Genomic DNA, 72,089 nt, shown 5'->3' with positions numbered 1-72,089 from the left:
GTTTGCCTAAAAATTATAAAGCCATATTTAACTCCCCTCTTTCTCTTACACTCCACATCTAATCCATGAATGAACTTTGGGTCTATCTTTCGATATATCCACAATATGACTACTTTTCACTACTCCCACAATTACTATCCTGATCTAAACTACCAACATATATTGCTCAGATAATGTAATCTTCTAACTGGTCTCTCTCTTTGAAATCTTGCCTTCTTAGTGTCTGTTCTCATAGCAGTTGGAGAGAGATCCATCTGTTTTGGGGTATTTATGTTGTTTCCATATTTTAGCTATTATAAATACTGCTGCAATGAATATAGGTGTACAGGGTTCCATTTGAATTAATGGTTTTGTGTCTTTTGGGTAGATTCCCAGTAGTGGAATTAGTGGTAGATCTATTTTTAGTAATTTCAGAGTTCTCCACTCAGCTTTCCATAGTAGCTGGACCAGTTTGCATTCCCACCAACAATATAAAAGGGTTCCTTTTTCTCCATACCCTCACCAGCATTTGTTGTTAGTTCTTTTTAAGTGTGCAATCTTACAAGTATGAGGTGATATCTCATTGTGGTTTTGATTTGCATTTCCCTGATTATAAGGGATGTTGAGCATTTTTTCACATGCCTGTTGGCCATCTACAGTTCCTCTTTGGAGAGGTGATATTTTAGCTCTTCTGCACATTTTTTTTAAATAATAAATTTTATTTTTATATTCCCCATACATTTGAAACCCCCCCATTCTGACCCCAATTCCTCCCCTCCCGCCCCCCGCCCCCCCAAAAGTGTCTCTGGTTCATAGTTTTTTGTTGATTTTGATTTTCACTTTCTTATAGTTATTCATTTTCCTGGTCCCTTATTTAAGTTCTCTAGATTCCTGCTATGAGTGAGACCATCCGGTATTTTTATTTTTCTTTCTGGCTTATTTCGCTGAGCATGATCCCTTCCAGCGCCATCCATGTTGCTGCAAATTGCATGTGTTTATCATTTTTGAATGCTGAGTAATATTCCATGGTATATATGTACCACATCTTCTTGATCCAGTCATCTATTTTTGGGCATTTGGGCTGTTTCCAAAGCTTAGCTATTGTAAATAGAGCTGCTATAAACATAGGGGTGCAGGTGTTCTTTGGAATTGATGTTTCTGAGTCCTTTGGGTAAATACCTAGGAGTGGAATTGCTGGATCATATGGAACTCTATGTTTAGTAGGTACAGAAATCTCCACACAGCTCTCCATAGTGGTTGGACCAGTTTGCACTCCCACCAACAGTCTTCTGCACATTTTTTGACTGGATTCTTCATTTTGTTTTTATTGAGTTTTGTAAGCTCTCCGTAGATCTTTGATATCATCCCCTTATGAGTTGTGTGAAATGCAAACATTTTCTCCCAATCTGTAGGGTGTCTCTTCCTTTTAGTTATTGTCTCTTTTGCTACACAGAAGTTTTTTAGTTTGATGTAGACCCAGCTGTTTATCTTTTCCTTCACTTATTTTGCTTTGGGGGATGAGTCTTTAAAGATATTTCTTAGATGTATGTCATGAAGTGTTTTGTCTGTTTTTTTTCCTATATATTTTACATTTTCAGGTATTACATTCAGGTCTTTAATCCATTTTGAGTTGATCTTTGTGTATGGTGTGAGGTAGTTGTCTAGTTTCATTCTTTTGCATGTTGTGGTCCAATTTTCCCAGCACCATTTATTGAAGAGACTGTCCTTGTTGCAGGGCATATTCTTTACTCATTTGTCATAGCTTAGTTGTCCATATATGTGTGGCTTTGTGTCTGGGTTTTCAATTCAGTTCCATTCCTCTGTGTGTCTGTTTTTGTTTCATACTGTTTTAATTGTTATGGCTTTATACTATAGTTTGAAGTGTGGGACTGTAGTGCCTCCATTCTTCACTTTTCTGGTCAGGAGCACTTTGGCTATTTGAGTTTTTTTGTGGTTCTGTATGAATTCCATCAATATTTGTTCTGTTTCTTTGAAGAATGCCATTGATATTTTTATTGGAATTGCATTAAATATGTGAATTGCTTTTGGTGGAGTGACCATTTGGTAATGTTAATTCCGCTGATCCATTGGCAGGGAATGTCTTTCCATTTCTTTGTATCTTCTTCCATTTCTTTTATCAATGTTTTATGGCTTTCTTTGTATAGGTCTTTCAACTCCTTTGTGAGGTTTATTCCCAGGTATTTAATTTTTTTATACAATTGCAAATGGGATTGTTTTCTTAATTTCTTCTCCTTCAGACTGATTGTTTGCATATAGGAAGGCTGTTGTTTTCTGGTATTGATTTTTATCCTGGTACTTTACTAAACTGGTTTATTGTTTTAATTAGTTTTTCTGTGGAGTTTTTAGTGTTCTCTCTATATATTATCATATCATCCACAAAAAGTGATAGCTTTACCTATTCTTTCCCTATTTGGATTCCTTCTATGCCTTTATCTTGCCTAATTGCCCTAGCTAAGACCTCCAGTATTATATTGAAAAGCAGTGGTGAGCGTGGACATACTTGTCTCTTCCAAGATCTTAAAGGGAAGGCTTTTAGTTTCTCACCATTAAGAATCATATTGGCTATAGGTTTGCCATATATGGCTTTTATTATATTGAGGTATGTTCCTTCTATTCAAAGAATTTCAAGGGCTTTTATCATAAATGAATTTATCAAATGCTTTCTCAGCATCTATTGATACAATCATATGGTTTATATTTTTCTTTTTATTGATGTGGTGAATTACATTAATTGATTTTCGGATGCTGAACCACACTTGTGATCCCTGCTATAAATCTCACTTGGTATGATGTATTATCCTTTTTATGCATTCTTGGGTTAAATTTGCTAGGATTTTGTTGAATATTTTTGCATCAGGGAGATTGATCTGTAGTTTTCTTTTTTGTGTGCTGTCTTTGTTTGGTTTTAGTATTAGTGTAATGTTGGCTTTGTAAAATGTTCTTGGTAGTGTTCCACCTTTCTCAATATTTTGGAAGAATTTTTGTAGGACAGGAACTAGTTCATCTTTGAATGTTTGGTAGAACTCATTTGTGAAACCATTTTTGTCCTGGGCTTTTGTTTTTAGGGAGGGTTTTAATTACTGTTTTGATTTCATTACTTGTAATTGGCTTGTTTAGGTTTTCCATCTCTTCTTTATTCAGCCTTGGATGCTTATATAGTTCTAATGTTTGTTCATCTCATCTAGATTGTTGAACTTGTTTGCATATAGCTGCTCATAGTAATCTCTGATTATCCTCTGGATTTTTACAGTGTCTGTTGTAATTTTTCCTCTTTAATTTGTGATTCTATTTGAGTTTTCTCCCTTTTTTTTTTTGGGGAGCTTAGCTAAACATTTTTCTATTTTGTTTATTTTTTCAAAGAACCAGCTTTTGGTTTCATTTATCTTTTGGATTATCATTTTTACTTCTATTTTATTTATTTCTGCTTGAGTTTTTATTATTCCCTTTTACTGGTTTTGGGGTCTTACTTTTGTTCTTCTAGTTCTTTGAGATAGGAGATGAGGTTGTTTTTCGATTCTTTCTTGTTTCTTGATGTGGGCCTATATTGCTATATACTTTCCTCTTATTAATGATTTTGTTGTGTCCCATATATTCTGGAAAGTTTGTGTCCTCTTTGTTACTTGTCCCAATGTATTTCTTAATTTCTTCTTTGATTTCATCACTGCTTCGGTGGTCTTTCAGTAGCATGTTCTTTATTCTCCATGTGATGTGGGGGCTTCTTGCTTTCTTTTCCTATTTGATTTCTAGTTTGATACCTTTATGATCAGAGAAGATGGTTGGTATGATTTTTTAAAAAGATTTATTTATTTATTTATTTATACAAGCACTGGGTACAGTCAGAAGCACAGGAGGGTGAAAGAATTCACCAGAGCCAGAGCAGGGAGCAGAGCAGGCAAGCCAACAAAATACACTGCTGAGGGGAGCAGTGAGCACAGCAGGAGAGGTCTGCGCACCATGTGGGACCCTCGCTGGGGGCCGGGGATTGAACCAGCACTGCAGAGGCTGTGGGCAGCTTTGCAGCCCACCGCTCAACCACTGCGCCACCAGGGGAGGCCCTGGTTGGTATGATTTTGATCTTTGTGTATTTTTTTTTCCTCAAAGATCCACCCATTTATTTATACAAGCACTGGGCACAGTCAGAAGTATAGGAGGGTGAGGGAACTCAGCAGAGCCAAAGCGGGGAACAGAACAGGCAGACCTACGAAATACACTGCTGAGGGAAGCAGCGGGCATGGCAGGAGAGGTCTGTTGTGCCATGTGGGACCCCCGCCGGTGGCCTGGGACAGAACCGGATCTGCAGAGGCTGCAGGCAGCTTTGCAGCCCACTGCTCAACTGCTGTGCCACCAGGGGAGGCCCTCTTTGTGTATTTGTTGATGTTTGTCTTGTGTCCCAGTACCTTGGAGAATGATCCATGTGCTCTTGAGAAGAATGTGTATTCAGTGTTTTTTGGGTGCATTGTCCTATAGATATATATTTGGCCCATGTGTTCTAGGTCCTTGTTTAGGGCTATTGTGTCTTCATTTATTTTTTGTCTTATTGATCTGACATTGGTGAGAATGGGGTGTTGAAGTCTCCTACCATGTATGTATTTTCTCCAATGTCTGTTTTCGGCTTCAAGAGTAATTTTTAATGTATTTTGGAGCTCCTTCATTGGGTGCATAGATATTGATTACTGTTATAACTTCCTGTTGTACCATCCCCTTGATCTTTACGTTGTGACCATCAGTGTCTCTTGTCACCTTTTTTAGTTGGATGTCTATTTTATCTAATATAAGTATGGTTGCCCCTGCTTTCTTTTGGGGGTCACTTGCTTGTAGAATTATTTTCCAGCCATTTATTTTTAATCTATGTTTATCTTTGAGAGTCAGATGTTTTATCTGTCATTAGAAGCCCTCAATAACCTAGTCTTTTGAAATATCTTTAGTCATTTCTGATCACTCTTCTACCCGTGCTTATGTCCTACACTATAGTGAGTATGAAGTACTTATAGTTCCCTGAATGAGGGAACATGTGTTCCTTTACTCTTTTTGCTGTATATTCCTCAGCTCTTCCCTCATCCTGCCCTAGTTTAGTTGTCATCTGTCAGGCTTCCTCTAACTGCCTGGTGGTGGGGAACAGCTTCTTGATAGGCTTCACCATTCCCAACATCCCATATTCTCACTTCTTTCCTCCCAGCCTATTTTGTTAGAATTACCTGCTTCCTTTTTCATATCCCCGCTGGATTATGCAGAGACCATATGCAATTAATCTTCCTCTGTGTAAGTCACATAGTCAGTAATAAGAAATGTTTGTTAAAAAATTAATCAAGCTGGGCCTCCCCTGGTGGTGCAGCGGTTGAGCGCTGGGCTGCCGAAGCTGCCCACAGCTTTGGCAGCGCTGGTTCAATCCCTGGCCACCGGCAAGGGTCCCACATAGCGCGCAGACCTCTCCTGCCACCCACTGTTTCCCTCAGCAGTGTATTTCTCATCAGTCTGCCTGTTATGTTCCCTGCTCTGGCTCTGGTGAATTCTCTCACCCTCCTGCACTTCTGACAGTAAATCTTTTAAAAAATTAATCAAACTAATATTGTCAAGTATTTATTATGTTCGTGGCACTGATTTTAGCATATATTTTCACATATCTTAATTAACCCATTTAATCCTTGCAGGTGGGATCCAATTTTATCCTCGTTTTACATATGTGTAAAATGAGACTCTGAACAGTGAAATTACTTGTCCTGAGTGCCATACATGACAGAACCATAATTCAGACTCAAGGAGTCTGATCTCAGAACGCATAATCTTCATCACTATGTCCTTCTGAAAGAACAAGCAAAGAATGAATGAGTATATGAACAAATAAATAATGAGTTTGTATGCAGACTTACATAGTGAAATTGGAAATTAGTGAAGCAGATCCTGGTCAAAGATGGCCTCATGGGCTTCTGCATGTGTATTGAACAGAACTGAGGTGACCATAGTATGGGCATAATGGGAAATCACAGTAAATGCATAGAGCAGCTCTTCATCAACAGCTGAGAGAGAAGACAAGGTTAGGCAGTCTCTTTTCTTGGCCTAGATGGGCTAGTACTTTGAAACGCAGGATTCCTGGGTAGCTCTCAGTGTATTGGAGAAACTGAGGCCCAGAGAGCAAAAATGCCTTCTGTCATCCATTTTGTATATCTACCTAATATTTCAGTGAGCTTGACCAAGTCTCAGAACTAAAGACACATAGAAGATCACATATAAAGGGATCTCAGCACATGTGTTTCTATAAATATAATGTGCGCATGAATCTCCTGGAGATCTTGTTTAAATGCATATTCTGATTCAGCAAGTCTGAAGTGGGCTGTCTTTCCAATAAGCTCCTGGGTTATGATGCTTTCGCTGATCCATGGCTTTAGAATATAACAAAATAACTGTCATTCATTGAACCTTATTACGTGCAAGGCACTGTGATAAATATATACATATTTTCTGCTTTAAGATCTCAGGAAGAAACAATTGCACATAATAAGTGCAATAATGCACTGAATGTATGGTAAGTATTTGGCATCTGTGATCTTATTTGATCCTTAGATGAGCCCTACATACTAGATACTGTTATTGTCCACATCTTATGGATGTAATGACTGAGCCTAGAGACTGAGGTCATATAATGTGCAAGCAAGATATTAATCTTCTTCCTCACCTTTCCTGAAACCATGATCCCTCTATCTCCCTTAACATAATATATATCTAGCTCATCTTCAGTGTGGGTCAGTGAGAAATGAAGGCATTTAGGATCAGATTTGTTTCTACCACTTTCTGTGTCTTAAACTCTGAATCTCTGTCATCTCCTCTGTGTGATGGGGATAACAATAGAGCCTAGCTCACAGGTGATATTATGAGGACTAAATGAAATAATAATCTAAAATCCTCAGTAGATTGTACATTATTCAGATAATGTACCTAGATGACAGTTAGATTCTACGTACCATTGATAAAGTACCTAAATGTGCCCAGCAAAGAGCATTCTTTTCTTTGGCCCTAGTCTCTCAGTTGTAGGATGGAGGAAAAAGAACAATTAACCTTCCCCTATAGCCCCTAAAGAATTAATTTTCTTACAGATCCCAGAGTTTTGTTCCCTCATCCCAGACCTGACTTTTGTGTTTGATGAGTGGGGGCCAGGAAGCCCCTGGTGTATTGGTTCAAGGATTATGGTCAGTAAAAACTGCCATAGAAGAGGCACCTCTACACAGGCATGTTGCAATGCTGGCCTGAGTCTGTTGCTCACATCCAGAAGGTCTGAGCCTGGTCTCCAAACTCTTTCTCTTTTAAATCTCCAGGTATCCCTGTCTTTTGAAAGGGAGGGTCTACCTTGAATGGTGGGGAAGGTTTTGAATGTGGCATTGAGACCCACACAAGCCAGGATTGTTCAAGAGTTGGGACTGGCATCTTGCCTGGAAAGGGTTCAGTTCCATGCCTCCCTTTTCCCCTTCATTCAGCTGTAAAATGAATGGAAACTAAATATACTAGAGTGCTGGATCTGTCTGTTTGCTATGTTGGCTCAGGGTGGGGCTCTCTTTCCTATAAACATCCACAGGAGCCCAGTAACTGGGGCCAGAGAAAGGTCACTTAACACTGATCATCTTAAAAAGGTAGTAACTATGAGAGAGGGATTGGTGTGGCAAGACTCCTTTCTGGCTAATTTGGGCCTTGAGACAAAAGGAACTTAGGCCCCATAACAAATTAGAGGACTTCAGGGAAAATAAATAATTATAATAAATTAAAAAAACAAAATTAACAGGCAACAATTAATCAGAGACACACTGTAGGTGGCGGGGAGGGAGAGGGATCAAAACAGGGGAGGAAATCTGTTCTTACACAAGGGACTATGGTGATGGTGCACAAGTGAATTGGTGGTGGGAATTTTGTGGGGACTACACCTGAAAGGAGAAAGCATGCATTGTACAAAAATGAAAAGACTAATTAATACAAAGTAAAAATCAAAATCAGCAAGCAACTATAAACAAGAGACACACTACGAGGGGGGGCAGGGAAAGGAAGGACTAGGGTCAAAATAAGGGGGGGGTGCAATTGTATGGGGAATATAACCAAAATGAAAATGCATACATTGGGCAAAAATGAAAAATGATGTAAGAATTATATAAAATATATTTTTTAATTTTTTATTTAAATTTTATTTTTATATTCCCTATACAATTACAGCCCCCTTATTTTGACCCCAATCCCTCCCCTCCCCGCACCACACCCCCCGTAGAGTGTCTCTAGTTCATAGTTGTTTGTTGATTTTGATATTTTCTTTCTTACAGTTATTATTTTTCCTGGTCCCTTATTCAAGTTTTCTAGATTCCTGCTATGAGTGAGACCATCCGGTATTTTTCTTTTTCTTTCTGGATTATTTCGCTGAGCATGATCCCTTATAGCTCCATCCATGTTGCTGCAAATTGCATGTGTTTATCTTTTTTGAATGCTGAAGAATGTACCACATCTTCTTCTTTGAATGCTGAAGAATGTACCACATCTTCTTGATCCAGTCATCTATTTTTGGGCATTTGGGTTGCTTCCATAGCTTAGCTATTGTAAATAGTGCTGCTATAAGCATAGGGGTGCAGGTGCTCTTTGGAATTGATGTTTCTGTGTCCTTTGGGTAAATACCTAGGAGTGGAATTGCTGGATCATATGGAAGCTCTATCTTTAGTAGGTTGAGGAATCTCCACACAGCTCTCCATAGTGGTTGGACCAGTTTGCACTCCCACCAGCAGTGCAGGAGAGTTCCTTTTTCTCCACAACCTCGCCAACATTTGTTGTTGCTAGTTTTTTTAATATGTGCCATTCTCACTGGTGTAAGATGGTATCTCATGGTAGTTTTGATTTGCATTTCCCTGATTATAAGTGATGTTGAACATTTTTTTTCATATGTCTGTTGGCCATTTGCATTTCCTCTTCAGAGAAGTTTCCTTTTAGCTCTTCTGCCCATTTTTTGACAGGATTATTTTCTTTGTTGGTGTTGAGTCTCATCAGCTCTTTGTAGATTTTTGTGATCAGTCCTTTATCGTTAGGGTTGTGGGCAAAAATGTTCTCCCAGTTGGTGGGGTTTCTCTTTGTTTTTGTTATTGTCTCTTTTGCTGTGCAGAAGCTCTTTAATTTGATGTAGTCCCAGCTGTTGATCTTTGCCTTCACTATCACTGCTTTGGGTGATGTGTCTGTAAAGATGTCTTTGATGTGCATATCATGTAGTATTTTACCTATATTTCCTTCTATGTATTTTATGGTTTCAGATCTTATGTCTAGTTCTTTAATCCATTTTGAGTTGTTTTTTGTGCATGGTGTTAGGTAGTAGTCAAGCTTCATTCTTTTGCATGTAGCGACCCAGTTTTCCTAGCACCATTTATTGAACAAACTTTCTTTGCTCCGATGCATATTCTTTGCTCCTTTGTCAAAGATTAGTTGACCATAAATTTGTGGGTTTATTTCTGGATTTTCTATTCAATTCCATTGGTCTGTGTATCTGTTCTTGTCCCAATACCATGCAGTTTTGATGATTATGGCTTTGTAGTATAGTTTGAAGTCTGGGAGTGTGATGCCTCCATCCCCTTCTCTTTTTTTTTCAGGAGAGCTTTGGCTATTGGGGGTTTTTGGTGATTCCATATCAATTTCATCAGTATATAAAATAAATTATTGAAAAAAGAAAAAAGAAAAAAAGAACAATGTAATATATATACAAATTTTTTTAAAGGAAGAAAAAAATAAATAAAAATGTCTTACAGAAATGACATTTACAATCACCAGAATAGGCAGAGGCCAAGACAGAAGACAGGCCTATAGGGCAGGACTAAGAATACAACATGGTGGTTCAAAATAGAACCACTGTACCTAGATTAGCTGGGTTTGAATCTTATCTGCTGCTTACTATCTGTATAATGCTGAGCAAGTTAGGGGCCTCCCTGGTGGCACAAGGGGTTAGGATGCAACCTAGGAAGCAATCTGCAGACTCTGCACCATGAGTTCTATTCCTGGCCACCCAGCGAGCAACCTACATGGCGCAGCAGACCTCTCCTGACTCGCCCACTGCTCCCCTCAGCAGTGTATTTCAGTCAATCTGCATATTCTGTTCCCCTCTGTCTCTGGTGAATCCTCTCACCCCTCTCACCTCTGGCCTGTACCCCCGTTCTTGTATGCATAAATAAATAAATCTTAAAAAAATTCTGAGCAAGTTATTAACTGCTTGTAGCCTCAGTTTCTCATCTATAAAATAAAGATAATAAGAGTACCTAGTTCATAAAGTTGTTCATGAAGTTTAAGTGAGGCTGTACTTTTGGAATGCTTGACACATGGTAAATGTTTGATAAATATTAGTTGTTAGGACTGGAGCAGGATGAGGCATGAATGATCAAAGTATGGGAAACTCCCTGTCCCTCTGGAGACCTAAGTGAGGGAGGGGTGGGGAGATGCTAGGTTTATGGTCATCAGTCTGTCTGTGGGAAGCCAGAAATATTCTGGACTTTGCGTGCAGGTACTGTGGAGGGCAAGTGGGAGTGGGACTGAGAAAAAGAAAGTTGTTTGAAGGTCTGCACATGGGACATCAGTATCAGTCAGAACCTCTATCCTTTCTTTCAATCCATGTAGAGCGCTTGCAACTCCAGTGTCTCTAAGGACACTTCACAAACTGGCTAGGGAACAGTTTGTATGTCTTTTAGTGCCACAAAACGAAGCGTCCTATTTCTGGTATTTAGGGGATGTATAGCCTGTCAGTTGCTACCTCCCACAAGTCCACACAAAGTTTACTGTCAGAATTTCCTCATGAGGGAGAACCCTGGTTAGAAAACAGCTATGTTTATACAACAGCAGAGAAACCACACCAGCTCCCAGTCCTTTTCCCTAGGAATGGATAGCCAAGAATGCTCAGGCAAATTCAGGGAACCTATAGCATGAAAATGAAAGCCAAAGACAAATAGAACAACTGACCACAGAGAAATTTGGGACTTTTGGAAACAAAAGAGGATGTCAAGAAGAAATTATAATATATTCAGCAAAATTCAAGAAGATATAACATGAATAAATCAAGAACTACATGTCACAAAATAGTAACAATCCTTGGAAATGGAAAATAAGTTGCTGAAATTTTAAAACACAGAAGTACTGGGAAATAAAATCAAAGAAATTTTTCAGAACATGGGTCAAAAAACACAAGGTATGGGAGTAAATTTCAGAGATGACTAACATAGGGATAGAAATTAATAGATCAGATTCAACATCTGAATAATTACATTTCTGACAGAAAGGACAAAAACATGAAGGGAATTTTGTCAAAATCATATCTGAAGTTAGTTTTTCAATATTAAAGCAGGATCTGCAGAACAGGTATCAAGGACAGATGGATCCAGGAAACAGTGGACCCAATTGAAGGGATTTCAGGGACCTACCATGTCATCTCCCTTCCACCCCACACAAGTGTATTTTTACAGCAGCCAGAGAGATCCTTTTAATACCCAAGTGTAGGGTAAGTAAAGTATCAGGCTTTTCCACCCTCCTGCCATTAGATTAAATGCATATCTGATGGCGGACACCTGGAGTAGGGTGTGAGCATACACCTGGGATAAGACTGGGCTCTTATAAGCCCAGAAATAGTGAAGATTTGCTGGGAGCTAGGAGGGCTGCCAGCCTCCTGGCGGCCTGGTCCCCCTGCCTGCTGTGTACCTGGTAAACTCAATAAAACCCTGAAAAAGCCACCGAGGGTTCCATGGCCCTCCTCCTTTACCCCATCTGCTCAGGTCATAGAAAACCTGCCCTGTGTCTTCCTGCCCCTACAATTGGCCAGCAGGATTGTAGGGTAAGGAAAAATGTCAGGCTTCTCTGCCCTCCTGCCATCAGGATAGATGATGGATCCTTGCAGTCCTGAATGAATGCCTGATGGCGGAGACCTGGAGTAGGGTGTGGGCATAGGTAGATGGGATTGACCTGGGCTGAGACTATGCTTTTAAAGGTGGCGTCACAGGGACGCCAGCAGAAGCTGAAGAGAAGCCAAGAGAGAAGCAAAGAAGCAGGAGAGATCACCAGAGAGCCCAGATAGAGTGAGGATTTGCTGGGGGCTGGGAGGACTGCCAGCCTCCCGGCCCCCCAGAACCCCTGCCTGCTGTCTACCGGGTAAATTCCAATAAAAGACCCACAAAAACCACTGAGGACTCTGACTCCTCCTTTACCCGGTCTGCTGTATATTAGAAAACCTGCACCGTGTCCATTCCTGCCACTACAATTGGCATAAGTCAGCAAGATGATCCATGCAGATGGGTATTAGAGCCCTCTGAAGACCTGGAGGGACTAAGGAGTAACAGACTGTGTGTGCCTGTGATGACGCTGGAGGGGTCATGGTGGTACAGGAGAGGGACAATGTCCAGGAACTACAGGACGAGACCTTGCGTTAAGGAGACGCCCAAGAGGACCAGCCAACGACCCCTGAGGCAGCAAGAATCATCAGCAAAGAGAGGACCACGATTCGGAGCTCACCAGTGTTGATGCAGGGAGAGGCCAACAGACTTGGACTAATGGACTGACAATCCCGCCGGAAGGTGGAGGACCTTGGCAGGTTATGTTTTTTTGGGAATCTGGGGGTGGCCAGTGGGCCTTGATAGCCAAAAGCAGCCTGTGTATGCCCAGCAGCCAGGTGGAGGAGAAAAGCCAACTGAGAAGGCAAAAGCTGGTACTGATGCTAAGTTGAGAAGCCCTGAGTGGTTGTTAAGCAGCCTGAGTATGCTGAGGACCAGTGAGTCTCATAAAATCACTTGTGAGTGATGCCCTGCTCGTTGTCGAGTACGGGTGAGGAGCTGAGGAACCCGTCCTTGGGGGACAGCTGGGGAACGTGGCTTGGTGTGGAGCCCAAGCTGAATGTAGAGTTTTGATCCCCAACCCATGTGCTTGTGCAATGGGTTGGCCTGAGTGCAGGGGTCTGCGTGTCGCATTCGTGGCTACGAAAGCCAAGCCGAGTGTTGGAGTGATCACAGACAGAAACCCTGAGGGTTGGTGATTACCCCCAACAGAATAGACTCACCAATCCCAGAGTGAATGCATCCTGGGGGTAGATGCGGTGTGTGGCTTGTAGCCGAGACTACAGCCAGAGAAGGCCAGGAAGCCTGACGGCTCCTGGTGTGTTACAGTAGATGCCATGAGTGATTCCCCTCCCTCATAAGAGCAGTGCCTTCGTGTAAGGGCAGGAACTGGCCACAGTGCAGGTTTTCTGATCCCATGCAGACCGGGTAAAGGAGGAGTCAGAGTCCTCAGTAGTTTTGCAGGTTTTTTATTTGGGGTTCACCAGGCATATGGCAGGCAGGGGTGCTGGCTGGGGGGTTTGGGAGGCTGGCAGGCGTCCCAGCCCCCAGCAAATATTCACTCTATCTGGGCTCTCTAGCGTTTGTTCTGCTGCTTCTCGGCTTCTCTTTCGGCTTCTGCTTTGGCTTCTACTGCTGCTGCTACTTTGACTTCTGCTGCTGCTACTGCTGCTGCTGCTGCTGGCGTCCCCGTGACGCCACCCTTAAAAGCACAGTCTTAACTCGGCTGAATCCCATCTACCTATGCCCACACCCTATTCCAGGTGCCCGCCATCAGGCATGCATTCAGGACAAGGATCCATCATCTATCCTGATGGCGGAAGGGCAGAAAAGCCTGATATTTTCTTTACCCTACACTTTGGCAGCAGATTTGGTGGCTCATCTGCTGGTACCAATAATTGTCTTTTGCCACTAGATTGGGGCCCTGCCTGGACTTATTTGTGTTCTGTTGTATTTTGTTGTTATATTGTGATGTGTTTGTTTTTGTGGGCCATGGCTGCATTGTTTATGTTTGCTAAGAAAATTGTATATATGAAGACTATGGCAGAAAACCCTGAGGGGGTGGACTGTAGGGTAAGGAAAAATGTCAGGCTTTTCTGCCCTCCCACCATCAGGATAGATGATGGATCCTTGCAGTCCTGAATACATGCCTGATGGCGGACACCTGGAGTAGGGTGTGGGCATAGGTAGATGGGATTCACCTGGGCTGAGACTGTGCTTTTTAAGGGCGGCATCACGGGGACGCCAGCAGAAGCCAAAGGGAAGCCGAGAGAGAAGTAAAGAAGTAGAAGCAGAGATCACCAGAGAGCCCAGATAGAGTGAGGATTTGCTGGGGGCTGGTAGGACTGCCAGCCTCCCGGCCCCCCAGGATCCCTGCCTGCTGTCTACTGGGTAAGTCCCAATAAAAGACCCGCAAAAACCACTGAGGACTCTGACTCCTCCTTTACCCAGTCAGCTGTATATTAGAAAACCTGCACCATGTCCATTCCTGCCCCCTACAAGGATGATTCCATGCAGATGGGTATGGAGCCCACTGAAGACCTCAGGAGGGACTGAAGAGTAGCAGACCATGAGCCTGTGACAACGCTGGAGGTGCCATGAAAGCACAGGAGATGGCCAAAGTCCAGGAGCTGTGGGAAGAGCTAAAGATGCTGCAGAAGCACAGCAGGTGGACAAGGTCTGGAAGCTGCAGGACAAGACCTCATGTGGAGGAAGAAAAAGCCCAAGAGGACCAACTCACAACCCCTGAGGCAACAGAATCATAGGAGAGGGAGGACCATGATTCGGAGCTCACTGGTGCTGAAGAAAGGAAAAAACTAATGGACTGATAATCCCACCAGAAGGCGCAGGTTGATGTTATGTTTTTGGGACTCTGGGGGTGGATGGTATTGTTTGTAAGCCCCAGGAAATGAAAAGACATGGCCAGTTGGGCCTTGGTGGCCAAAAGCAGCCTGTGTACTGCCCAGCAATCCTAGGGCCACAGCCCAGAGAGGCAGTGGCCAGAGTAGAGGAAGAGGCAGGCATGAAAAGAGCCCACTGAGGGAAGAGGGTTGGCTGAGGGAAGAGTGCTCACCAAGTTCTCTGCAGCCAGGCAGAGATGTATTAAAAAAGCCAACTTAAAAAGGCAAAAGCTGGTGCTGAGATTGGGAGGCCTTGAGAGGCTGTTAAGCAGCTTAAATATGTTAAAGAAGACCAGTGAGTCTCTTAAAATCACCTGTGAGTGATGCCCTGTTCGTTATTGAGAGGTGAGGAGCTGAAGAACCCATCCTTGGGGGAACGGGTGGGGAGCGTGGCTTGTGGTGGAGCCCACAGCCAAAGAGGGGACCCAAGAGAGGCCGCATGTGGAGCTTGTATCCACAGATCCCCAACCCATGTGCTTTTGCAATGGGTTGGCCTGAGTGCAGGGGTCTGTGTGTCGCACTGGTGGCTATGAAGGCCGAGTGTTGGCGTGACCACAGACAGAAAACCCCAAGGGTGAGGCGATTGCCCCCAAAGTACAGAATCACCAATCCAAGAGTGAGTGCATCCTGGGGGTCCATGCGGTGTGTGGCTTGTGGCCGAGGCCACAGCCGGAGACCACTGCCAGAGAAGGCCAGGAAACCTGAGGGCTCCTGGCATGTGACTGCAGATGCCTGAGTGGTTCCTCCCTTGTATGAGCAGTGCCTTCGGCAGCAGAAGTGGTGGATTATCTGCTGGTGCCAATAATCTTGCCTTTGCCACTAGGTTGGTGGACTTATTTGTGTTCTGTTGTATTATGTTATATTGTTATATTGTGATGTATACTGTTTACTTTTGTGGGCCATGGCTGCAGTGTTTAGGGAAATTTGTACATAACTTGTGTATATAGACTGTATGGCGGAAAACCCTAAGGGGGTGGATCGTAGGGTAAGTAAAGTATCAGGCTTTTCCTCACTCCTGCCATTAGATTAAATGCATGCCTGATGGCTAACACCTGGATTAGGGTGTGGACATGCATAGGTGGGATACACCTGGGCTAAGACTGGGCTTATAAGGGTGGTGTAGGGTAAAGAAAATATCAGGCTTTTCTGCCTTTCCGCCATCAGGATAGATGATGGATCCTTGTCCTGAATGCATGCCTGATGGCGGGCACCTGGAATAGGGTGTGGGCATAGGTAGATGGGATTCAGCTGAGCTAAGACTGTGCTTTTTAAGGGTGGCGTCACGGGGATGCCAGCAGCAGCAGCAGCAGCACTAGAAGCCGAATCAGAAGCCGAAAGAGAAGCCGAGAAGCAGCAGAACGAACGCTAGAGAGTTCAGATAGAGTGAAGACTTGCTGGGGGCTGGGAGGACCCCTGCCATATGCCTGGTGAACCCCAATAAAAAACCTGCAAAATTACTGAGGACACTGACTCCTCCTTTAACCGGTCTGCCTGGGATCAGAAAACCTGCACTGTGTCCAGTCCTGCCCTACAATTGGCGTAAGTTGGCAAGATCCATGTAGATGGGTATTGGAGCGCTCCGAAGACCTGGAGGGACTGAGGAGAACAGGCTGCTTGCCTGTGACGATGCTGGAGGCGCCATAGTGACACAGAAGGTGGATACGGTCCGGAGCTGTGGGACGAGACCTCGCATGGAGGAGATGCCCGAGAGGACCAGCCAACGACACCGGAAAGGACCAGCCAATGACCCCTGAGGCAGCAGGCCGTTGCTGAAGCAGGGAGAGGCCAATGGACTTGAACTGATGGACTGATGGACTGACAATCCCGCCAGAAGGCGGAGGACCTTGCAGGTTGATATGTTTTGGGGACCCTGGGGGTGGAACAGTTTTGTTTGTAAACCCCAGGAGATGGGAATCTGGGGGTGGCCAGTGGACCTAGATGGCCAAAAGCAGCCTGTTATGCCCAGCAGCCAGGTGGAGGAGAAAAGCCAACTAAGAAGGCAAAAGCTGGTACTGATGCTAAGTTGAGAAGCCCTAAGCGGCTGTTAAGCAGCCTGAGTATGCTGAAGCCCTGTGAGTCTCGTAAAATCACCTGTGGGTGATGCCCTGCTCATTCTTGAGTGAGGGTGAGGAGCTGAGGAACCTGTCCTTGGGGGACGGGTGGGGAACATGGCTTGTGGTGGAGCCCAAGCCAAATGTAGAGTTTTGATCCCCGACCCATGTGCTTGTGCAGTGGGTTGGCCTGAGTGCAGGGGTCTGCGAGTCGCATTGGTGGCTATGAAGGCTGAGTGTTGGAGCGACTGCAGACAGAAACCCTGAGGGCTGGCGATTACCCCCAACAGAATAAAATTGCCAATCCCAGAGCTAGTGCATCCTGGGGGTGGATGCTGTGTGTGGCTTGTAGCCGAGACTACAGCCAGAGAAGGCCAGGAATCCTGACAGCTCCTGGCATGTTGCAATAGATGTCGTGAGTGATTCCCCTCCCTCGTATGAGCAGTGCCTTCGGCAGCAGATGTGGTGGCTCATCTGCTGGTACCAATAATTGTCTTTTGCACTAGGTTGGTGCCCTGCCTGGACTTATTTGTGTTCTGTTGTATTTTGTTATATTGTATTTTGTTATATTTGATGTATTTGCTTTTGTGGGCCATGGCTGCATTGTTTGTTTGCTTAGAAAATTGTATATATATATATATATATATATATATATATATATATATATATATATATATATAGACTGTATGGCAGAAAACCCTGAGGGGGTGGACTGTAGGGTAAAGAAAATATCAGGCTTTTCTGCCTTTCCACCATCAGGATAGATGATGGATCCTTGTCCTGAATGCATGCCTGATGGCCGGCACCTGGAATAGGGTGTGGGCATAGGTAGATGGGATTCAGCTGAGCTAAGACTGTGCTTTTTAAGGGCGGCGTCACGGGGACGCCAGCAGCAGCAGCAGCAGCACTAGAAGCCAAATCAGAAGCCGAAAGGGAAGCCGAGAAGCAGCAGAACGAACACTAGAGAGCTCAGATAGAGTGAAGACTTGCTGGGGGCTGGGAGGCCTGCCAGCCTCCCAGCCCCCCAGCCAGGACCCCTGCCTGCCATATGCCTGGTGAACCCCAATAAAAAACCTGCAAAACTACTGAGGACTCTGACTCCTCCTTTACCCGGTCTGCATGGGATCAGAAAACCTTCACTGTGTCCAGTCCTGCCCTACAGGTGGCATCACGGGAATGCCAACAGAGCAACAGAGCAGAACCAGCAGAGAAGCAGAGGCCATGAGAGAACGCCAGAGATCCCAGAAAGAGTGAAGATTCGCTGGGGGCTATGAGGGCTGCCAGCCTTCTGGCTCACCCGACCCCCGCCTGCCATGTACCTGGTAAACTCATTAAAACTCTGAAAAAGCCACCGAGGGCTCCAGGACTCTCCTCCTTTACCCTGTCTGCTCGAATCACAGAGATCCTGCCCTGTGCCTTCCCGCCACTACACCAAGTCAGATCTTTCAACTTGCTCAAAACCCTCCTGTGGATATCATTATGTCTTACATGGCACAATGCAATTAGGACATTATCTAGCTCATCTCATTTCCTATTACTTCCTCATCTGCCTTTCTCTGACATTCTAGCAACCCTGACCTATATGTTCTTCAAAAATGACAAGCATGAGAAAAATATTGCCAGGCACAGTCCTGCCCCAGGGCTTTTGCATTGAAGGTTCTCTCTATTTGGAATGTTCCTTCACCAAATATCCATTTGGCTACCTCTTACCTTATGCAAGTCTTTGTTCACACATGTAGTGCCAGCAAGGCATGGGGCAGAGTCTCTATCCATTCGGGAGACAGGTAAAGGAGAGTCCTGGAGCCCTTAGTAGATTTTTCAGGCTTTAATGATCTTTCTACACCAAATGTAGTAAGGCAACCAGATGTAGGAAAGGCGGGGCAGGCTGGGGGTCAGGAGGCTGGCAGGCCTCCCAGACCCCACCAAATCTTTTCTCTCTGGGCTCACTCTGATGGTCTCTCCTAGCCCTTCAGCTGTAGCCATCCTCTGTGTGATGCCACCATCATATGCTCCACCTCCATGCTCAGGTGTGCCCACATACACATGCTCACACCATACTCCAGGGGTCAACAATCAGGCATGCATACCTGAAGCCGGTGCTCCCAAGTACCGCCTGCGTTCATGGCCATAGGTGATAGCCATAAAGGCCAGCAGTGTAACAGCCTGAGCAGGTTATCTTTTCAGTGAGTTTTTCTATGACCAACCAATTTAAAACTGCAATAAAAAGTACTTATCATAAAGTAAAAATCAAAATCAACAGGCAACTATAAACCAGAGACATCCTGCAGGGGGGAAGAAGGACAGAATCAAAACAGGGGTGGGAAGAGCACAAGGGACCATGGTGATGGTTCACAGGTGAATGGGTGGTCAGAATTTCACGGGGACTATAACTGAGATGAAAATGCATACATTGTACAAAAATGAAAGATGATGTAAAAAATATATAAAATAAAAACTGCAATAATCTTCAACCCTTCACTGGCACTCTCCATTCTTTTACCCTGATTTATTTTTTGATACTATTTGTCATATCTTAATATTTTACTCATTATTTTATTATTTTCTCTCACTCACTAGAATATCAGCTCCATGGAGCAAGGATTGTTATCTGTCTCCTTTACTGCTGTATTTTCAGTGCCTTGCTGTAGGGTAAATAATTGTCAGGCTTTTCTGCCCTCACGCCATTAGATTAAATGTATGTTTGATGGCACCTGGAGTAGGGTGTGGGCATACGTAGGTGGGATACACCTGGGCTAAGATTGGGTTTATAAGGGTGGTGTCAGGGGACGCCAGAGGGACAGAACTAGCAGAGAAGCAGAGGCCATGAGAAAACGGTATGGTTGAAAGACAAAATGTAAATTCTAATAACCTGGTTTGGATAAGTGAAAAAGTAGGCTTTTCGCCCTCCCGCTATTAGGATTGATGATGGATCCTTGAGGTCCTGAATGCATGCCTGATGGTGGGCACCTGGAATAGGGTGTGGGCATATGTAGATGGGATTCACCTGGCTAAGACTAGGCTTATAAGGGCGGCTTCACGGGGACGTCAGCAGAACCACAAGAAGAGCAGAGAGCAGAAGCAGAGACCACCAGAGAAAGCCAGAGAGCCTAGAAAGAGTGAAGACTTGCTGGGGGTTGGGAGGCCTACCAGCCTCTGGTCCCCCCTCCCCCCTGCCTGATGTGTACCCAGTAAAATCCCAACAAAAGCCTGAAAGGCCGCTGAGGGCTCTCTCCTCTTTTACCTGGTCTGCTTGGGTCATAGAGATCCTGCTCTGTGCCCTTCCTGCCGCTATATTTGGACAATGTAAAGGAAAGATGAAACTGATAATATTGTTCACTGAGGAGGCAGGGAGAGGATAATGAACACCGGAGAACCCAGGAAGAGTGAAGATACGCTGGGATCTGCTGTGTACCTGGGAAACTCAATAAAAGCCACTGAGGGCTCTAGGACTCCTCCTTCACCCATCTGCTCCAATCCTTTAAGTTTGCTTTAGGGGGTGGTATGACTATGGGGAGGGTTAAGGCAGGGAACTATTTATTTTTATGACACATCCTTTTTACTGTTTCACTTGTTACCATGTACATAAATTTCTTTAATAAAAAATCATAAATCTTTATGTTGATTTCACAGCAACAAAATAATTATATATTCCATGACACTTTATAATATCAAAATGGCTGTATGAATATCCAATTAGACTTGCCTCAGAAGAAAATCACACTGAAATGATTGTTTATGAAATATTTCCCATAAACATAAAATTAATATGTTTTTTAAGAGGGTTACAAAGGATATTTTGGAACTTAAGACTTGGAAGTAATACCGCTTAAGGCTCTGCTATTTGGCATCGTGTTGACTTGGATTCAAGTCCTCTCTCTGCCATTCATAAGTTGCTTTAGTATGGGCAAGTTAACCCCCTTCACCACAAATTTCGTTCTCTGAAAAAGGAGAGTGATGCTCATACAATAGAAATATAAACACCTCAAGAGCAAGGATCACAACTATAGTGGTGCCTAATACATATTTGGAACCCAATTTCTATTGAATGGGTGAGCCAGTCTCACAAGTATGTGCTGAGGAAGGACTTAATGTGCAAAGATCAGGACAGAAGGTGTGTTAGTTCAAAATTAGATATCTGGTTTCCGCATCTATTGGAAATTTTTCTTTTATTTAACAAAATGTAATCATTTTCACTGTGGAAAGATAGTCCTCAGGGGCTTACAATGATAGAAAATGAAATAAAATGACCTGTATATAAAAGGAAGGGGAAAAAAAGAGATTCTACCAGCAGCTCAAGAGAGAAGACATTATGTGTCTGAAATGGAAGGGAGATACTAGTATATCAGGAGAAAGAAAGGGCTCAACAGAAATGAGGAGAAGGGTCCAGGAGTAAGGATGGTTAGAAGGCTCTTTCTAGTGATGGGATTGTTGAGGAAATTTGGAGAACAGGAAAGTCTGATATTCAATTTTAAGCTGATTGTTATGCTGTGCTGTATCACTTAGGTAGCTGAAGAAGTGAGAGGGAGTGTTGGAGGAAAACATTGCTACCTGCTCCCAGTCTTACTCTGGATAATGATTTTGTATGGTTTAGGGCAAGTAAAATATGCTAGGACAGAGAAATGGCTTCAGCAGTCAATATTTGGTGCTCCAAGATGAGGCAGTTTCATTCCATAATACTCTGCACAAAGCAATCTTTACCATGCCATTATCTCTTGAACCAGAGTTGCCTGATAATAACTCCACTTTACATGTTTTACCACAGTTGGTTTGGAAAACATATACATTCTTAGGTATTTGCTGATCTATGGATGCTGAAAACCAGTTTTGACTAAGTGATCTAGGTTCTTCAGTTTTGGGAGAGATGCTGAAGATGCAAAGATCTCAAGAAAAACGAGAGTTATAACATCTCAGAAATACAGATGATCATAACAAACTTTTCTTGGTTAAAGATTTATTTATTTATGCATACAAGAGCTGGGGTACAGGCCAGAAGTGTGGGGGTGAGAGGATTCACCAGAGACAGTATGGGGAACAGAACAGGCAGACTGACTGAAGTTCTCTGCTGAGGGGGGCAGCGGGTGAGTCAGGAGAAGTCTGCTGCACCATGTGGGTTGCTCGCTGGGCAGCCGGGAATAGAACTCGTGCTGCAGAGCCTGCAGATTGCTTCATAGGTTGCATCTTAACCCTTGCGCCATCAGGGAGGCCCAATCATAACAGACTTTTATTTTTAAAGATTTAAAAGAACTGGGGTAACAGGCCCAGATGCATGGGAGGGTGAGAGGATTCACCAGAGACAGAGCTGGAAACAGAACAAGCAGACTGACAAAATACACTGCTGAGGGGAGCAAAGGGTGCAACAGGAGAGGTCTGTCGCACCATGTGGGACCCTCGCCAGCTGGCTGGGATTGAACCCACGCTGCAGAGGCTGCGGACAGCTTCACAGCACGGTGCTCAACCGCCTGCACCACCAGGAGAGGCCCTCATAACTTTATGCCAACAAAATGGAAAATCTGGGAAAAATGGAAAAATTCTTAGAAATATTCCAATTTCCAGTAAGAAATAGAAAACCTGAATAGATCAAATACAAGAAAAGAAATCAAAACAGTAGTCAAAATTCTCTTAAAAAACAAAAGCCAGGACCAGATGGTTTCACTAGTGAGTCCACCAAATCTTCAAAGAAAAACTAATGCCTACCATTCCCAAATTCTTCAAAAAAATCTAAGGATGAGGATATGCTCCCAAACATATTGTATGAGGTCAACATTAGTCTGATACCAAAATAAGACAGGGAAATAAAAAAAAATAAATAAATAAAACTACAGACTAGTATTCATGTTGAACAGAGACAAAGATTCACAGTGAAATCTTAACAAATCAAATTCAACATACATTAAAGGGATCATACACCATGACCAAGTGGGATTTATTCCAGGGATGCAAGCTTGGTTCAACTCACACAAATCAATCAAAGTAATTCACCATATCAACAAAAAGAAAGACAAAAATCATGTGATCATATCAGTAGCTGCAGAGAAGTCATTTGACAAGAATAAACACACATTTATGATAAATATTCACCCAAAAATGGAAATAGAAGGAACATACTGCAACATAGTTAAGATCATATAGAATAAACTGACAATAAACATCACACACACTGGTGAAAACTGAAAACTTTTCCTCTAAGATCAGATACATGACAAGGATGCCCAATCTCACAACTACTATTCAACACAGTGTGTGAAGTCCTAGCTAGAGCAATTAGGCAAGAGAAAAATATAAAAATAGTCTGAATTGGAAATGAAGAAGTAAAACTACCACTATTCGCAGATGACAAGATAATATGCATAGAAAAGCCTAAGGATGCCACTAAAAATCTATTAGAAATAATAAATCAGTACAATAATGTGGCAGGCTACAAAATCAACATACAAAAGTCTGTTTCATTCCTATATGGAAACAATGAACTAGACAAGAAAGACATAAAAAAATCCCATTTATAGTAACATTAAATCCCTAGAAATAAATTTAGCAAAGGAGGTGTAAATTTTAGTCAAAAGAAAAAAAAAAAAGACATTGTCAAAAGAGAAGACACATAGACCTGGAAAGATAGCCCATGCTTGTGGATAGGAAGAATTAATTTCAAAATGGCCATCTTACCCAAAGCTATACACAGATTCAATGTGTACAGCAAGTTTCAATGGACTTCTTCAAAGAAATAAGAGTAAACATTACAGTAATTTACATGAGACTTGAATAACCAAACCAATCTTGACATAAAAGAAAAGAAATGGAGTTATGACACCCCCACACTTCAAACCATAATACAAGACTATAGTAATGAAAACAGCACAGTGTTGGAATAAAAATAGACAGAGACCAATGGAATAGAATTGAGAGCCCAGAAATAAATCCACACCATATCAACAGTTAATCTGCAACAAAGGAGACAAGAATATACATGGAGAAAATCTCCTTAACACATGTTGTTGGGAAAACTGAGCAGTCACATGCAAAAGAATAAAATTAGACTATCTCACACCACACCCAAAAATTAATGCAAATGAATTAATGAATGTGAAATCTTAAATTATATGATATATTTAAAAAAGCACATGCAAACCCAATAAAAAACAATAAATGGGTAGAAGAGCTAAGTGGAAGCATCTCCAAAGAAGGCATACAGATGGGCTACAGTCATGTGAAAAAATGATCAACATCACTTATTATGAGGGAAATCTAGATCAAAGACACAATGAAATATCACCTCATTCCCATAGAATGACCCATATTAAAAAACAGCAACAAATATTGGTGAGGGTGTGAAGGAAAAGGAATCCTTGTGCACGGGTTGGTGGGAGTGGTGACCTTTCCACCCCTTATGGAAAACCATATAGATGTTCCTCAAAATATTAAAAATAGGTTTACCATATGATCTAGGAATCCCACTCCTTGGTATTTCTTCAAAGGATATAGAAACACTAAGTTGAAGTGATACACTAAGTTGAAGCACTATTTACCAAATAATGAGAAACAACCAATGACAGATGAGTGGATAATAAGATATTGTATATAACACAAAGGAATGCTACTCAGCTATAAAAATGATGACATTTTGCCATTTGTGACAACATGTATGAAACTGGAGGACATTATGTTAAGTGAAATAGGTCAAAAGGAAAAAGAGTAACACCAGATGATTACACTCATGTGGAATACAGAGTAACAAAACAAAAGAACAAACAAAACTAAACTTAAAAAACCCCTAGAAATCCATTTGCAGAATTGAGATTATCAAAAGATTATCAAAAGGGTGAGTGGGGAGGTGGGGAGTACAGGGGAAAGGGTGCCCAATGGACTATGGGAGAGATTATTAGTGCTTTGGTGGTGGTGTAGTGTGGTATAATACATCTGAAGAGTTGTGAATCTATATCCCTAAATCATATACAGTATTGTAAACAAATGTTACCGCAATAAAAAGAGAACACTTAAAAATCATTAAGACAATCAATTTTTTAAAATGGCAAAAGAGTTGAACCAAGAACTCACAAATGAAAATATGTGAATGGCCAATAAGCAAATGAAAAGATGCTAATATCATTAGTAATCAGAGAAATGCAAATTAAAACCAAAATAAAATTCTACTACATATCTAAGAAACTAGCTAAAACTGAAATAATGGAAGCTCTTAATAGTGCCAAGGAAATAGGACATCTAAAACCATTATCATTGTTATAGGAAAAGTAAAAAATTATAATCATTTTAGACAATTTGTCAGTAATTTATAAAATTAAGTGCCCAATTATCATACAACCTAGCAATTCAACTCATAGGTATTTATCCAAGAAAAAATGAAAATATGTCAAATGAAAACATTGCAATTAATTTTAAAAACTGCTCACAACTGTAAGAAACTGAAAACCAGAAGTCTTATCAAAAGGTGAATAAACACATTGTAGTATATCCATACTTCTCTGAAACAAAAAGGAAGGACTCTCTGATATACTTAATAATGTAAAAGATCATCAAAAACATGATGAATAAAAGAAGTTTACAAAGGAATAAACACAGTTTTACTTTATTTATATCAAATTCCACAAATGGGAATCCGATTTATGACAGAAAGCATATTGCTGATTGCCTTGGGTCAGGATTTGGGGTGTAGAATTGAGTTCCAAGAAACGAGGGAAATTTTTGACTTGGTACTTCAGTGTTATGTCAAAACCCATGAAACTGCACACTCAATAAATTTGCGTTTTATCATATATAAATTATGCCTCAATGACACTGAGTTTTTTTTTTTAAAGCTGGCTTAAAATACCTTAAAAGTGAAATTCTGAGAATTCACAAAAAGGTTTGAGGAAATCTTTATGGTTAGAGAGTGAAGATTGTCAATAAATTTGTTTTCTGTCCTGTTCTAGAATCCCCAGGTCATAACTGTGGTTATGATACTGTGTTATGAAGGTGGTGGCATTGAGAGGAAACTGAGGAAGTCTGATTTTGATAATCTTTGGGAATGCCTCTCTTATGAATTTGGATTTAGATTTTCCTGTGACTTTTAAATTCATATGATCTAGGAATTCCACTCCTTGGTATTTCTTCAAAGGATGTAAAAACAAAACACTAATTTGAAGTGATATGTACACTCCTATATTCATTGTAGCACTGTTTACAAAAACCAAATACAGTTTTGAATCTGTATTTCTTTAAAGTTACTCCAGATTCCTGAAGGCCAGAGCCTGCACTTATGACATTGTGGATTTTAAGATGGTGGAGGTTGTAACAAAGGGTAATTGTAACAGAGGGTATTCTACCAGGAAGAAACCACACATGTCAAGCCTCCTAAGCTAAAGAAGTCAGAGCAGATGTGGTAGTAGTGACATGTTGGTTTTTTTGTTGTTATTGTTGTTTGTTTGGAATATAGACAGTGCTCAGACAAATACTAAGAAAATGGCTGGAAAACTAGTCAGGGCCACTATCTTAGGATGTGATCCTCTTTTATTCCAGGGCACTATGTATCCAGATAAAAATCAGATGCTGTATTATTATGGAAGAAGAGGAGAATGTAATTGATGCTACAAATATCCCCTCTGAGGTCACCAGAGAGAAGACCATTACCTGATTGTTAAAACCCCTAGATAATTTTTTAGGCCATTTCTTGACTTCTTGATAGTATTCAATAACATTGACTTCTCCCTTCTTTTGCAAAATTTTCTTCCCTTGGTTTTGTGGTACCACTTTCTCCTGCTTTTCTCCCTATCTTTGTCAGTACTTATTCATCTCTCTTCTGAACTCCTTTCCTTCCGCCAGATGCTTGCTGGTCTCCAGAGTTCTTCCCTAGTCCCCATCTCTTCTAAGGCTGCACTTTCTTCCAGCTGGTCTTTCCCTTGCCCAAGAATTAGTGAACCATTTATATAATGATGACTCCTAGATCTAAAACCTCAACCCAGACCATTTTCCTGAACTTTAGACATGTGTATTCAATTGTCTGTGGAACATTTCCAGTTGGAGGTCCCTCAAGTTCCTCCAAATTAATGCTCAGTTCCCCTCCATTAGTATTTCATATCTCAGTGAAAGATGTTACCATCGACATATTTCAGATGATATAGAAAAGTTCCCTTTGACACTCCCTTAATCCTCACCCTTTTCCCACATATTCACTTTTTCATAGTCTTCTGAAGTCAATCACTTCTCACTACCTCCACTGCTATCACTTTAGATCAAACTACAGTCATTGCTTACCTGGATGACAACGCTTCCCTCTTTCCAGAAAGACTTCTAGTTCATTTATGCCTTATGGAGTTAGCAGTTAGGGTGTTCTTTCTAAAACACAAATCTGTGTTATATATAAGCCTATAACTCTTTACTAATTCCAAAGATACGAACCAAAGTTTGTATCTTGGCATTCAAGGCTTGCAATGATTTGAAAGGCATGGAAATTTGGAGCACTAGACTAGAGCTGGAAGAAATGAAAGGTTTGTGTCTAGTGTAAAATTAAGTCCTGTGGAAGAGGAAGAGAATCTAGCAGGCAAGAAAGTAGCGAACTGATACCTCACCACTTGGAGGAAGCAACAGTTCAGAGAAAGAGTCAGGAGAACAGAAGTCCTCCTTAACTATCTGGAGATAGACAGTTGTAGGGGCAGAGCAGGTTTTCTATGATTCGAGCAGACCAGACTGGTAAAAGAGAGTCCTGGAGCCCTCGGCTTTCTCCGGCTTTTGTTGAGATTTTACATGTAGTGCAGCAACCAGGTACAGGCAGGCAGGGGTGGGAGGCAGGAAGCCAACAGGCCTCCAACCCCCTACCCCAAGACTTCACTCTGGGCTTCTCTCTCTCTTCTGCTTCTCATGGCAAATATAATCAATACCGCAGCCTTGGTCCACAGAAGTAAACAACACAACTAAATATAACTGTAACAAAATGCAGGTGCCCGCCATCAGGCATGCAATCCTAATAGCGGGAGGGCAGAAAAGCCTGAAAATCATTTACTCTACAAGAGTGTATTAGTGTTCTGAATTATGCATAGAACATAGGGATTCACGGTATTGTATTTACTTAGCGAAGGGAAAAGAGACTTGATAAAGCAGACTTGTGGCCATTTGTGTTACTTTTGGATGTAGGAAGGTACTGAATATTTCTGTAACTGATCACTGTGCTGAATTTCATTATGATTTCTAATAACATTTTATTAGAAAGGTTATTTAGCTAATAACCTGATGATCTCAAGTTTTCAAAGTCTGCATTTACATACTCAAAAATTAATGACCCATTATTTATACATCCTATTTTGTTCTCTTGAATAGACCCAGTTATTTAGGGGCTGGGATGGGTCCAGAAGGCTGATCAGGTCCAGAAGGCTGAGACTTCAAAAGGGACTGAGAGATGGCAGACCCAATTTGTTATGTGTTATGAGTAGCATTTTAAATCAGTGGGGGAAATATGGATTAATTTGCACATGAGTTAGGGATGAGATTATGATTTTTGAAAATAAGCTGAATTCTTACATAAAAAAATTGGAATCATGAATCATTTAAATGTAAATAATAAGCCATGAAAGTGCTTGGGGGAAAAAAACACAGGAATTGTTAGAGGGGTATGGAAAGCATCTCTGAGCATGAAGCAGGATCCAGTTATTTTAAAAGGAAAGGATACATAGCAAAAGTCATCATAAATAACATGCATCTAATGAAGCACATAGACATTTCAGCGGTATTGTTGGTGGGACTATTACTCCATGTACCTTTTGAGAATAAACTATGGCAAAGTTTGTACAAAATATAACTTTTGTAGCATTTGAGTCAGTAAAAAATACCACAAACAGAGACAAAGAAAAGCCCAATGTAGATACAGGAATGTTGTTTGTAGCGTTGTTTGCAATAACAAAAACAAGGCGAAAAGTCTAAATGTCCTGGTCTGGTTCAATAAATTATAGGACATCTATGTAAGAAAAGTTTAAGAAAAATGTGCACTACCTCCCCGGTATCGCAGCGGTTGAGCGCTGGGCTGCAAAGCTGCCCTCAGCCTCTGCAGCACCATTCGATCCCCTGGCGAGGGTCCCACATGGTGTGCAGACCTCTCCTGCTGCGCCTGCTGCTCCCCTCAGCAGTGTGTTTCGTCAGTCTGCCTGTTCTGCTCCCCGCTCTGGCTCTAGTGAATTCTCTCACCCTCCCGCGCTTCTGACTGTACCCAGTGCTTGAATAAATAAATAAATAAATAAATAAATAAATAAATAAATAAATCTTTAAAAAAAACTTTCAAATATATAACTGGAAAAAAAGTCACAGAATAGTAGGTATTGTGTACCGTTTGTGGAGAGAAAACCCAAATAATTAGCATATTAATAGGAAAAATCTGGAGGGATGTGTATCAAAATATCAATAGTAGTTATTTCTGGAGAATGACTAAGGGTGGCCCTTCATTGGTATGTTACATATTTCTGCATGATTTGAATTTTCACAAGGACAACACATTACCTTTGTATTAATAAAAAAAGATAAATAAATTCAATGAATGAACCGCTTTGTGGGGGTGGTTTTAATTGGACAGGCTTCAGACCAAGCCTGGTACAGTGGCATAAACACGGTCTTTGGCGTCAGACAGCCCTGAGCAGGGCCCCATAGCCCCACCCCCGAAGAAGGAGGAGGGGTGGCAGGGGGCTGCGGAAAGGGGCTGGCCTGGGTCTAGAAGGCTGAGACTTCGAGAGGGACTGAGAGAACGCAGACACGTCCCGAACTCGCTTGAGGACTAGGTGAGGGTATTTGAGACTGAGGTTTCCTGACAGCTAGACAGTGAGTGGTTTCAGTCCCTGGAACCTGGCAGGTGGACAATTGCTAACTGTACCAGTAAAGCTGGGGGAGAGGTCACCCAGAATGGGATATAGGCAAGGAGGACGACTGAGAGAGTAGTAAGCTGTATGGACTGGGGAACAGAGACTAGTGGAAGGAAGAGTGAGATAAACTGGGAACCGGGTATGTTGGGTAGGGGAAGGGAATCTGAGGGGGAAGAGGAATACTGGGGGGAAGTGGAAATATAGAGAAGAAAATAGGGGTTTGCAGAAAAGGGTTAAGGAATACTGGGGGAGGAAAGTGTTTAGGTAACACAGAGGAGGATGTAAAGAATGGGAACAGGGAATTCTGTGAAGCAGATAAGAAATGCCACGGGGGATAGGAAATGGGGAGCAAGGCAGAGAAAATACAGAGGGGGGGGGATAAGGAATGAACAGGGAGTGGGGGAAGGGCAGACTGGCTGGGACCAAGGCCCCCTAGGGAGGCGGAAAGGGGCGGGACCACTTCCGGCCTAGAGGAGGGAGGGCAGTCTCCGAGTTTCGAAGGGGCTTGAAGAGAGTGGACATAAGTGGGAATTATAGCAGGACGAGGTGAGTAGCTGGAGCCAGCTGTAGATGAGAGTCCAGTAGGGGTCGGCCCCACCCTCTAGGATCCAGAGAAAACCTGCCTTGAGGACCGGATCATACCGGATCCATCCGGCTGGTAAGGGAGGGGACTGGACCCGGTTTTGTTGGGCCCAAGATGGAATCACTAGCTCAATACAGATTTGAGGAGGGGGTGTAGTGGGAAGGGGTGGAACCGAGAGCACTTTGCTCCTGTTTGGGGGGGGGGTTATTAAAAATGGGCGGGACCGGGCGGGACCTTGGATTTGGTGGGATGGGTGTGAGTCGGGAAGGGGCCGGGACCACCAGACACTGCGACAATTTGAGAGGAAGGCTTGTTGGGGAGAGGGCGGGACCGAAAGATACTGCGGACCCAGAGAGGGGCGTGTGATGGGAAAGGGTGCTGGGCTGAGGCCATTGCTCTTGCGCACGCGCACTATGGGTTGCTAGAAAGGGGCGTGTAAAGCGCTAACTGCGGAATGCGCCTGTGCGCGATGAAAACAGGCGGGGCGGATGCGGGCCCTGCATGGGATGCGCACGCGCACTTTCGACCTGCGGCTGGTGGGGGGGGGGGGCGGTGCTCTGGGAAAAGGGGCGGGTACCTCAGCTGCCGCGCTGGCACATCTTCCTGGAGAACGGGAGGGTGCGGCTGCAGAGAATTGAGACGCAGATGCTCTGGATTACTGAATCTGAGAACCAACTCATTGGGGGTGGAGGAGGGTTTTGGGACTTGGGCCTAGGGAAAGTGAGGATAATCTCCAGGCCGAACAGAACAGTGGGCTTTCATTGGACTCTCCCTTTGACCTAGGCCTTCACTTCTTAAGGTTCAGCCCTTGCCAGGCCAACTTAAGTCATGTCTGACACAAGCGAGAGTGGTTCAGATTCAACTGGCTTCCAGGTAAGGCTTCTCCCTGGTTATTTTTCTTCTCCTGCCCCTGTTGCTGCCCCAAATCCCGTGGCCCTTACCCTCCATTTTTGTCCTTTTCCACCCATTTCCCTGCCTGGTTCCATCCCAATAGAGGGAGAAAGGAGGTCTGGAAGAGGAGAGAGCAAGCTGGTCCCTCTTTAGCAATCAGTTACTGCTCAGAGGAAGGGTAGCCCGTGGAGTGAGGTGGTCAAAGCACACTACAATTACAAGGTGCTATAGGACAGAGAAGTGAGGCCCTGGAGTTTTGGAACCTTTTGCTTAGTTCGGGGTGGGGGGATGGTCTGTGAGTTTCCCTGTTTCCTCATGCAGCCTGAAGCTTCAGAAAAGGTCAGCAGCTTGAAGATGCAGACCCAATTGACAGTGACCCAGAACTTGGAGGTTTCAAAGACACCAAAGGCCTCAAAGACATCAGAGGTCTCAGAGGCTGTGAAGGTCTCAAAAACCACGGGGATCTCAAAGGCCACAGAGGTCTCAAAGGCCACAGAGGCTCAGGAGGCAGCTGGCATTAAGTCATCACCTACCACTAAGCTGATTGATACTCAGGTTCTGGCAGCTGAAAAGAAGAGTCCAGCAGCTCATCCCAAGATGCAAAATGCCGACCCAAAGGCTCTGATAATGCCTGCCACTGAGATCAAAAAGGTCAGCTGTGTGGCTGATACCAAGGTCAATGCAAAGGCTCTAGACACTGAAGCTGCTGCCTCTCAGGCTTCAACAGACCAATCTGAGCCTGAGGGTGCTGCTGCCCAGGCTCAGGAGCATCAGGATACTCAGTCCAAGGTCAAGGCTAAGAAAGCCCGAAAGGTAAGACCTTGCAATCATTACCCTTGCCTTTCCAGTCTTCTGTCAGTTGATTGATTTGTTCTGCAAACATTTAGAAAATTACCTGTGTACATCAGGCTGTGGGGAGAATATAAACTGGTGGGGAGATGAGACAGAAATATACATAACTGTAATCTGAATGTGATATGGTATATAGTTACACAGTAGCTATCATGTGTTATATCTGAGCTAGACACATTCGCATAGGTTATCTTATTAAATCTTGAAAGTGACCCAGTTTTATAGAGAAGGAAGCTGACTTCCAAAGAGGTGGAGTGACTAGTTAGGGGTGGTACAAGTAGGGCCAGTGATGGACATAGGAAGAGAAACATTAGGCTTCATTCTTGGGTTGCTTTTGGCCTGGTGGGGAGATAGAACTCCCGCTTGGAAGCCAGTGAAAGACAAACCCATGACTCAGCATAGCCAATATCTAGTGAGCCACGCTATTAATATGGGAATGAGGTTAGCAGGGGCTTTCTGGAAAAGATAGGATAAGGAAGGAAGACCATCTACTTCATCTTGTGATGCACTTTTTCTTTGTTGATGCAGGTGAAGCATCTGAATGGGGATGAGGATGGCAGCAGTGATCAGAGTCAGGCTTCTGGAACCACAGGTGGTCGAAGGGTCTCAAAGGCCCTAATGGCCTCAATGGCCCGCAGGGCTTCAAGGGGCCCCATAGCCTTTTGGGCCCGAAGGGCATCAAGGACTCGACTGGCTGCTTGGGCCCGTAGGGCTTTGCTCTCTTTGAGGTCACCTAAAGCCCGTAGGGGCAAGGCTCGCCGCAGAGCTGCAAAGCTTCAGTCATCCCAAGAGACTGAAGTACTACCACCTCGAGATGTGGCCCTTTTGCAAGGGAGAGTAAGATCTCTGTTCTATGTGTTCTGCCTTTCCACTGCATTGCTTGCCTTAATTTTTACCATCTTCTCAAGTCTTCTATAAATGTATTTTGATATTTCCATCCTTTTGTATTCCCCCAGGCAAACGATTTGGTGAAGTACCTGTTGGTTAAAGATCAAACAAAGATTCCCATCAAACGCTCAGGTAGAGTCCCACTAACTGTGCCTCTCCCTAGCAGTGCCCTCCACCATTCTCTCCCCCGTGTGCTGGGGGGCATTCCTTGCTCCTATTTGCCCACCTCTGTCCTGCCCAAATTTTTCTTTGGCAGTGCTAGCCTCTCTTCATTATCTCAGAACCTGTTTATGCTACTCACAATAGGATGGGCAAAAGATCTATATCTTGCATATGGGGACCACTTGGCTGCATTTCAGCCCAGCTGCTTCCAATACTTTCCCCTTGCAGAAATGCTGAAGGACATCATCAAAGAATACACTGACGTGTACCCTGAAATCATTGAACGAGCAGGCTATTCCTTGGAGAAGGTGAAGGGGCAACCCTGGGGGATGGGCACAATGGGGAAGCAATGAATCCAATGAAAGTGTACATGTCCTTTCTGGGAGGGAGGAACCATAGACACTAATCCAGACCCATCACTGCAAATGGGCAAAAAGTAGCTTAGGGAGGAACGTAGGCTAGCCAGGTGTCACACAGTCAGTGGTAAAAGCACAGCTAGAACACAAGCCACCTAGCTTAGTACTGGCTTCATGTCTTTTAATGTATTCCAGATGCTCACTTCTCCCATTTTCTATTAGAGAATGTCTTTCTAGATTCCTGTTAATCACAAATATTTTGATAGTAGTAGTACATTTGTTGCCTGTTTGCAGTGTGCTGGCCACTTAGTGCCTTAGGTGCATTATTTCACCAATTTCTTACATATACACACACATCCTAGGTACATCAGGAGATGTGGGGTGCCCAGGAAGCTGAATTTTGTGAGCTCACAAACTATTTTTCCCATCCACAGGTATTTGGGATTCAGTTGAAGGAAATTGATAAGAATGACCACTTGTACATTCTTCTCAGCACCTTAGAGCCCACTGATGCGGGCATACTGGGAACGTAAGCTACAAAAGGACTGGGATGGGAGGGGGCTTCTACTTTTGTCTGTGCTACTACCCTGTTCCTATCTTCTTTCCCTATGTTCCCCTACAGAATTGGGAAAGACAGGACTGAAAAAGCCCCTGTTACAACTCCTTCATGTACTTGGCACCTTGACACAATAGTAATACCTGATTTAATTGACTGGAGGTTATAGAGGCCTGGGCCAAAACATTATATTGTCAGGTTTTCTGTTTCTCTAGCAGCTTCTCAGGGAAGCAGACCTGTTGCTTGTCTCTTCCTATTGAATGCCTAGTCTGGCTTTAGTGCAGTGGTTTCTCAAGGGAGGGATTCCTGGTGTGGGTAGATCATAATGCTCTAAGGATAAGAATATCAGTAGGGCTGTGCCTAGCATTTTCTTGAGACTGAGGAGTCTGGGATGGAAAGAAAGGGCTCAGAGTGATGGGATGTGATTTTCCGTTTTACTGCATAGGACACTAAGATTCAGCGTGTCTTGCCCAGGGTCCCTAGTGAGCTGGCTGATGTGTTATTTGCATATTGCTGCTGGACATAAATCTCTCTGTCCTATTATTCCCCTAGAACAAAGGACTCACCAAAGTTGGGTCTCCTCATGGTGCTTCTTAGCATCATCTTCATGAATGGAAATCGGTCGAGCGAGGGTGAGTGGTTGGGTGTGCAGTTGAATGGGTGGCTATGTTGAGAATTCTGCATGTTCATTTTTTGTTGTCTCTGTCCCCTTTCTTGCCACTCCTTGCAGCTGTCATCTGGGAGGTGCTACGCAAGTTGGGATTGCGACCTGGGTATGATTGGGCTCTCTCAGTGCTTGCTGTCCATGTTGTCCTTTGGCACGAGAGGACAGTCACAGGATTGCATCAGCCTGGTGGTCTGGTGGAGCAGGCAGGGTGGGGGGGTGCAGGACTGGATATGGGGGCGTGCCCAGGGTTATGATTGGGATGGATGGGGAAATGGTCCTAAGCTTTCTGATCTCTCACTTTCTCTTGGAATTCTGTGGCACTTCCCTCTTCTGCTGGAATCTTCTCTTCCATGTTGGAAATACCTCTGTCCATATCTGGGAGTCACCACAAACCTGATAGTATGTATGTATGTAGGTATGTATGTTTCTTTCTCTGCTCTCAGGATACATCACTCACTTTTTGGGGATGTGAAGAAGCTCATTACTGATGAGTTTGTGAAGCAAAAGTAAGTATCTGTATGGTGTTTGTATATTCCATGCATTTTGCCTATGTCACAACTTAGTGATCAGTTATGTATGACGTATACATTTGCATGTGTATGCTGGTGGTAGTTTATTCCTGAGTTAGTGACAGGCAGTAGCAACACTTATTTCCTGATCTATTACATGTACTGTCACACATTGCTTCAGAATAGTTCTATAAGGGAAGGGTTGTCATCACCAGCATTGTAATGTGAGGAAACTGAGGCATAGCGAGATGAAGTCATTTGCTTAATGTTACACAAGTAGCACATTCAAGACCTGTGTTTAGATCATGGCCTTGGTTCTTTTTACTTTACTAACCAGGACTTCCATAAAGAAATGCCATAGAATGTTAGCTTTATGCAGCCGTGCCTGGAACTTGACTTTTACATCTCATTACATTTTTATAACTATACTTCAGTGCCGCGGACCAGCACAGCAGTGAACGATGAGGCCGTCTCAGGGTTGAGAGACTGCGCAGGGTGGTCAGGGATTTGGTGAAAGAAATGACAGACACACTTCAAGAGAGAGTGTAAATCTGAGTGCAACTTTATTTGAGTCAGTGGTCAGTATATATATGTTTTTCTAAAGGAATAGGATAGGTTATCAGTGAACTAAACTAGCTGGCTCATAGGTTTAGCTTATCATTGACAGGGCAGTGATCTATGTCCGAAGTTACATCTGGACTTAGCTACATTTCTGAGTAGACAGGCTATTAATTCTTTCTTTTGTTCTATGTAATTACTTTTTTTTGTTTTAATAACTACTCACTACCACTAACTTATTTATTAATTAGCATGGGTGAATATACTTTTCGTAAGATCAAAGCTAACAAAGCCAAGGACACAATGACAGAAATCATAAAACTAACAATTCTATTATTACACAGAGTTTAGTAATGTTTCATTTGAATTAGCCTAGTTATTAGATTACATATGTTTTTTAATCAGCAATCAATGACCAGAGAAAGGAAAGATTTTGGAAAGACAGTTGTAGCAGAATAAAGTTTGTGGGCCTTGAGAAAGCGAGATAAGGTTCCGTGTGGTCAGCATCCCTTTTAAGGCTTTGTGGCGGCTTCTGGTAGTTGTTATCTCTTGGCAGGCAGTCGGCTTCTCTGCATCTTAGGGAATTTGCTGTTCTCCCCCTGCGTGCCTGGTTCCTTGCCCATGCGGGACCTCAGGGACCATGGCAACAGCCATTAGCCCTGAAGGTCACTGCAGGGGGAGGTGCAGCACTTCAGAGTAAGTGGTGCCATTCCATTCCCATTTATATTTGAGGAAACTGGGACTCAGAGTTGAAATCTGAACATGGTGCAGCTAATAAGGGGGTCCATGCAGGCCTGGACCCCAACCCTCTTGATTTTCTGGCCAGGGCCACCCTTTTGGTCCTTGCAGAGCATGCGTGCAGTCAGTCACACAGTATGTTAGCATGTGCACTTGTGCACGTACAGGCACACACACAGACTAAGGAGTATGCGTGGAATATACTTGGTTAACTTTTTCTGCCCCGACAGTCATTTTTAAGATGAACTGTCCCAAGGCTCCGTCAAGCTATAGATGAGCCCCTGTGGTGGGATGTGCTCAGGGCAGGGGGTCTGAAGAAATGACTTTTCTATAGCACACCCAACAGGAATGTGGGTTCATTGACAAGGGGCAGAAAACTGTGGCCTTCTAAGGAACAAACACCCTACATGTGTATTCCCCTCCCACACCTCCCCTCCACGTTACTTCCTGGCAGAACCCAGGGGATGGGACTCTATTGGAAGAAAAGCTGCAGTATTTAGTTGGGAGGTGATTACCACCTAGATCCTGTCCAGTCCCCATGGATGGGCCATAGGTGGCCTTAGGCATAAAGACTGAACTTCTCTTTTCAAGGTATCTGGATTATGCCAGAGTCCCTAATAGTAATCCCCCTGAGTATGAGTTCTTCTGGGGTCTGCGTTCCTACTATGAGACCAGCAAGATGAAAGTCCTCAAGTTTGCCTGCAAGGTAATTGAAGAGCTTCCCAGCTTGGCAGATTGAGAACATGAGCTGTTCCTGGGTGGGACAGGTAGTGTGCTTAGCAGCCTACAGCTCGTGCATGAACATTCTGAAGCCTCTGTTAATGTACCAAACACTTCATTTGAATTGTTTAACACTCAATTATATGTCATTGCCTTAATGCAGATGAGAAAATACAGGCTCAGAGAGGTTGTTAGGTGATACCTCCAAGGTCACAGAACTTGTGTCAGATTAGGAATATTAAATATATAATTACTAGTAGTATTTATTGTACTGTTATTGCATGTAGCAAAAAGCATGGTGTCTGCCATGCTTGGATTCTCATCCTTCTGATGGTGGTTATTTCTGTTTCAGGTACAAAAGAAGGACCCCAAGGAATGGGCAGCTCAGTACCGAGAGGCAATGGAAGCAGATTTAAAAGCTGCAGCAGAGGCTGCAGCTGAAGCCAAGATAAGGGCTGAGATCAGAGCTCGTATGGGCATTGGGCTTGGCTCTGAGAATGCCGCTGGGCCCTGCAATTGGGATGAAGCTGATATTGGACCCTGGGCCAAAGCCCGGATCCAGGTGGGAGCTGAAGCAAAAGCCAAAACCCAAGAGAGTGGAGGAGCCAGTGCAAGTGCTGGCGCCAGCTCCAGCTTCAGTACAAGTACCAGCCTCACTGCCACTCTTACATTTGGGCTCTTTGCTGGCCTCGGTGGAGCTAGTGCCAGCACCAGTGGCAGCTCTGGTGCCTGTGGTTTCTCCTACAAGTGAGATTTCAGGTATCTACTTAGATTTGGTGGGGGCAGCCAGTGCCAGAGATAGAAGACCACACGAGGAAACAGTTTTGGGCATTTTATTCCTTCCTGTTTAGTGCATATTGACATTTTGATTTTTTTCACTTGTGTTTACAGATACTGCTAATCTCAGCAGTCTTTCTCTTTGAGCCAGGGTGCATCCTCAGAAACTTACTCAACACAGCACTCCAGGCAGCCACAATCAATCAGTTGAAGTTGACACTCTACATTAAACCTACTTTACATTTCTGAGTTTATTGTTTGTTTGTTTTTTTCGTGGACTATCAAACATTTTTGCTATCACCTTTAAAAATGACTTGGGAAAGTTTACATGCCAGTCTGCTTAGTTTGAGGTGACTTTGTTAGATGCAGGGCAGTGATATTAGTATGCCTCTCAGATAGGGGTTGTTGCATGCATTCAGCATTGCAGTGGAATGGGGAATCGGGTTATAGACACAGAGGACACACTCTGAAGACGAGATCTGAGGTGGGCAAGTCTGGAGCAAAGACTGGACTTCAAGTCTAGATTCTCCTTTTAAAAACCTTAAACAAGACAGGAAGGAGAGAAAGGTGGGTAGCTAAGGGAGACAGGAACAATCTAGGATTTTCATGGAAAAGGAGAACGATTTGAGCAGGCAGAAGTCAATGGAGAGGGAGGAGTTGGAAGACTGGCTCAGCAACCCAGCCCCTAAGGAGGTGGTAGGGGAAGATATGTAGGATCGGACATAGAATGGGGGTTATGGGGGTTGTTAGGCTTTGGAGAGGCTCCAATAGAGGATGAAGCCCATGATTTGGGGAACTCTGACCCCAACGTGCTCAGTAATGTTGGTGTCAGAATAAAAAAAAGATAAGTGTTATTTCTAAGTTTTTAGTCTGTTATTTGGGTCTGGAATAAAGATAAAGATCAAGGGCAGTGAGTATATGAGTTTTTATTTTCACTATTGTGTCCACAGTGTTTGACACATAATAGATACAGAGTAGAAGAGATGAACAATAGGATCCAGGCAGGCTTGTGAAGGAAGAGGAGAGTGTGGTAGATTGGGAGACAGTGATGGGGTTTGTGGGCAGGAGCATCAGAAGTTACGAATAGGGCATAATGTTAAGTGAGTACCCTAAGTGCCTACTATATATGTAGCAGTGTTCTCAGTGTCTGGGAAAGGGGTATTGATAGAAGGGGAAAGATGAACTGGGAGACTAATCAGATGGTTAGTGGCATCCTGGTATTTGAGAAGAGCTCTGGGTAATAACATCCAGGTTGTCTGTGGATCCTGGGCATGAAAGGTCAATGGCCTCAGAGGCCAGGATGCAGACTGTATTATCCAAGTGGATAGTGAAATCTCCCAGGATGGTGGCAGGAGTTGGGGTAGAGAAGAGCATTATGAGCCAAGTGTGAAAGTCCCTTTATATGGTGGAAGGTGTTATCCTCCCAGCCACACTGCACACTGAGGCACAGGACCCTTAGGCAATCAGAAGTTCCCCTTCCCATTTCGGGGAATATTTCCTGTGTCCTTTCTGGTTAGGAAGCCTTCATTATTTAATCACCACATCATGAGACTCCCTAATCACTGGAACAGAACTATGTGGACAATGAAGCCCTCATAATGGCTGCCTCTCCTCTACTATACACTTATCATTAAAGGAACAACTTTTATTCCTTTGGGAACAGGAGTTAAAGAGCTCCATCCAGAACAAGGTAGCACCTTGCTTGTGGACATGAATCAAGACATGCTTTTGCTATTACGGTATGCTTCACCAGTGTAGCTGAAGTTCTTTCCTTGACTCCATAGGCTGTGGTTTCTTTAGGGACCAGATACTACCTGGGAGAGGTAGATACCTGTCAGAGGCAGTTTAAGCCTAGGAAGGAGTCTCTAGTGGGTTGGTACCATTTCTGGGGCCCCCTCAGATTCCAAGGGGTAATAGGACTTTACAGGATAATAGGGTTGGCAAGGAACTTGGAAATTTTTTAAGATTTATTTATACAAGAGCTGGGGTACAGGCCAGATGTGCAGGAGGGTGAGAGGATTCACCAGAGACAGAGTAGGGAACAAAGCAGGCAGACTGACGAAATACACTGCTGAGGGGAGCAGTGGGTGAGACAGGAGAGGTCTCCTGCGCCATGTGGGTTGCTCCGAGGCCAGCCGGGATCAAACTGGCACTGCAGAGGCTGCAGACATCTTCACAGCACTGTGCTCAACTTGCACCACCAGGGAGGCCCCAAAACTTGGAAATTAATTGTAATAAAAATTAAGTTGAAAGTGCTTGATAAAGGTGAATCATGGTCATGAAAAACTCTGCCTTCTTCTCTTGCCTCCATAGACCACTGGCCTTGCAGGGCTACCCAATACTTCTTCCCTTTCTACAAGGTGTGGAGTTTGATTAGATGGGTGCTTGCCTTTTATTCAGCAGGTAGGACAGGAAATGAGATCAAGTCTGATTCTAGGCAACTACAGTGACCAAAGCCAGGAAAAGTGAGGAGTAGGTGAAATGGGGACAGACTCCAGTTAATATTTTGCCATCTTGAACACTTTGGAGGCCATTATTTTAATGAATGAACTTACACAATTTTCAGTCTTTGGTATATCATTAATTAAATTCTAAATAATTCTGGACTGTATCATGTATCTTTCCCTTGATAGGAGTGTTTTGTCACTTATTTTTCATTATCACCCCACCCCAAAGCCTTTTTAGACATTTTCATCCTAATATCTTACCCCTGGAATTTGAATACTAGATATAATACATGTTGATATCTATTTAATAATTATGCATATTTGTACTTTATACTTAAGATTTTAAAATTTATTACAAGTTTAATAAAATTTTTAAGTTAAAAGTTGGTTTAAAATTTAAATAGCTATTAACATTTAACTATTTCATGAGTACCTTTATAATTTATTTACATTGTGATGTATAAATTACATACGGTTACTAGCAATTTATGTAACTGGCAATAATACCAGTGTTCATTGGCTCATCAAACAGGCACTGGGATGTCTGCAGAAAGAGGTAGAGTAGAGCTTCACAGACTGGGTCATCATGTTCCTTCGGGTAAGTATTCATATGTGGCACAAATATTCTTATATCCAGCCCATTCAGAGAGATCTTACTCCTATATATATAGGCAAAGCCCTTACACTATACTTTGCACTTAATAAGCACTTACAATTTTGTTGCATTATTGGTATTACTATCTGTCAGTCATATTCTTTACCAGTTTCTGACCATCTGTCCAGGTTGTTTATCAGTGTTGATCAGTGCCCCTAGCCAGGTCACTTTCTAGACAGAGGTCAACCAGGCACATGGTTCTGAGTTTTGCCTCCTAGAATAATTTCCCTTCCATAGTTCTCATCAAAATCACACCTGAGTGGAGCTGTAATACCACAGCCACCAAATTCCAGCTACAGTAGTTCCTGCTTATCATGCCATGTCATCTATATTTCTTCAGTAAGGTGGTTATGGGGAACTCCCCACAGGACTTAGGTGCCTTGCAGCAGGAGTAGGTGCAATGGGAGTGTGAATCTCCTGTAACTCTCTTATGCTTTCAGGACCTGCTTCACACTGATTTTGTTGATACCGCTACCCTTCAGTGATAGGGTATTGTTATTTCATTCCCAACTTTATGACTTGGTGGATCATAAAGTTGGGCTGATTAGTTTGTGTGGTCACTAGGAGAAAAATGTTTAGGCATTCAAAATCTCCCAGGGCTAGTAATTTAATTTTGTTAATCAGCAGGTGCCAGCAGCTGTTTCTTAAAAGGAGAATAGTTACTTGAGGAAGAGTGAGTTTTGCTTCAAAATTGTAGATGCCTGGACGTTAATATTTCAATAGGAGTCCTGCAATCTCTCACAGACACTCAACTAAGATGTTTACTTGTTCATTCAACAAATATGTATTAGTGACTATACTGTTTATAATCCACAGTACTGGGCTGATCAGTCAGGAAACGATGACAGCACCCAGATAAACCACTAGGGGCTGTGGAAGCTCAGATGAGCAGGCGATTCATTCTTCTGTGTAAGAGCATGTTATTAATCACAGCTGGTGTGTGAGGAATCTGCACAAATACAGAGACACAGGCATACATTTTTATCTCAAACATGGACATTGTGTACACACATTCTAATTATGGATTTTGAGTCAGCAGGCAGTGTGCTCTGGTGGAAGGAACCCTTTACTGGGATGTAGGAGTTGGGGGTTAAACTGTCCCAGCTCCTTCATGTGGTCTCCATGTAGCCTGGGACACACCCCTGCCCCTCTCTGGCCTCCTATCTTTGATCTGTGAGATGTGAACAGGATTAGCTCATGCAGCCTGGTCTCTAAGCCTCATGTTCGATAGTGGGCTGGAAGCACTCAGAATGCTCCCTGGCATACAGTGACAGCTACTGTGACTGATGAGGGTGACAATCACTGGCAAAGTGCTTTGTAAACTGCATGGTTGTAAGGGCAGGAACTGGGCACAGTGCAGGTTTTCTGATCCCATGCAGACCGGGTAAAGGAGGAGTCAGAGTCCTTAATGGGTTTTTGCAGGTTTTTTATTTGGGGTTCACCAGGCATATGGCAGGCAGGGGTGCTGGCTGGGGGGCCGGGAGGCTGGTAGGCCTCCCAGCCCCCAGCAAGTCTTCACTCTATCTGGGCTCTCTAGCGTTCGTTCTGCTGCTTCTCGGCTTCTGCTACTGCTACTGCTGCTGCTGCTACTGCTGGCGTCCCCGTGACGCCACCCTTAAAAGCACAGTCTTAACTCAGCTGAATCCCATCTACCTATGCCCACACCCTATTCCAGGTGCCCGCCATCAGGCATGCATTCAGGACAAGGATCCATCATCTATCCTGATGGCGGAAGGGCAGAAAAGCCTGACATTTTCTTTACCCTACAATGATGCACCATGTCCATGAGTTTGAAAGCTGAGCTCAGCTGTATGTGTGTGCATGCCCATGTTTGTGCTGTGTGGAGATGGTCACGTGTCCAAGCTGGGCACTGAGCTATGTGGCCAGGGCCATAGATGGGTCAATCAAGAGACCCCTGGCTGCAGGTGATGTCATGTGAAGGGTGAAGCCTTCACAGGCCTCTGATTCTGCTGAGGATCGAGAGGGGTGGGAGTTGGAGGTCAGGGTCCACCTTGACAGGAGTCTGCCAGTGTGAAGGTAACAGAAAAGGGGCCACGAAGACTGGGTATTCTGGTGCAGTGCCTTCCCTAGGACACCAACCACTCTACAATGAGAATGCTAAGGAGCAGGCAGGAAGGCCTGGTTTTCATTCTTGGCTCTGTCCTATATGGGCTATGTGACCTGGGCTGTTCTCTGCTCCTGCTTGGATGCGTACGCTGGTAATGGTAATACCCACCCCACACAACTGTTGTGAAAATTAAATGAGACCACACATATGGGAGCAGATGGTGCTGTAACTGTGGAAAGTATTAAATAAGAGGGTTCTCCCTCCCTCCTCTAATCCATTTCCCAGTTGTCTTACCCCTAAGCCATACTCCAAACAAGAACAGCACCTATGTTAATAAGCCTTGGCAAAGGACCAAATGCTGCGCAGATATATCCCTTTACTTAGCCAGCACCCATAATGTGCTGGTCATGATGCTCAGCTGGAAGGAAGAGACTCATGCTAGGAGAGTCAGCCATGGGGCAGAACTGGGAGAGATGGAGCCCAGGGTATGGTGACCTTCCTGGGAGGGGAGGAGACACATGGGAGGATTTTTCGTACCATATCATACATTAGGAGCTGGACCACGGAAAGGGATAGAGCAGTGAGGGAAGTAGAAAACCAGTAACTAGGACAGGTGACTAGGCCAGCTGAAGCAGCATAAAGAGCATATCAGAGGCTAGTAGCATTGAGGGGGGTATCTTAATTGTTTCCCATTTTCTATTCTAGAGCCATTTTCACCCATGTCCCTGGGCTCCATGCCCAAGGAATCTAACTTATTGATGGCATCATCTTGTTCTGTGAAAAAGAGACTTTGGCAAAAGATGAAATGTAGCAGGATCCTCAATGATCATGTCATGATTTCCCTGGAATCCCTACTCAGAATAAGAAGGGCATCAAGAGGGCAGAGTGAAGTGCAGGCTGACATTAAGGATACCGTTGCAGGACTTGTAGACCTAAGATATTTCCTGGCTGATAATCTTAGTTGATCTTGCTCATCTGGTGTTCAGAGGCCACACTTGCTATATAAAATTATTAAATTATTTGTTTGAAATACAGATGCACGGGGTAAACCCTCTGAACTCTTGATCAGTAAAATAAGAACCAATAACATGCTTTTAACAAGTTTGCAGGTAAACCTGATGTCTGGTCAGATTGGAGAATAATTGAACAGACCTTCTGGCCTACCCACCTCCATGAAAGAGGAGTAGACAGTGACAGGGATTTCACTTATGTGATGTGGCCACCCTCACCACGCTGATGGCAGCTGAGGGGAGTTTGAGAGGTTGATGACCTGTTATCTGGATCATACATCTGATTTACAGGATGTGAGGTGTGTCTGGGAGCAGGCTGGGTAGGCATGTGATTTTACCAGAAGTTCTCACCTATTCACGTAGGGGAGGAACTGCCTTTGGCTTGGGCATGTGCAGGCTGGGTGACTGCACATGCAAAGTGAACGGCTGCACATGCCAGGTGAACTGCTGCAAAGTGCCGTGAGAGGGTGGAGACAAAGCCTGCACAGGCACTTGTAAATGAAATCAAGGTTGGAGTGAAGGGAAGGGCAAGATGTCCCATCTCCTCTTCCTCTTCCCCCCCCTCCAGTGAGGAGATAGAGTGGCCAGTCTTGTGATCAGAGTGCCTGAACAGCAGAGAGGAGAATAAGCTTGTGATCCCAGGGCAGAGCCTGCTTCAGGCTTCTGGGCAGCACAGACCCTCAGCAAGTCCAAACTTCCCTAGACTGAGCTGACACTGGTCCTGGGAGCCCTCCCAGATGCCCCCTCCCCTTCCCTCAGCTGTCCCAGCCCCAGGCTCTGCAGAGGGAGAGATGGGGTGGGGGAAGGGGGCCAGCAGCCAATCACATCCCTGATAGCTCAAGGCATCTGCACCTGGCTTAACCAATCCCCTCTGAACAAGCAGTCTCTGCTCCCTCCCCCTAGCCCTGCTCTGCCCAGCAACAAGAGAAAGTAGGATTAAGGAGAGGGAGGCCCTGCAAACTCTCAGCCCCTGGCAGCAATGGAGCTGGGCCCCAGACTCACTGTACGGAGGGAGGTTAAAACAATACTCAGAGTTCCTGGAGGCCAGGCAAAATGTCCCTAGGGGCCGCCAAGACTGTGCAAGCCCAGCTCTCACAGACAGGAATTCACATATTACAGAGATCCTGATCCTGGAACCTTGGGCCCGAAGACAGTCTCATTCACTCCTCAGCTCTGGGGCAGGTTCCGGGGCTGACAGTCTGAATAACAGAAGCACAGTTCTGTTGAAGATGGACATTGAACAAACAATCACACAAATGCCTGTTTAACCAGAAACAGTGATAAGGCCCTGGAAGGAAAAGAACAGGGTGTGCAGAAGAATAAGGGGGACCTGGTTAAGACTGGTTTGCACAGTTCTTGGTTTCACTTCTTTTGGTCCAGATTTACAACAGCCGTTTTATTCATCACTTTGCCCCCAGAGGCCTCCCACCTGTAGAGAAACGTGTGGTGTTCATTACTGACCCGAGTGGCTCCGAGTTTGGTACCAAGTTCAGTGAAGCAGGTAGCAAAGACCCTGAGGACCTCCTGTAATTAGAAGGCTCAGAAAGCAGAGAGTACTGGAGCTGTGGTTTCCTGGGACCAGTGACCATACTATCCTATCACCCTGGGATTTTGTAGGCCTGGGCCTACCTTACAAGAGCCATGTAGATCTGTAGCCACGGAGTCCTGGGAACATCGAAACAATAGACTGTGGGGCCTGGAACTACTGAGACCCTCCACTGCGAAAGTCCAGGTTTCTTAAAAGAGTCCAGAACCACAGAAGCTTCAACTACAATATTCTGGTCACATAAAACCTGAGCCAAGAAAAAAAATTAAGGCCTTAAGCATGTGAGACCATGAATCTTCCTGACCCCACAGATTTGCTACTGTTTTATTTCAAGGTCTGGAAAATACAGTGTACTGGCCGTGCAGTTCTTAGAAACCATAAAGTCCTGGGTCCACCCAGACAGAAATCTCGTAGTCCTTCTCCCAGAGCATCCTTGAGACAGAACACTGGCACTCTAGAACAAAGAGGCTTGGACTTTAGGTCTTGAATTTATGATGTTATGGAAGCCACATTTTGAACCATAGTACTTAGGGGCTCTAGAATATAAGGTTCAAATATGCTGGCATAGCCTTTGTACCGTTGAAACATTGAGCCACAGAGGTCTTGGGAGCTAGAGCTAACTGGCCTGTCTTTTACCACAGTGTAATCAACCTGTGGGGAGGGTAATATTAAAAACCACCACGCTCTAGTCTCCTGTGCAGGGGAAGGGATATACCCATCTCCAACCCTTTCTAGCCCTCCTGCCCCATGTAAGGTGGGGGAAAAACTAAGAAGCACCCTATTCCAGGGGCATAGATGTGCTAAAACCTGAGACCTGCTCATAGAGCTATTAAATGCTGACCCACACACACTTTGCCACCACGTCAACTCAGTTCCTGTTTAACAGGAGGTTACAGCTGTTAAGAACTGCAAGCTTAGACTCTACTTAAGGTGGAATCTCTAGGAAAACCCAAGACAACAGAGGAACCAAAAACAAGAACCCTCAAAGAAGTTTTATCCTCTGATACTTACAATTAGAGCAACCAGCAAACACAGCTTAACTCTTAGCCAGAGAAATATAAAATCTCACACCAGAAGCCTATTTATCTCAGTTCTTTTTACCGGGCATTTGATGTTTGGCTTTCAATAAAAACATACAAGGGAATGCTTAAAGGGAAAACAACAACAACAACAACACAGTCTTAAGGGAAAAATCAAGCATGAAACTAAACTGATGTGGAATATTTTTTGGAATTATCAGTCTGGGGGGATGTGTTGGGGTGGCAGCAAAGGGTCGAGGCAGTTGCAATGGAGGATTACTGGGACTTTGGTGGTGGGTGTGTTGAAGTAGCATGCATTTGCAGAGGTGTAAACCTATACCCCTGAGACATATAGTGAGATGTAAATCAACATCACTTCAATAAATCCAACTTAACAAAAGTAAATAAATAAATGAAAATAGCAATGACTAATATAGGAAGGCTTCCAATGGAAAATGTGGACACCATTCAAGAATAAATGGGTAATGTTAGCAGAGATATATATCCTGGGGAAATCAAAAGGAAATGCTAGAGATGAAGATACTCGAACAGAAGTGAGGAATGCATTTGTTGGGCCCATTAGGAGACTGAACATGGCCAAAGGAAGAATCATTGAGCTTGAAGATCTGTCAACAGAGACTTTCCAAACTGAAAAAGAAATAGAAAGGTAATGAAAAGCATCAATAGAACTGTAGGACAGCTATAGAATGTGTGAAATGGAAATGCCACAAGGAGAAGAAAGAGAGAAAGTAACAGAAGAAATATTTAAAGGACTAATGGATACAAATTTGCCAGAATAAATGACAGGTCCAGGAAGTTCAGAGAACCCTGAACAGGACAAACATCAGAAAACATTCAAATCAAAACAAAACAAACAAAAACCCCAGATGGAGACATGTCCCATTAAAACTGCAGAAACTCAAAGAAAAAGAGAAAATCCTGTAAAAAGCCCATGGAAAAATAACACCTTGCTTATAGAGGATAAGAATTACATCAGACTTCTCTTAAGAAATCATGCAAGTGTGGTGAAAGAAACATTTAAAGTATTGAAGGGAAATAAATAACACCCGTGTGGAATTCTGTGTACTGCAAAATTGTCCTTCCATTGTAAAAGAGAAATAACGACCTTCACGGCCAAATCAAACAAACAAAAATGAGGGCATTGTCACCAATAAACTTGTCTTGCATAAAGCATTCACAGAAATTCTTCACAAAGAAGAAAAATGTAATCCCTCAGATACATGGACCTTTGAAAAGAAAGGAAGCATGTTAGAGAAGTAATAAATGAAGATAAAACATTTTGTTTTGTAATTAGTTGATCTAATAGTTAACAGGTTGTTCGAAATAATAATAGCCATAGAATATTGAGCTACTGTGGCTTATTAATAAGTGGAATCAAGGACAGCAATGCTGTAAGGGGCAGGAGGTAGGAATTGGGAATACTCTGTTACTGGGTACTTTTAATGTGCATGAAGCTGAATGGTGTTATTCCAAAGTAGACTTTGATTAGTTCTAAAACCATATTGCAACTTTAGGACAACCACTGCAAAATTTCTTTTTAACATGATGGATATACTAAGAGACAAGATAAAGTGGGGTCGTATAAAACATTCATTTGAAACCAGAGAAGGCAGACAAAGTACAGAGACAAAAATAAAAAGAGCAAGGGCTGCATTAGAAAAGAGTTTTTTATATGGCAAATGTGAATCAATACATCGTTGATATTTTTTATTAGGGAAAAATGCATTTATGCCCATATACATATGGGGGTGTGTGTGTGTATGTTATCTATATAAATGTAGGTATACATATACATATATATGTGGTATCATTTATAATATGCAAATATATAATACACAACCAATCTTTTTCTCCTAAAACTTGTGAAACGGAAGATTGAAATGGAGTTTGCTACGTCAAGGACCCTAAAGTGGAGTCAGGAGCCCATTAAAAGAAGAATCGCTTTGTTTTAAAATTTTATTTCTTTATTGTATTCTTTTTATTGTGTTAACAATGGTTTACAACATGGCATATAATTTGGGGGTATAGGTTCACACTTCTTGAGATGTACATTACAACACCATGTCCACCACCAAAGCACTCATGATCTATCACTACAGCCCGTTGGGGACCCTCCCCACTCTGTTCTCCTCCACCCGAACTCCACATCTGATAGCTTCATTTCTAAAGTCGGATTTCTAGTGTGTGTTTTGGTTTAGTTTTCCTAATCCTGTTTTGTATCTCTGTATTCCACACATGAGTGAAATTGTGCAGTATTTATCTACTTATGACTTATTTCACTTAGCATAAACACCCCTTCCCAGTTCCATCCATGTTATGGCAAATGACCAGATTACATCTTTTTTTTAATAGCTCAGCTGTATTCTATTGTGTATGTATGTGCCACGTCTTCTTAATCTGTCATTGAGCACTTAGGTTGTTTCCATGCATGGCTATCGTAAATAGTGCTGCAGTGGACACAGGAGTGCATATATCCCTTCGAATTGGTGTTCTGCATCTTTGGGTAGACACCTAGGAGTGAGATCGCTGTAAGTAGAGGTATGGCCCATAAGGTAGAACTATTTTTAAAAATTAGAAAATTCCATGCTCTTTTCCAGAGGGACTGGACTAATCTGATTTCCCACCAGCAGTGTACAAATGTCCCCTTTACTCCACACACTTGCCATAACTTGTTGTTTCTGGTCTTTTTGATATGGGAAAATCTCAAAGGAGTGAGGTGGCATCTCATCTTGGTTCTGATTTACATTTCCCTTATGATAACTAGTGATGGGAATTTTTTCACATGCCCATTGGCTATCTGTATGTCTTTGGGAAGGCTCCATTTAGCTCTTCTGCCCATTTTAAAATTGATTTGGTTTCCTTATGTTGGGTTGTATGTTTCTTTGTAGATCTTGGATAATAGCCCCTTGATGGATGTGTGATGTGCAAATATTTTCTTTCACTGAGTAGGCTGTCCTTTCATATTTATGACAGTTTCTTTCACTGTGCAGAAGCTTTTTAGTTTGGTGTAGCCCCATTTACTTTTGTTTCCCTAACCATTGGAGCAGCGCCCAATGGTGTCACTGAAGCTTGGACTGTTTTGTCTGTTTTCTTCTAAGTATCATATGGTTTCGGGTATTATAATTTTGAGTGATTTTTTTTTTTCCTTTGAACCTTCACATTTTTTTTAATTTCATTTTCTTCCTTTCCTTTCCTTGCTTTTTTTTTTTTAATTCGTCTTTTTTTTTAATTTTTTACATCATTTTTCATTTTTTGTACAAAACTTGATTTCTCCCCTCAGCTGTAATCCCCATAAATCTCCCCAAACCACCACAGTCCCTTGTGCTCTTCCCTCCCCTGTTTTCACGCTCTTGTTCCCCTCTCCCCTGCCGTATGTCTCAGAGCTATAATTTGCCTGCTAGTTTTGTCTCTTTTTCCCCGATGTCCCTTTGTTCAGTTTCCTTATATTCCCCCTATAAGTGAAACCATGCGATCTTTTTTTCTTTTTCCTTCTGATTTACTTCACTGCGCATAATCCCTTCCAGCACCATCCATGTTGCTGCAAATGACATGGGCTTATCTTTTTTGATCGCTGAGTAGTATTCCATTGTGTATATACACCACATCTTCTTGATCCAGTCATCGGTTTGGGGGCATTTAGGTTGTATCCATATCTTAGCTATTATAAATAGTGCAGCAGTGAACTGTCACCATAGTCCCTTTGTTACAGGGCAACCCTGATATGAAATGGGTTGCCTGACTGTGAGTCCTCACCCATGCGCTTAAAGGGACTTATAATAAGACTCAATTGCAGGCACACACAGAAAGGTTAATAAAGGGTTTATTTACAAAAGAAGGGGAAATGAAGAAATGAGTAACTCAGGGAGAAAGAGGGGGAGATAAATTTGTGAATGCATCCTACCAGTTCTGCTGAAGTGGAGTCCCATAGCACGCTGAGAAACGGCGAAAAACCAAGAGAGAGAGAGAGAGAGAGAGAGAGAGAGAGAGAGAGAGAGAGAGAGAGAGAGAGCCCCAAGGCCCACATGTCAGGTTATATACCAAACCTGGTTGCTTAACTCCACCCTCAGTTCCCAGCAATCCTTCCTTTGGTGATGATGACGTTAAGGGATTTGTAGTTCTTGGTGTCTTAGATCTCTTTGGCCTGGAGTGGGGGTGGAGTCCATAAAACCTGTGTTTGTGGAGTTTGTTCAGGGCATCCTTTCACTCCAACATCTTGTGCTCTTCCCTCCCCTCTTTGCACCCCTTTGTTCCCACTCCTCTGCTGTATGTCTCAGAGCTATAATTTTCCTGCTAGTTTTGTCTCTTTTTTCCTCTGTCTCTTTGTTTAGTTTCCCTATATTCCTCCTATAAGTGAAACCATGCCATCTTTTTCTTTTTCCTTCTGATTTATTTCACTGAGCATAATCCCTTCCAGCTCCATCCATGTTGCTGCAAATGATATGGGCTTATCTTTTTTGATTGCTGAGTAGTATTCCATTGTGTATATCTACCACATCTTCTTGATCCAGTCATCTCTTTTTGGGCATTTGGGTTTTTTCCATATCTTAGCTATTGTAAATAGTGCTGCAGTAAACACAGGAGTACCAGTTTCCTTTTGAGTTAATGTGTTTGGCCCTTTCCCTAGGAGTGGAATTGCTGGGTCATGTGGTATCTTCATTTTGAGTAATTTCAGGGTCCTCCACAGAGCTTTCCATAGTGGTTGGACCAGTTTGCATTCCCATCAGCAGTGTAAGAGGGCTCCTTTTTCTCCACTTCCTCGCCAGCATTTGTTGTTGCCAGTTTTTTAATTTTAATAATTTTGTTTTTTTAATATATTTTTACACCAGTCTTCATTTTTTTTTTTTTACAATGTATGCTTTCTCATTTCAGTTATACTCCCTGTGAAATTCCCAGCACCAGATCACCAGTGTACCATCACCATAGTCCCTTGTGCTCTCCCCACCCGTTTTCATCCTACTCCCTTCTCCCCCGCTGCAGAATGTCTCTGGTTTATAGTTGCTTGTTGATTTTGATTTTCACTTTATTATAATAACTTTTTTTTTCCTGATCCCTTATTTGGATCCTCTACATTCCTCCTATAAGTGAAACTATCTGGTATTTTTCTTTTTCTTTCTGGCTTATTTCACTGAGCATGATCCCTTCCAGCTCTATCCATTTTGCTGTGAATTGTTGCCAGTTTTTATAATATTGACCTTTCTCACTGGTGTAAGGTGGTATCTCATTGTGGTTTTGATTTGCATTTTCCTGCTTGTAAGGGATAGGGAGCATTTTCACGTGCCTGTTGGCCATCTGCAGTTCCTCTTTGGAGCAGTGTCTTTTTAGCTCTTCTGCCCGTTTTTAAACTGAATTGTTGGCTTTATTGTTGTTGAGTTGTGTGAGCTCTTTGTAGATCTTCAAAATCAGTCCCTTATCCATTTTGTGGAGGGCAAATATTTTCTCCCAATATGTGGAGTATCTCCTCGTCCTGATTATTGTCCCTTTTGCAGTACAGAAGCCTTTTAGTTTGATGTAGTCCCAGCTGTTTATCTTTTCCGTCATTTTATTTGCTTCTGGATATGAGTCCTCAAAGATGTTTCTGAGGTGTATGTTGTGGAGTGTTTTGACTGTTTTTTCCTACATATGCTATGTATTCAGGCCTTAGATACAAGTCTTTTATTATCCATTTTCAGTTGGTTTGTGTGTATGGTGTGAGGTAGTAGTCTAGTTTCATTCTTTTGCATGTAGTGGTCCAGTATTCCCAGCACCAATACTGAAGAGACTATCCTTGTTCCACTGTTTATTCTTTGCTCCTTTATCATAACTTAGTTGGCAATATATATATGTGGCTTTATTTCTGGGTTTTCAATTCAATTTCTTTGGCCTGTGTGTCTGTTTTTGTTTCAGTGCCATGCTGTTTTAAGTATTGTGGCTTTGTAGTATAGTTTGAAGTCTGGGAATGTAATACCTCCATTATCCCTCTTTTTAGTCAGAACAGCTATGGCTATTCAAGGTTTTTGTGTGTGTGTGTGTGATTCCATTTGAATTTCAGCAATATTTGTTCTATTTCTTTGATGAATGCCATTGACATTATTTTTTAAAGAAGGGTTTTTGTTTTTGTTTTTGTTTTTCTAAAGGTTTATTTATTTATGCATACAAGAACTGGGGCACAGGACAGAGGTTTGGGGCAGGGGGTGAGAGGATTCACCAGAGACAGAGTGGGGAACAGAACAGACAGATTGACTGAAATACACTGCTGAGGGGAGCAGCGGGCGAGTCAGGTGAGGTCTGCTGTGCCATGTAGGTATCTCCCTGGCCGGCCGGGGGCTCGAACTCGTGCTGCAGTGGCTGCGGATTGCTTCATAGGTTGCGTCTTAACCCCTTGCGCCACCAGGGAGGCCCGCCATTGACATTTTTATTGGAATCGCGTTGTATCTGTAAATTGTTTTCGGTAGGGCAGCTATTTTGATAATGTTAAATCTTCCAATCCATGAGCAGGGGATGTCTTTCCATTTCTTTGTGTCTTCTTCTAGGTCTTTCACTTCCTTTGTTAGGTTTATACCCAGGTATTTAATTTTACTTTGGTACAATTGTAAATGGGATGGATTTCTTAGTTTCTTCTTCTTCACACTGATTGTTTGCACATAGGAAGGCTACTGATTCTTACGTGTTGATTTTGTAACCTGCTACTTTACCAAGCTGGTTTATTATTTCAATTAGTTTTCCTGTTGTGTTTTTAGGGTTCTTTCTATATTTTATCATATCATCTGCAAATAGTGGTAGCTTTACTTCTTTCCCCATTTGGATTTCTTTCTCTTGTATGTCTTTCTCTTGCCCACTTGCTCTACCTAGGACTTCCAGTATTATATTGAAAAGCAGTGGTGAGGGTGGGCATCCTTGTCTTGTTCCAGATCTTAAAGGGAAAGGCTTTCAGTTTTTCATCATTTAGAACAATGTTGGCTGTGGGCTTGCCATATGTGACTTTTGTTACATTATGGTGTGTTCCTTCTATCACAAGAATTTCAAGGGCCTTCATCATAGTGGATATTGGACTTTGTCAAAGGCTTTCTCAGCATCTATTGATATGAACATATGGTTCTTATTTTTCTACTTGTTGATGTGTTGAGTTATTGATACATTAATTGATTTTCTGATGTTGAACCATCCCGTGTCCCTGGAATAAATCCCATTTGGTCATGGTGTGTTATCCATTTGAGGGATTGTTGGATTCGGTTTATTTTGAGTGAATTTTTGCATATGGCATGAGATAGCAGTCTAGTTCTCCTCTTTTGCATACAACTGTATAGTTTTCCTAACACCCTTTTGCAGAAGAGACTTTCCTTTCTCCTTTTTATACGTGTGGCTCCTTTGTTGTAGGTTGGTTATCCATATAAGTGTGGATTTATTTCTGGGTTCCCAATGCTATTCCATTCTGTCTATTTTTATTCCAATACCACACTGTTTTTATTACTGTGTCTCTGCACTATAGTTTGATGTCTGGCAATGTGAGAACAGATTTCTTTTTTGTCAAGATTGCTTTGGCTAAACAGGGTCTTTTGTAGTGTCACATACATTTCATTAATGTTTGCTATATTTCTTTGAATAATGCCATTGAAAGTGTGATGTGGATTGCATTGAATCATATTGCTTTGGGTAAGAAGGCCATTTTAACAATGTTGATTCTTCCAATCTACAACCATGGAATATGTTTCCATTTTCTTGCATCATATTCTATTTCTTTTAGCAATGTCTCATAGGTCTCATTGAAAAGGCCACCTCCTTAGTTAGGTTTGGTCCTGCGTGTTTAGTACATTTTGATGCTACTTTATTATTTTTTAAAAAGATTTATTTATTTATTTATACAAGCACTGGGTAAAGTCAGAGGCGCGGGAGGGTGAGAGAATGCACCAGAGCCAGAGCGGAGAGTATAACAGGCAGAGTTACGAAGCACACTGCTGAGGGGAGCAGCGGGCGGCAGGAGAGGTCTGCACGCCATGTGGGACCCTCGCCCAGCAGCCGGGGATCGAACCCATGCTGCAGAAGCTGCGGGGAGCTTTCGCAACCCAGCGCTCAACTGCTGCACCACCGGGGAGCCCCTTTGATGCTACTTTAAATGGGTTTGTGGTATTGATTTCTCAGCCTTCTAGTTCATTGTTTGCACAGGGGCATGCAGCAGCCTTTTGTAGGTTGATTTTGTAACCTTCCCCATTTCCTATATTGATTTATTGTTTCTTACAGATTTTAACTGTAGTCTTTTTTTTTTAAGATTTATTTTTATTTATACAAGAGCTGGGGTACAGGCCAGAGTCGCGGGAGGGTGAGAGGATTCACCACAGACAGAGCGGTGAGCAGACAGGCAGACGGACCAAAGGCACTGCTGGGGGGAGCAGCGGGCAAGGCAGGAGAGGCCTGCCTCACCATGTGGGATTCTCCCCGGCCGGCCAGGATCAAACTGGCGCTGCGGAGGCTGCAGACATCTTCACAGTGCAGCGCTCAACCCACTGCGCCACCGGGGAGGCCCCTTTAACTGGAGTCTTTAGTGTTTTCTATATATGTTCTCATGTCATCAGCATATAGTGATAGTTTTACATTTTCATTTCCAATTTGGATTCATCTTATATCTTTCTCTTGCCTAATTGCTCTAGCTCAGAGTTCACATACTCTGTTGAACAGTAGTGATGAGAGTGGACATACTAGTCGTGTACCTGATATTACAGGAAAAGGGTTCAGTTTCAGGGGGCCTCCCTGGTGGCCAAGGGGTTAAGTCTCAGCACTATCATGGCTGTGTCCTGAGTTCGATCCCTGGCTAGGGAGCTAATCCACATATGGTCAGCCGACCTCTCCTGTCTTGTCCGCTGCTTCCCTTAGCAGTGTGTTTCAGTAGATCTGCCTATTCTGTTCCCCCACTCTGTCTCTGGTGAATCCTCTCACTGCCTGCACCTCTGGCCTACACCCCAGTTCTTCAATATATAAATAAATAAATATTTTTTTAAAAAGAGAAAAGAGTTCAGTTTCTCACTAGAGAGTATGATGCTAGCTGTGGGTTTGGCATACACAGCCTTTATTATGTTGAGGTTTGTGCCTTCCATCTCCATGTTACTAAGAGATTTCTATCATAAATGATGCTGCATCTTGTCAAATACCTTCTCTGCATCGATTATATGATCCTGTGATTTTTGTCTTTCCTTGGTTGATATGCTGAATTTCATTGATTTATTTATATATTTGAATCATCCTTTCATCCCTGTAATGAATCCCACTTGGCTGTCATGTATGCCACTTTTACTGTATTGCTGATTTCAGTTTGCTAAGATTTTGTTGAGGATTTCGCAGATCTTTCTTTATCAAGGGTATTTGTTTGTAGTGTTTGAGAGAGAGAGAGAGAGAGAGAGAGAGAGAGAGAGAGAGAGAGAGAAATTTTCTGTCTGCTGTTGGCCTTATAAAATATGTCTGGGGGCCTCCCCTGGTGGTGCAGCGGTTGAACGCTGGGCTGCGAAGCTGCCCTCAGCCTCTGCAGTGCCGGTTCGATCCCTGGCCACCGGCGAGGGTCCCACATGGCACGCAGACCTCTCCTGCTGCGCCTGCTGCTCCCCTTGGCAGTGTATTTCCTCAGTCTGCCTGTCCTGTTCCCTGCTCTGGCTCTGGTGAATTCTCTCCCCCTCCCACACTTCTGACTGTACCCAGTGCTTGTATAAATAAATAAATAATAAATAATAAATAAATAAATATTTAAAAAAATAAATAAAATATGTCTGGGAGCATTCCCTCTTTCTCAATGTTTTGGAAGAGTTTGAGGAGGATAGGCAGTAATTCCTTAATGGAAGTTTGATAGAACTCACTAGTATAACTATCAGGTCTTGGGCATTTGTTTTCTGGGAGAATTTTGATTAGTGTTTTATTTTCCTTGCTTGTTATTGGTCCGCTCAAGTTTTCTATTTCTTCCTGATTCAATGTTGAAAGGCTATATGCTTCTAAGAATTTGTCCATTTTCCAGATTTTCAAGTCAGTTGGCATGAAGTTGTTCATAGTAGTCTCTCACGATGATCATTGTTTCTCAGAAAGTCATAACCTCTGCCCTTTCATTCCTGATCCTATTTATTAGAGTTTCCTGTCCTTTTTTTTTTTTTCTTTTCATAGTGGGTCTAACTACAGTTTTGTCTGTGTTTCCCCCAAAGAAACAGCTTTAAGTTTCATTGATATCTTCAACATTTTTTTGCTTTCTTTTTATTCTTTCCATTCTAATATTTATTCTTTCCTGTTTATAGCGCCTTCTTATTTCATTTGTTCCTCTTTTCCTAGTTCCTTAAGGTATAAGGTCAGATTATTTATTCAAGCTCTTTCCTGTTTCCTGCTATTGGTGTGTGGTGCTATGTACTTCCATATCAGTATGCGTTTGCTGTCTCCCATAGTTTCTGGCAATTTATGTTTTCATCTTCATTTGTCCCAAACTATTATTAAATTTCTTCCTTGATTTTCTCATTAACCCAATTGTCATTTATAGTGATTTATTCAGCATCCACACAGTAGAGGTTTTTCTGAGATTTAGTGGCTTATTTCTAGTTTGACACCACTGGTCAGAGAAGATGCTTGGTATGGTTTCAATCACCATGACTTCCCTGACACTCATTTAGTGACCCAACATGCAGTCTTTCTTAGAGGACCCTCCTTGTGCACTTGAGGAGAACAAGTATTTATGTGTTGTTTTTTTTTTTTCCGGGGGAGGGGGGAGGAGAGTGTTAGTGTCGTATATGTGTAGCAGGCCCAGCTTCTCTTAATCCTCACTTAATGTTCTTGTTTCCTTCTTGGTTTTTGTCTGGTTGATCCATTGATGTAATTGGAAACACATTACTACTATTGTGTTGCAGCCAATATCTGCTTTTGAAGTTTGTTAATAGTTGTACATATTTTGGTGCTTGTTCATTCACTGGATATATGTAGAAGTGTGTTGTGTTTTACTAATCTATTGATCCCTTGACCATGATATAATGTCTAACCCTGTCTCTTGTTAACTTTTTTAAACTGGAAGTTTATTTTATCTGATGTGAGTATGGCTGTCCCATTTGCTTATAGGCTTGTTTTCCCACCATTTACTTTGATCCTATGTTTCTCTTTGGAACTTGGATGGGTCTCCTGGAGGAAACAGAAACTTGATTTTTGTTCTCAGATCCAACCAGCCACGCTGTGCCTTTTGACTGGCAAGTTCAGTCCATTTATATTTATATTGATGACTGATATGTGGGGATTTGCTACTGCCATTTTGTCTTTTGTTTTCCTATTCTATCACTTTAGTTTCTGATTTAATATTTTTGTGGATTTTCTTTGCTTTGATGTAGATAGCAGTGTTCCTTACAACATTTCTTGCAGAGAAATCTAACAGTGTTGGAAGACTCCTTCAGATTTTTTTTTTTTTTGGTCTGTAATGGCTTTAATTTCTCCCCCATGGCTAAGGAGAGTCTCATTGGATATAAGTTTGTTGGCTAGGAGTTTTAGCCATAAGTATTTTGATCCCACTAGTCCATTCTCTCCTTGCCACTAGAGTTTCTTCTGAGAAGTCTGATATTCATCTGATGGGAGTGTGCTTTTAAGTCACGGGCTATTCCCCCCAGGTGCCTTCAAAATTCTTTCTTTGTCTTGAGATCTCATTAGTTTCACTACTATGTGTCTTCATGCATGTCCTGTTGCATTTAGGTAACCAAGTGTTCTTGTGGGTGCATGTCGACCCACACACAGCTGTTGGAGGCCAGTGACCCCCATGTACCTATGCTCACACAGCCTTGAACTGTGAGGAAAGCCAGGAAGGCAGAGGGAGGGCTTAGTAGCCAAAGGTGAAGACGCACAAGCAGGGGAAGAGACCAGCAGCATACAGAGACCCGGTGACCTCCAAGGCTAGTGATTGCCAGCCCATCCACAGCATCACAGTGACAATGTGACAAAGAGACAATGATGGTCACTACATAATGATCAAGGGGACAGTACACCAGGAAGTTACAACAATAATCAATATCTATGCACCCAGGACAGAGCTCCAAAATACATTACACAATTTTCTTGAAGCCTAAAACAGACATTGGAGAAAATACATATGTGGTTGGTGACTTCAACACTCCACTCTTATCAATGGACAGATCAACAAGATAAAAAAAAATAAACAAAGACACAATAGCCCTAAACAAGGACCTAGAACACATGGGCCTAACAGACATCTATAGGACACTGCACCCAAAAAACACTGAATACACATTCTTCTCAAGTGCACATAGAGGGCCTCCCTGGTGGTGCAAGGGGTTAAGATGCAACCTATGAAGCAATCCGCAACCACTGCAGCATGAGCTTGATCCCCGGCCATGGAGCTACCCACATGGCGCAGCAGACCACTCCTGGCTCAGCTGCTGCTCCCCTCAGCAGTGTATTTCAGTCAATCCGCCTGTTCTGTTCCCTACTCTGTCTCTGGTGAATCTTTTCATTCCCCCACACCTCTGGCCTGAACCCCTGTTATTGTATGCATAAATAAATAAATCTTTAAAAAAAGTGCACATGGATCATTCTCCAAAGACAGACCACGTACCGGGACTCAAGACAAACATCAACAAATACACGAAGGTCAAAATCATACCAACCATGTTCTCTGACCATAAAGGTGTCAAACCAAAAATCAACTAGGGGAAAAAAAAAAAAGCAAGGAGCCCCCCACCCCACCCCAGCCCATCACATGGAGAGTGATGAGATCAAAGAAGAAACTTAGAAATACATTGAGACAAATGACTAAGAGGACACAACTTTCCAGATCATGTGGGACACAGGAATATCAGTGATATGAGGAAAGTATATGGAAATACAGGCCCACATCAAGAAACAAGAAAGAATCAAAAAAAAAAAAAATGAAAGAAAAGAAAAGGAAAAAAAAAATCCCAGCCTAATTGCCCATCTCAAAGAACTAGGAAAAGAACAACAAAGAGACCTAAAAACCAGTAGAAGAAAGGAAATAATAAAAATTCAAGTAGAGATAAGTGAAATTAAAAAGACAGTACAAAAGATCAATGGAACCAAAAGCTGTTTCTTTGAAAAATAAACAAAAATGGACAAACCTCTAGCTAGGCTCACAAAGGAAAAAAAGGGAGGTACTCAAATAAATAGGATCATTAAAAAAAAGAGGAAAGAGTACAACAGACACAGCAGAAATCCAGATGATAACAAAAAATTACTATGAATATTTGTAGGCAAACAAGCTCAACAATCTAGATGAGATGGATAAATTCTTCGATCTATATAATCACTCAAGGCTGAATAAAGAAGAGATAGTAAACCTAAACAAGCCAATTACAAGTAATGAAATCAAAACAGTAATCAAAACCCTCCCCCAAAACAAAAGCCCAGGACAAGAGGGTTACACAAATGATTTCCACCAAACATTCAACGATGGACTGATACCTGTCCTACAAAAATTCTTCCCCAAATTGAGAAAGACTGAATACTACCAAGTACATTTTGCAAAGCCAACATTACACTATTACCAAAACCAAATAAAGACAGCACAAAAAATATAAAACAACGGACCGGTCTCCCTAATGAGCACAGATGCAAAATTATTCAACGAAATCCTAGCAAATGGAACACAAGAATGCATCAAAAGGATAATACATCATGAACAAGTGAGATTTATACCAGGGACACAAGGATGGTTCAACATCCGAAAATCAATCAATGTAATTCACCACATCAAAAAAAAAAAAAAAAAAAAGGAAAAATAAAACCATGTGATCATATCAGTAGTTTCTGAGAAGGCATTTGACAGAAGTTCAACATCCATTACAATGAAGGCCCTCAAAATTCTTGGAATAGAAGGAACATACCTCAACTTAATAAAAGGCATATAGGGCCAACCTATGGCCAATATCATTCTTAGTGGTGAGAAACTAAAAGCCTTCCCTTTAAGTTCTTGGATAAGACAAGGATGCCAACTCTCACCACTGCTTTTCACTATAATAATGAAGGTCCTAGCTAGAGTAATTAGGCAAGAGAAAGACATACAAGGAATCCAAATAGGGAAAGAAGTACAACTATCACTATTCACGGATCATATGATAATATATAAGGAGAACCCTAACAACTCCACAGAAAAGCTAATTAAAACAATAAACCAGTTTAGTAAAGTAGCAGGCTACAAAATCAACACACAAAAATCAGGAGCCTTCTTATATGCAGATGATCTATCTGAAGAAGAAGAAATGAAGAAAACCACCCCATTCACAATTTTACCAAAAAATAATTAAACACCCGGGAATAAACCTCACAAAGGAAGTGAAACACCTATACAAAGAAAACTACAAAACATTGATAAAAGAAATAGAACAAGACACAAAGAAATGGGAAGACATTCCGTTCTCATGGTTTGGAAGAATTAACGTTATCAAAATGGCCATTCTACTGAAAGCAATTTACTGATTCAATGCAATTCCAATAAAAATCTCAAAGGCATTCTTCAAAGATATAGAACAAGTATTGATGAAATTCATATGGAATTACAAAAAAACCGTGAGTAGCCAGAGGTCTCCTGACTAGAAAAAGGAAGAATGGAGGCACTACACTCCCAGACTTCAAATTGTACTACAAAGCCATAATACTTAAAACAGCATGGCACTGGAACAAAAACAGACCCACAGATCAATGGAATTGAATTTAAAATGCAGCCATACGCTGGAAGGGATCATGCTCAGCGAAATAAGCCAAAAAGAAAAAGAAAAATACCGGATGGTCTCACTCATAGCAGGAATCTAGAAAACTTAAATAAGGGACCATGAAAATGAATAACTATAAGAAAGTGAAAATCAAAATCAACAAAAAACTATGAACCAGAGACACTTTTAGGGGGGCGGGGGCGGGAGGGGAGGGATTGGGGTCAGAATGGGGGGGCTGCAATTGTATGGGGAATATAAAAATAAAATTTATTATTTAAAAAAAATAAAAAATAAAATAAAATGCAGCCATAAAGTCACACATATATAGACCACTAATCTATGCCAAAGGTGAAAATAATATGTACTGGGACAAGGACAGTCGCTTCAATAAATGGTGCTGGGAAAAGTGGACTGCTACATGAAAAAGAATGAAACTAGACAACTACCTCACACCATGCACAAAGATTAGCTCAAAATGGATAAAAGACCTGAATGTAAGGCCTGTACCCATACAATATGTAGAAGAAAACATGGGCAAATGACTCCATGACATAGATCTCAGAAATACCTTTAATGACTCATCCCATGAAACAAATAAAATGAAGGGAAAGATAAACACCTGGGACTACATGAAGCCAAAAAACTTCCGTAGAGCAAAAGAGACACCCTACAGATTGGGAGAAAATGTTTCCACTGCACACACCTGATAAGGGGCTGATATCAAAGATCTACAAAGAGCTTGCTTACAAAACTCAACAAAAACAAAATAAAGAATCCTGTCAAAGAATGGGCAGAAAAGCTAAAAAGAGGGACTGCGGACTGGAACTAATTGATATCTACACAATACTTCATCCAGCAAGAGCACCACACGCATCTTAAGATCACATGGAACTTTTACCAGATAGACTACACTGTAGGCCATAAAACACACCTTGACAAATTTATTATAATATGAATCTTACAAAGTATGCTCTCAGATCAAATGGAACTAAAGTGAAAATCTAAAATACAAAGATAGCTGGAAAATCTCAAGTTATAGATTAAACAGCATACTTCCAAAAACATAATCTGTCCTGGCGGAGGATGGTGGTGCTTTCGTGGTGGGTGTAGTGCAATAACATGCATCAGAAGAGGTGTATGAATCTATACCACTGAATCATATGTAGTGTTGTAAACTGACATTAACTCAATTAAAAAAATTACACAATAAAAATTAGAATAAATAAATAAAACAGGAGGTTCTCAAGAAAGGCCATCCTCTGAGAGGAAAAGCCCTCTCAAAGGAAACAAGAGCGACTGTTGAGCAAGAATGCTCAGCTCCTTATCCTGGAATGTGACCTATCCTCTGAGTTCTCCCTATGACAGTATAGATTCTAACCCACTCAGAAGTATTCAAGGCATATTCTGTCAGTTTAAGATAAGAGAGAGAGAGAGAGAGAGAGAGAGAGAGAGAGAGAGAGAGAGAGAGAGAGAGAGAGAGAGAGAGAGAGAGAGGTGGGGGGGGAGGGAGAGACAGAGAGATAGAGAGACAGAGAGACAGAGAGAGAGATGAACTTACCCTGGTCTTGGGATCCCATACCTATATTAAAGGTTGAAGGTATACAAATGTACTTGAAATAATTGCCTGTAACAACTCCAAAATACGGATTTGAATGCCTAGTCCATCAACGACTAATTGTGTAAACTTGAGGAGTAAGTTGCTCCACCTCTCTGAGCCTGTAAAATTGGGGTGATATTAACTAGTACGTTTTTCACTGTGTTGTTTGAGGAGTAAATCAACGATGTACCTAAGTGTTTGGTACAGTGCCTGGGACATCACATGTGCCCTATCAATGCTACCTAATGCTGGAGCATACATAACCTACTCCCTGAACCTAGTTTGTGCTTAGTCCTAGGCTAAGTATTGTCAGGAGAAAGGAACCAAGAGGAAGGAATGTTGTAAGCCCTCTCGTCAGAGGGCTCAGTATCTGAATGGAGAGTGAAAATATTCTGCATGAAACAATCTGCAAACAGTCTGGGACAGGAAATTCCCTGGTGCAAAGGCCGTGAGTCAGAGTAGACAGCCAAGGAAGGGCTGCCCAGAGAAGGAGCAAATAAAGGAGCAGGGAAGATGTAAGCAAAGGGGTTGTGGGAAGGTCATCTATCTAAAGGGGCACAACAAGAGCAAAATTGTGGAGATGAAATGGAAGCTGGGTTGTCCGAGGGGGTGGTAAGAAAACCAACCTTGAAGAAATGGAGGATGAGATAGATTAGACAGAACAGACCCAAAGCGTGCAAGGTCATTGACAGGCAGCTATGAGAACCTGAAATCATAAAGTTCTTACATTGTGAAGTCCTGGAGTCAGTGAATCCTGGGTTATGGGGTCCAGGAACCATAGAACGCATATGGGTTCCAGAGCTCTGAAAGTGTCAAGTTTGAACCTCTTAGAACACCACTGTCTGACAGAACTTTCTTGATGCTACAAATCTCAAAGTCAGAGGCGTCCAATATAGTAGCGTATTGAACACTTGGAATGTTACCTACTGCCAAAGGAAACAAGTTGTATTTTTTCTTTAATTTGAATTAGCTTCCATTTACTTTTCAATAGGTACATGTAACTAGCAGCTACCATTGCACTGTGTAGTTCTAGGCTGTGGGTCATAGAGCTTATAGAGGATTCTGACATGAGAACCCCAGATTTACAGAGTGCCGAAGTCAGAGGGTCTTCAAAGGATGCAACACGTAAACCCTTAATGCCGTCCATAGAAAGTCTTTCAGGCTCATGGACCTCAAGTCTTGTTCCATCTCTTTCACCTCAGTCATCCCACAGGCGGAAAGGTACACATTAGTGTCTGGAAAGCTGGAAGTTCCATCCAGGCCACCACCCTGAATGTCCACAGTGTCAAGGACTACATGACTGATGGTTGTAAGTGTCAAACCTATCCACCCAAATGGACAGGCTGTGATGATGTGGGGAATTCTTAAAATGTTCCCTTCATTCCCCCATCCACCTGACCTCTCAGAATGCCTAAAATGTCACTATTACATTTCACACAAATATGTCCCTTCATGCTTGTGAGTAGCTTTACCTAGTGGAAAGAACACAGCTGGTTCTTCGTGCATTTTAGGGTACATTCCTCTTTGGGCCCAAGTGTCCTCTCACTGTATAGGACATACTCAGAAAAATTTGCTAAGACTTTTTCTTCAAAATCAATGATCTAGGTACCTATTTCCAAGTATTTGAACAAGACACTGCCCTGATTCTGGTTTTTCATCAATCCCCTCTCCCACAATTACTGAAGTCTCCCCCACCCACCATCTCCTGTCAGCTCCGCCCTTCCTTCCCCTGCAGCATGGGAGAGATGCTATCCTAAGAGAGCTCCATTCTGATTAGAGAATGAGACAACGGTGCCTCCCCTCCCCCCACCCCCCAAAGGAAAAGCAAAGTAGACCAATGAAAGTCTACAAAAGAGAGGGATATGTCAAGGACATGTGGGCTCCCACTGTCAGATCTCAGGGTGCCAGTGTGGGGGTGGGATAATTGGAAGGATGAGCAATGAGAAAAGTCTGAGCAAAGACAAGAACATGTGACTGAGCCTGGGGAAGTTGCTGAGGTGCCCATGGTGTCTGCACTGGGGGGTAGAAATCTGGAAGAGATGGTTTCACATTCTGTTCCCCCAATTAAGGACCAACATCAAGATAGCTCTGCTGGCACCTGCTTCAGTGCTGAATCATAGCAACCAGGAGCTTGGGAGAGGCCCCAGTGCGGGGAGGACCCCTCTCATCATGTTCCTGGCAGATGGGAAGCCCACGGCCTGTGCCATGACCCCCCAATGTAATCCTCTCCAACATCCAACAGGCGCTGGGAAGCGGCGTGTCCCTTTTTCAGCTTGGCCTTTGGGGGTGATTCTGACGTCCCACTGCTGTGTCGCCTGTCTCTCGAGAACCAGGGAGCAGCCCAGCGCATATACGAGGACAATGAATACGAGCAGCCATACAACTGGACGGCCTTTATGAGGAGAACGCCATGTCTCTGCTGGCAGAGTTGGGAGGCTTGATTGGGACCTCCCCTTGGGCTGTTTTCCCCAACTACTTTGGGGGCTCTGAGTTGGTGGTAGCAGGTGCTGCCCAGTGAGCAGGAACTGGGCATCTACCTGGCAACCTATGGTTCCATGAGTCAGCTTCTCATGGCTCGCCACAGTGAGGTGGCCACCAGCACCAGCCAGAAGGCCTTTGGTTGCCCAGGGTAGCCAGCTCCTGATAAAGCCCTCTTTATGTACCACTTCTGGGCCCGCGTCACCATTGGAGAGCTGCTGGAGGCCTGATTCCAAACTCGTGACATCCCCACTGCTGGCTCCCAAAGTCTTCAACCTGTCCTTGAATACAATTTTGTCACACTTCTAACTTCACTGGTCATGGTGCAACCCAAGGGGGCCAGCGAGGAGGCCAGAGACAGACCTCCATCACCGCTGGACCAGGTGTCACCAGCCCCTCATCCACCAGCAGGCGTGACCTGGGAGCAGGCATAGCCCGGCCATCCATGGTAGCCAAGATTGCTCCTAAATCCAGGCTTATGAAACCAAGGTTCTACTTATGCTCACCTACTCCTGTCTCTACAACGAAGATTCCCCGTTCCAAGGAGTTGGATCAGAGCCTCAGGATCAGAGACCTTATAGCCTGTCCACTCCAGCATGCCCAAAGCCCAAAATTCCAGCACAACAGATTTGGCACTTGGAGCAGTCAGTCAACCCTTCAAACAAAAACTACTGCCCTTCGTCCCTCAGATGCTGGACTTCTGAAGCCCAGGACTCCATCACACCAGAATCCTGGTACCCTATTGATTGAGGAAGTTATGAAATGGGTCCAGGCAGTCAGTTTGGATCAGGTGCCCCAAGCCCACTTATCAAATTGAATGTTCAGAACACCCAATAGCACAATGCCAAAGCAACGGACCAAAGCTCGTTCCGGAAAAACAAACCCAGTAACCTGGGAGACACAGTGGACCCCCACAACCTAGGAGACCTCATGGGCTTCAACTGCTCAGCAAGACAACAATGCCAAGACGGCCAACAGCTGAACCCCCACTCCTTGCCCACTATACCCATAGAAACACGCTTCTTGCTCCTTCAGCAGTGACCCACTCCAGACCCCTCTCTGCTCAGAGAGCTTTCCTGTCTTCACCTGCGAATGAATAAACTTCTTGTTTTTCTGCCAAACTCAGGTCTCAACGTTGATTTTTTTCCTTGCTGAGACAAGAATAGAGAGTCTGTGTGAATTTTAGGACCAAAACCCCACCTCTGAATCCTAGCACTCCATCCCAGCCCAAAACCGGCACCATGAAACATGTCACTCCACTGCATTCCACTGTTACTCCACTAGTGCCCCATCACAAACTCAGCTGGATGCCCCATCATACCCTCAGCCTGGGGCACTCTCATCACAGTCACCTGCCACAGCTGAGTCCTGGACTCTCCACAATTCAGATTCCCAAATACCCACCACACTCCAGGCCTAGGGTTCTTCACCTCACCAACATTCCCAAGCTTATCACAGTCCAAAACTAGGACCCAAATCCTTGATATAGCCCAAATCCCAGTGCCGCCAGGCCCAGGTCCCTAGTTCTTCAGAACCTAAACACATCCCCAAGCACAATCTCAGGTCCCACAATTTCCACCTCCGTGCTTGGAGAACATACCCCTCCTACTTTTCATTCTACCCTATCCTGACTACTACCCCCCCTGGAAGGACCTGGCGTTGGCATGAGCTGTTTCTGGGGCGATAGAGCATCAGGAAAAGTGTGGGACCTTTAGGCCCCTAGGCCTCCCTGGTGGCCTAGGGGTTAAGTCTCAGCACTGTCACCGCCATGGCCTGAGCTCGATCCCCAGCCAGGGAGCTAACCCACATATGGCACAGCAGACCTCTCCTGTCTTGTTCGCTGCTCCCCTCAGCAGTGTATTTCAGTAAATCCACCTGTTCTGTGCCCCCACTCTGTCTCTGGTGAATCCTCTCACCCTCTGCACCTCTCTGGTCTACACCCCAGTTCTTCTATGCACAAATAAATTTTTAAAAATTTAAAAAATAAGTCTGGGGCCATCTGTGTCAGAATTCCCAACCAACAATGGGCCTATCCAACAGATCCAGGCCTATGTCAGAAGGCAGCCCCCCAAACCTGGCAATATTGCTCCCTGCAGGTGTCAGCCTGCTCCTTTTCCCTGGAAAACTAGAACTGCTGTCTGGACCAATGGTGGAGTTCCAAGTTTGTGTAGTCCTTGAGCCCACTGGCTTTCTGTAACTTCCTCACTCCTGTCGAAGATGGTGAGCACCATGGCCAAGAGGTCACACCATGAGAGGAGGAAGTAGAATGCAGAGCGCCAGGAACTGGGAGTGCATATCACATGTGCAGTTTCTAGTGATTGTGTGGCTTCTTGCTTTGAGACTTTGTATTAACAACCTGACCTCCCGGAGCCTCAGTATGTAGGCAGGAATTAAAGGCCCTGGGACAGGGGGAATGATAAAACTGGGAAAGCTGAGCAGAAATAAACTACCAAGCTGTGGCTTTGACATTTGCTTCATTGGACAAGAGAATTGTTTATGCTCCCCAAGAAGGGGAGGGTTTCAAGGTTATAAATAGGAGCATCGCTGGGCAAAGCATGTCTGATTGGTCCTTTGAGCTCTGTGAAAGAACAACCTTGCTTAATGAGAGGGGTATACATATCGGGGAATAAATGATGGCAATCATCTTTAAATTTCCCAAAGACTGTGAAGTAAAAACAGTAACACCTTTTAGCTCTTCCTGTGTGCAGGTGCTGTTCCACATTTCATCCTCACCAGAAGTTATTAGTATCGGCACCTTATGCCTGGGGAAACCGGAGCACAGAGAGGTGAAGTAATTTGTTCCATGTCATTCGTCTAGTAAGATCTTCGAACCTTCATTATCTGGTCCCACGCTGAATGTGCTTCACCATGGCACTCTTCTGCCTTCCTGAGAAGAGTGACATTTCTGGGTGACCTTATAGGGAGAGGATTAGATCCAGTGGGGAGTGGCAGTAAGTCACATGGATACCAATTTAGAGAAGACCTTCTCAACAAACCCCTTGTCTTCCTCCCCAATATCTCACCCAATATGCCTCCACCCAATATCCCATCCATCTACAGTTCCAGCCAATGTTTACCAAATAAACACACTTCTCACCACCCTGACTATCCCTATCCTAGCACAGACTCCATTGTGTCTCACCTAGAACCAGTCTCCTCACTGGTCTTCCTGCTTTTTCTCCTGAGAGAGATTCTCTTGGCCATTCCCTCCCGGCTGCCAAAGGGATATTTCAAAGACAGATCTCCTCAAGTCCTTCTGAATCACTCGCCCCAGGATTTCCCATCACACCCAGAATGAAGTCCAAAGAATTCTGCATGGCTGACAAGGCCCTGAAAGATCTACCCCCTATCCCTTACCTCTGTGACTTCACCTTCTCTCACTTACTCTCTGAACTCTAGCCTCCTCTCTGTTCCTTCAGTGGTCTCAGCCCTCACCCCAGTCTCACTCGAGGACCTCTTTCAAGCTGTTCCATTTGCAGTGCCCTGCCCCCTTTCAAGCATCCTCATCGCTTTCACACTCCAGCTCATGCCTTATATCTCAGCTCAGACACCCTTCCCACCTTCCCCATCTCCACCACCCCAGACTGCATCACATCTCTTTAACCCCTTCAGTGACTCTAATGGTTTTTTCTTGTGGCGTTCACCATCATGGGTAATTGTGATTTCATTTGTGTCTGCCTCCCCAAATGAAATAGGACTTTCACCAGATCAGAAATCATGACTGCCCTTTTCACTACCAAATGAATGTTTATAAATACTTATGAAGGTGTGTAAATGCCATGAGGAATAACTGAAGGAATCGTGCACATAACTGAGCTTATAAGACTAAGATGCTGTAGAGAGCACGTGGTCTCACTCCAGGCAATGTGCGGGTCAGATCGGGAAGCCAATGGGGATTCTCCTGGTCAGAAGGAGGCTGTGCCCTTTGGCAGTCCCAGGGAAAATTTGCTCTGGAAGTGTGAGGTATCTCTCTTGTTTCTTTTATGCATGGTAGGAAATCCACATTGGGTTGGCAATTCAGAGGAGATACTGGGAGGAGCTGAAGGCAGCATGGAGTCTCAGGGAAGTTCTACAGGGCTATCAAAAGGTAAACAGGGAAGACCCCTGACAAAGATCCCTAAACTTTCATTTCTATTCGGATAGAATTCTCATAGGCATTATGTGAGCCCAGAGGAGGGGCAGTATATTGCTGCGTAACAAATAATCATAAACTTAGTAGTTTCAAACAATACAAACAATACATTTAATTATCTCACAGTACAGTACTGTAGGTCAGAAGTCTAGGCACAGGTTAGGTGGATTCTTGGCTCAGCGACCCACAAGTTAAAGCAGGTGTCTGTCAAGCTGAGTTCTCTTCATCTTCCACACTCAACGAGGTTATGGGCAGATTTTAGTGCTCTGTGTTTGTAAGACTGAGATCCCTCTTTCCTTGCTGGCCATACATTGGCACTTACACTCAGCTTCTAGGTCACCTGGGCCACTTTCAGGCCCTAGCGTTCTCCTGCATTCCTTGCCATGTGGTCCCTCCAGCTTCTAAGATAGCCACAGAGAATCTCCCTCACATCAAATCCTTCTCACTCTTTGTATCACTCTGACTTATCTGTCTCTAGACCCAGACTTAAACAGCTCATGTAATTAGGTCAGGCCCACTTGGATAATCTTCCTATTTTAAGGTCAACCACATCACATAGCATAACCTACTGATGGGAGTGATAGCTCATCACATCGCAGTCCTGGGGATTTTGCAGGGTGTGTACACGGGATAATGTTGGGGACCAGCTTAGAATTCTGCCTACCATAGGCAGAGAGCAAGAGAAAAACGGCATTTGGGTCCTCGTTAGCTGAAGGAATGGGAAACGTTTCAGGTGTCAGGAAAAACAGAAGCAAAGGGTCACTAACAAAAGAAAGCAGTGTTCTCATAACAATCGTGATTTCATTTGGACAGGAGCACAAACAGAAGCCTGGAAAGCTAGGCAGAAAGTAGATTTCGGGAAGGACTTAAGTGGTGAGCTCAGGGATTTGGCTCTTATTTCAGAAGAGGTGATTCAGAGGCCAGAGGGTCCCACACTCTTGGGAATGTGGTAGACCAGTCCCTTACCAGCACAGTCTCCTCCTTCGCAGGCACTTTGCCAAGTATCTTCACCTCCTCATCCTCAGGCAGGCCAGCACCCTCGCTGTCCTGCTTCAGTACAGGATGGTTGTGCGCTGGGGCTGGGACTGCGCTCTCTCTCTCTCTCTCTCTGGGGAAATAGCCATGGTGGCATGTCTATTCCTAGACAGTCTTCCGAGAGCCGTAACTTCCTAATGGCATCTCCTGCTTTGCAGTGGATGGGGACCCTGTTTTGTGATCCCACAACCCATGCTCAGAAGAGAAGATATGCTTCATGCTGGCCGGGTGCCCACGGGACCTGTGACAGCTCATAGACGACCCAAAGACAGATGAGAGCCTCAAGGACTCCACCCCACAGAACACCACAGCCAGATAGACTCAAGTAAACTCCCTCTGACACTTGTGGACTACCACGCACAAATAGCAGCACAACTTGCTGACATGCAAGTTCACACCCAAATATGAAAACACCCTAAAATTCACACAAACACCAAGACAAGTATACACAAGTATACACACACAGGGGCATAGAGTAAACACACACAAATACACACCCAGGCACACATATTTTGACACTCTACACCCACACACAGCAACATACAAATATGCACCCAGATACACAGTGACACACATTACATGACCAGTCACACACAACTACACACACACTAACAAACTCAGACATGCAATCACCGATATATTCCCAGATTGATCCCAATACCTAGGAATTCAACACACGCTGCTACTTTAGACATATGAAGCAACGCTGATGCACACAAATACTCACCGTGATCCATACCCAGGTTCATGCACACTGACACTCCCCCAGCCCACATACATGGCAATATCCACAGAGTGACAGGTAAGTTCATATAAAGACATATAAACCCCACATATGCAGAAAGACCCATAAACACCTAGCCAAAACTCACACACTCTCACAACACCTTCCCCATATACGCAGATGCACTGACATGCCAAGGGACACACATATGAACATGATCCATTCCACATGCTGACACACTCAGAGGCAAATACAGACATGCAAACAGCCACACCACATGAGCACGTGTGTGTTTATATACCCCATACACTGCACAGGAAGGGGCACTGGATGTGCCGTGGCAAAAATACTTTCCTCAACTCTGAGTCCAATTAGCAGATACTAGAAGGGAAAGGGAAGGTGGGTGGGTAAGTTGGGGGGACGGGGACCATGGCATGTTGAAGGATAGAATTGGACTTTGAGGGCTAAACTTAATGTTGATTCTTCGTGACGCACCCCTGAAACTTCTATAATGTTTTAATGCGATGTTATGTCAAAAAAATAAAATTCTAAAAATGGAAAATAAAATAAAAAACTCAAAAACTTCCTCAGGAGCTAGCTTTTTTAACCACAGACCTGTACGTCCTCATCTTGACCCCTGGCACTGAGACCTCAATCCCAGCTGCGCTCCGTGAAAAGCCTGCAATATCTCCCCCAGGACTGCAGGCACGTGGACAGCTTCTCGGGGCACGACCAAGCCAGGCCAGGAGGACCAGATATGCCATGACCCCAGGATCATTACAGTCACTGCAGACAAAAGCCAGGCCCATGCTATCACTGTCAGTCTCAGTTCCATATCTGTGTGAGGGGAGGGTACCTTGCACC

The 72,089-nt window shown here is 43.3% G+C and overlaps 1 protein-coding gene and 1 pseudogene across 2 annotated transcripts; both read left to right on the top strand.

Moving 5' to 3' along the window:
- Window positions 1–30,996: 30,996 nt before the first annotated feature.
- MAGED2 (MAGE family member D2) lies at window positions 30,997–38,088 on the top strand (the record flags this gene model as incomplete). Its single annotated transcript, XM_084259076.1, has 12 exons — window positions 30,997–31,041; window positions 31,381–31,872; window positions 32,440–32,748; window positions 32,868–32,931; window positions 33,190–33,269; window positions 33,752–33,846; window positions 34,426–34,505; window positions 34,604–34,646; window positions 34,984–35,046; window positions 36,937–37,051; window positions 37,418–37,824; window positions 37,957–38,088. The coding sequence occupies 11 exons, from the start codon at window positions 30,997–30,999 to the stop codon at window positions 37,814–37,816; spliced, it is 1,785 nt and encodes a 594-aa protein (XP_084115202.1). The 3' UTR covers window positions 37,817–37,824; window positions 37,957–38,088.
- An 8,984-nt stretch (window positions 38,089–47,072) lies between these two features.
- LOC311187532 (inter-alpha-trypsin inhibitor heavy chain H6-like) lies at window positions 47,073–66,151 on the top strand (annotated as a pseudogene). Its single transcript has 2 exons — window positions 47,073–47,254; window positions 64,926–66,151. The product of its transcript is annotated as an inter-alpha-trypsin inhibitor heavy chain H6-like (transcript).
- Window positions 66,152–72,089: the final 5,938 nt, after the last annotated feature.

The sequence above is a fragment of the Talpa europaea genome, assembly GCF_964194135.1.
Source record: "Talpa europaea genome assembly, chromosome: X".
Taxonomy (NCBI): domain Eukaryota; kingdom Metazoa; phylum Chordata; class Mammalia; order Eulipotyphla; family Talpidae; genus Talpa; species Talpa europaea.
Note: the sequence above shows the minus strand (reverse complement) of the source record. Positions and strands in the feature narration are given on the sequence as shown.